The sequence below is a fragment of the Chionomys nivalis genome, chromosome 5 (genome assembly GCF_950005125.1).
Source record: "Chionomys nivalis chromosome 5, mChiNiv1.1, whole genome shotgun sequence".
Taxonomy (NCBI): Eukaryota; Metazoa; Chordata; class Mammalia; order Rodentia; family Cricetidae; genus Chionomys; species Chionomys nivalis.
This window is the reverse complement of record NC_080090.1, coordinates 59,482,367-59,554,455: the sequence shown is the minus strand read 5'-3', so window position 1 is coordinate 59,554,455 and position 72,089 is coordinate 59,482,367. Positions and strand designations below refer to the sequence as shown.

General features: G+C 40.9%; 1 protein-coding gene across 1 annotated transcript; it reads left to right on the top strand.

Annotated features, from left to right (window-relative positions):
* Positions 1 to 38,445: 38,445 nt before the first annotated feature.
* Tnfsf4 (TNF superfamily member 4) lies at positions 38,446 to 59,495 on the top strand. The gene is made up of 3 exons (XM_057770977.1): positions 38,446 to 38,598; positions 56,424 to 56,466; positions 59,140 to 59,495. The coding sequence occupies exons 1-3, from the start codon at positions 38,446 to 38,448 to the stop codon at positions 59,493 to 59,495; spliced, it is 552 nt and encodes a 183-aa protein (XP_057626960.1).
* Positions 59,496 to 72,089: the final 12,594 nt, after the last annotated feature.

Here is a 72,089-nt window from a genome sequence, read left to right as displayed (position 1 = left end):
GTCTCCGCCATATGTTTTTCTTCTAATCCACAGAATAGTACTATGACCTGGAAGTGGTTATCAAGGAAAATAAAGCTTAGAAGAGATTAGCTGGCACAAGGTGCCATGGCTGAAGCTGCAACTCAAATCTGATGTTTTGGTCACTCTGCTCAGATTGCTGGAGGAGCCACCTGAGCGAGCCCTTTCCCTGTGTCTCATTCGCTCATTGGAAGGGTGTTGAGATATTTGTTGGGCAGCCTGTAAGTAGCAACTGTGATGTGTACAGGGAACCTGTGGTGACATGGTAGGGACTGTCTTGGGCGAATGCACAGTTCTGGGAGCAGAGTCACCTGACCAATTCCACAGGTGCCTAACTCTTGATGTTCTAAATACTTCAGGTCTCTGTGAATCTCTGGGCTCCTTTGTGCTTTCCTTCTCAAAGGTTTGCAGAACATAGGTGTCTCAGGATGGACTGTGGGGCTATACTGCTTGCTACCAGTTTCTGTAGGGATGTTGGGTGGACCCTCAGAATTTACACATCTAATCTCTTCCCTGGTTATCTGGACAGTACCAGTGTAGGGACTATACATCAAGACCCCTTGTCAGGGGCTCTGTGCATATAATGAGTCTTTCTGGAGGGATCTCTAGTAAGCTTAACCTGTCTAGAGATATTTTATCTTAAAGCCCAAGATCTCCCCCACTTTCACAGTTTCTGTTCTTCCAAAAATATTTATTGAGATCTTTGTTAAGAAACTGTAAATATGCCGGGCGGTGGTGGCGCACACCTTTAATCCCAGCACTCGGGAGGCAGAGGCAGGCGGATCTCTGTGAGTTCGAGGCCTGCCTGGTCTGCAAGAGCTAGTTCCATGGCAGGAACCAAAAGCTACGGAGAAACCCTCTCTCGAAAAATCCAAAAAAAAGAAACTGTAAATACTAAAATGAATAACCTTATGCTTGGAGGTTTTGTGTATATTAGACAAATTTCCATTCTTCCCCTTCTTCATATTGTCAATATAATCTAATAATTTAAAAAATATAATGCTCTAAATTTATTTCACAATGATGAATTAAATTATAACTCAAACTAAAAAATTATCTAAATTCTGTTAATGTGCTATGATGATAAAACTTAGTTAAATAATTCAAAAGCTTTCATAGAACAACTAAATAAAAACTCTCAATCAACAGACAGAAATGAACTATCTTAACTTACCAGCTTGATGCCATGCAGAGAGTAGTTATTGACTATCCACATATGGTTGCATGGGTGCATTGTAGTGGCCATATATAGATGTATTGGTCAACTTTCAAATGTTTAGACTATGATGACATGTGCTCAGTACTCAACTTTTGGGAATAAATATGTGTATCTGATTACTTAAGCGTTTTGGTATCATATTGCGGTCATGAGTTATCAGTGTGACCTTTTTCCCAGCACTATCACTAATATTTAATGTGCTTGCGAAATAGGAAGTGCTATGGCTATTGTTAATCATGCTTTATCTTTTACTGCTCACAGAATCTGTTAAGCAGGTATTGCTGTTATTTCCAATTTGCTAAAATGTCAAGAGGATGGAATACTAAGCTGTTGGTGGTGCGTGATGGTGTCATTGTGAAGGGCAGAGAGCTTTGGTGTCCCCAGTGTACAGACTTGTGCTGTGGGGAGAGGAATTGCACTCCCAAATGAGTGGGTGGACCCAGCTCATAGGCCGGCAGCCACATGTGCTCTGCTCAAGTTCTCGCACTGAATTTTGGGTTCTCCCACCCGCTGGTATGCGGGATGTGGCATACTGCATCAGCGACATCACAAGAGACAGGACATGTAGCACCACTAAAGACACTAAGAGCATAGTTCCCCCAAAGCAAAGACGGGAATATGGGGAATTTTGTATGGAGGAAAGGGAAGGGGAAATGAACTAATTACATTATAATCTCAAAAAATGAAAGAAATAATTAAAATTATTTTGGTGAAATTGAATGGACATTTTGTCTTTTAACTTTTCCCTCAAGCTCCCATTTTGATAAGAGGAAAGTAAAAAAGACCTCTCTTGATATCCAGATCAAATTATCATGTTCACACATTTTCTTATTGCCTCAAAGTCTAGCTGAGGTTTAAAATGTCCCTGCCTGAACTTGCTGTGTTCCTGGAGATGTGTTCAGTCCTGTTATAATAATGTAACAGAGAAAGCATCCAGAAACTGACAGCGCAATGGGTTGGATTTACTCCTCACTCGTCCATCATGATGTAGCTCTAAAGTCATCACAAATGATTTAAGAGAACTAAGTTGCAGAAAGACATCCAAAGTCTGTCCCCACCCTACTTTGTGGACTATTAAATTGTGCTAAAACGACAATCAAAGGGCCAGGAGCCATCAGCAACATAGTGACAAATGCTCTTGTTTCAAATAAGGTAAAATTCAAGCTCCCTTCTCCCCAAATGGAAACGCCATGGGGTTAGCATTACTACGTAAAAACGTACAGACAAGAGGAACTGCATTTTAGAATTCTTGACTTAAGCAGTAGACTTTGGGTGTGGAGCGTTTCTGAACTTTTCACTTTAGGCTCCTAACATACCAAAAGATACAAATTCCTAAATGTTTAGTAATGTTTGGAAACATTTGAAGCAGTTAGTATCTGAAAACACTTTTCAGGAGCCATGAACTTTCACCATGTTTTCTAAGGAGTCAGTTCCTCTGGTATCTGGAGGCACATATGGAGGGAGAAATGACTAGATTCCTGCTTCTACTGAGACACCTGATGTCACATTTTCTTTTACAATTCTGTCTCCATCCACAGTTCCTGTGACCTCTCCTGTGATGTGTTTCTTTATAGAGAGCTAAATTCTTTCCCATCTTACTGCAGTTAAACTGACAGAAAGAAGAGCCAACTGTCACACATGCTTAGCATTTTCACCAGTCTAAGTGTGGTCAAAGTTTTATTTCTCATTTTCCTTCTTTGTTTGCAGAGATGGCAATTGACTCCAGAAATATCATCTCGATTTTTTTTTCTTTCCAGGCCTCAACATTTAGAAACTAGATTCTGGGCTAAGGAGGTGTACTGGTTAGCTTTATGTCAACTTGACAAAAGCTGGAGTCATTTGGGAGGAGGGAACCTCAACTGAGAAAATGCTCCCATAATACTGGCCTGTGGTGAATTTTCTTGATTGATGATTGATGTGGAAGAGCCCAGCTCCCTGTGGGTGGTAGCCCTCCTGGGCTGGTGGTCATGGGCACTATCAGAAGGCTCCTCCATGCTTCTGCTTCAGTTCCTGCCTCAGGTTGTTTTCCTGTTTGATTTCCTGTCCTGACTTCCTTTGGTGATGGACTGTTACCTGGAAGTATAAGGTGAAACGAACCCTTTCCTTTCAAGTTGTATCGGAGAGAAGTACCACAGTCTATAAATATGTTACTTCTCTAGACAAACACATGTGACATTTGTATCTCCACAAAACTGCATATTGTATTCTCTCTCTATATATTCTATTTTACATCTCCACAGCATTCTGTATTGCACAGTGTAAAGTAACTCAGTGTGTACACCTATCCACATGCCTCCCAGAAGCTGGAGTCATCTGGGCCCTTATGAAAATTCTAGGTGCTTCCTAGGAAATTTACTGAGTCTAGAGCTTGTTTGGATCTGGCCCAAAGCTCTTGCTTCAGTGTCATCGGCTGTGTTTATGAACTGCAGCATCATCTAGGCAATGCTTCTAGTAATGTCATACTGGGCACAAGACTCAATTCTAGGATGTAATAAAGAATTCATTTTTTTTTTTTTTTTAATTTCCGAGACAGGGTTTCTCCGTAGCTTTTTTGGTTCCGGTTCCTGGAACTAGCTCTTGTATACCAGGCTGGCCTCGAACTCACAGAGATCCGCCTGCCTCTGCCTCCCGAGTGCTGGGATTAAAGGCGTACGCCGCCCGGCCCATTTCACTTAGAATGTTTTGTCTGAGTCTCGTATTACTGCTTCTGAAGGGACAGGCAATTTTCTTCTGCAAGTGCATCGTTTTCATACTCAGACAGATTTAAATGTTTCCTCTTCATTACTATGTGTTTACAAGAGGAAGAAGTGACTTTTACAGAGCCCATAGAGACAGAATTTATCTAGATCATCTGCTTCTAAAGTTACGTTAGTGGACTGATGTAACTTGGAGGTTGCAAGTGACCAAACCCAATTCTGGAAGACATTTCTCGGTATTTGTCCAGACTCACTTTACTGAGCTTACTCTCAGTGACATGACTAAACCTGTTGTGAGTAGAGGTAGCAGAGGACAAAATCAAAAGAGGAAGGTGAAAACAGAGACAGGCGAAGAGTGGGCAGGTCTTATGTCCTTGAACGCGGGGTCACCACAGTGGGTTGGTGGGTGAGGTGTGAGAAGGCAGTGAAAAAGAGGGGGAAGCCCTGGGGACTTGGGAGCATTTTTGTCAGGAAGAGTTGTGATTTACTTTCCACGTTTTGATTTGGGAGTGGATAGATGCTTATTTAGTTTAGAACTGCCCAAAATGAAGAATGTGTCTCAGCTTTCTATGGTTGCTTCAACAACTTACCATAAACCCAGCACCTAAAAAAGAACACAAAGTAGGAACTTTGCCTCTAGTCCCACTGGGCTAAATCAAGGTGTACGTAGGGCACCTTTCCTTCTGGAGCCTCAGGCCAGAACTGTCCTTTTAACTGCTGGAGGTTGCCCAAGTTCATTAGCTCCTGTCCTTTCCTTCATCTTCAAACCCAGCAAAGCCACCTTTCTCTTTACCGACATTCTCCTGTAGTTAGAGACCCACGTGGAGAGATTCTTTATCTCTGAAGACTCACCTGAGTAATTTCATTAAAAGAATTCTGTTCCCTATTTCCTTGTGAAGGAACTGATTGTCAAGCAGTATGCTGGTGTTGTCTGTATTTCTTCTGTCTTGTCTAAAGAGGCGAGTCTCCAAGGAGTTGAATGGTCCTGGATCTAAGTACTAGTTCAGTTTCTGGGAGTTTAAAGGTGACAAGATGACAAACCAGAAGCAACTGAATCTTAAAAAGTTTAACTAGGTGATGATCCTGGAATGAGATGCGTGTTTATACCATTTTCATTTTTCCATCAGGCAAAACATTAGCCCTGTAATGCTATCCTACCACCACATTCTAATTCATTTCAAGCTGTGAGTGGTACATTTTCCTTCAATTTAACAACTATTTATTTAACAATAATTTGCTACAGAATAATATCTCAGTCACCAACAGATGGTACATATGACAGTGGTCCAATAATATATTATGTAGTGACATCATCATAGTTATCATACCTTGTCTAAGTATACTCTATGATAGACAATAATAAAGTAGTGCAAAGATACATTTCTCAGAAAGCATCTTCATCATTAAGCAGTATGTGTCTGTATTTAAAGTTAAGCAAGCACAAAATAGCACAAGGAGGATTATCCCCCCCCCATTTTAAAACTATTTTTCTTTTTCTTTTAGAGATTCTTAAACTTTATATGTATGTGTTTCACCTGCATGTATGTATGCACAATTATGTTTTTCTTGCCATGGAGGCAAGAAGAGGGCATTGTGTCCCTTGGAGCTGAGGTTATAGAAAGTTGTGAGCTACCGCGTGGATGCTGAGAATGAAAGCCCTGTCCTGCAAGAGCATCCAGCGCTCTTAACCGCAGCCATCTCTCCGAGTCAGTGCAGGAACTTACTGTGAAAAGATGAGCGTGCTATAAAAACCTAACATTTTAAGCACTGCTTTGACAACCTTGAGCCTCATAGGACCACAAAAGCCTGGATGTGAGTCTCCATGTTTTTTTTTTTTCATTTATGCCCTCTGCCCATTTAAAAGCCTTTCTACTGGTTGATGACAGTATTATGCACACAAAGTGGCAAAATCGAAGCTGGAGTGTGCCTGATGCCATAGCTCATTATTTTGTCCTCCACAGGATCTTACAGATCTAGTGCCCTTCCTCTCCTCAAACATTCTGTCTTAGTTACTGTTTTATTGCTGTGAAGAGATACCATGACCAAAGCAACTTATAGAAGAAAGCATTTTACAAATCAAAACAACTCTGAGATTCCATCTTACACCTGTAAGAATGGCCAAGATAAAAAACACTGATGATAACATATGCTGGAGAGGTTGTAGGGTAAAGGGAGCACTCCTGCATTACTGGTGGGAATACAAGCTGGTACAGTCCCTTTGGATATCAGTATGATGATTTCTCAGAAAATTAGGAAACAACCTTCCTCAAGACCCAGCAATACCACTTTTGGGTATATATCCAAAGGTTGCTAAATTGTACCACAAGGACATGTGTTCAGCTATGTTCATAGCAGCATTGTTCATCATAATCAGAAACTGGAAACAACCTAAATGCCCCTTGACAAAAGAATGGATAAGGCAAATGTGGTACAGTTACACAATGGAGTACTACACAGCAGAAAAAATAATTACATCTTGAAATTTGCAGGCAAATAGATGGAACTAGAAAATGTCATATCGAGTGAGGTAACCCAGACCCAGAAAGACAAATATCGTATGTACTCACTCATAAGTGGCTTTTAAACATAAAGTAAAGAAAACCAGCCTGCAGATCACAATCCCAGAGAACCTAGACAACAATGAGGACCCTAGGAGAGACATCCATGGATCTAATCTACATGGGAGGTAGAAAAAGACAAGATCTCCTGAGTAAACTGGGAGCATGGGGACCAAGGTGAGGGGAGAAAAGGGGAGGGGAGCAGAGAAAAATGTATAGCTCAATAAAATCAATATAAAAAACTTGGCAAAATTATACTGAAACAGAAAGGAACTTGACTATTATAATTAAAGTTTCTGAAGAACCTAGGGCTTTAGAGCTGACTGTGTATGGCCTTATAAATCAAAATTGAAGTTGTGAGGAACAAAAATGGGAAAGGCACAACAATAGAGTAAAACCCACTGAACTGTGCTTCTGTAAATTGTAAGTAGTTAACCTCTGAGGTCAATGCCTCAGAATTTTTTTTATGATTAAATCAGCCAAGAATTAAGAATATAGGGGTTGGCATGGGGCTTGGGAACTGGGAAAATATGATGATGAATGATGTTCTGATTTCAAAGAATCTTTATACTTCTTGTGAACTGCTTTGCTCATGTAATGATTAACCTGTGGCAAAATAATCATTTTCCTTGTGTAAAATTTACAATAAAAGACTGAGGTTTGAAGCTCGGGGTATAAGAACCTGACCTGCAGCTGATAGCCTGTTCGTTTGCATCAGATAAAAGAAGAAAAAGGAAGAGGAGAAGGAAGAGGAGGAGGAGAAGGAGAAGGGGAAGAAGGAGAAGGGGAAGAAGAAGAAGAAGAAGAAGAAGAAGAAGAAGAAGAAGAAGAAGAAGAAGAAGAAGAAGAAGAAGAAGAAGAAGAAGAAGAAGAAGAAGAAGAAGAAGAAGAAGGAGTTTCAGGCAGTCCATAATCTTCATGGCAGAAAGTGTGGCAGCAGGCAGCGGCCATGGTGCTGGAGAAGTGCTGGAAGGCTCACAACTGATCTTCAAGTTTCGAGGGGGGGAGAGGGGGGACAGAGGGACAGAGGGAGAGAGAGAGAATACATGCAAGTGCAAGACTGGGCATGGCTTTTGAAACTCCAAAGGTCACCCCCGGTGATGTGCCTTTTCCAACAAGGTCACTCCTCTTGATTCTTTCCAAGCAGTACCACTATCTGGGGGCTAACCATTCCAACACACAAGGCCATGGGGGCTATTTTCATAGCCACCACACCTTGCATTTTCGGATAAGGACACTGAAGTCATCATTTTCTCACCTCATGTACTAGGTTATAAAAAACTGAGACTGAAAATCCTATGCTAAGTCTCTCTCTCTCTCTCTCTCTCTCTCTCTCTCTCTCTCTCTCTCTCTCTCTCTCTCTCTCTCTCTCTCTCTCCTCAGACTATAACTAATCTATTTATGGTAAAAAATCAGGTGCTTCCCCCCTATTTACTATATCTCTTAATGTCTCTTTTCCTAGCCCTTCCAGGCTCCTTTCGTCCTGCCAGCTTGCAGCATTCCTTGGTTTTGGGAAATTTGGTGTTTTGTAGAGAGATCTTCAGAAAACACTCATGACTGGGGGTTTCTAGATCTACATATACAAACATTAAAGAACCAAGGGCTGGAGCCTGGATTTAAAGCACTCAAGGATGTTTCTTACAGATTAATCCAGGGGTGATACGGTTCTTCTAGAAGATGTTGTGTCTTGGCCATTGGATTCATGAGAGAACTGAGACTCAGTGGTCACTTGGCAGGAATAGTCAAATGTGATGAAATATACAGAGGGCTAGGGAATATGTCTGCCTGGGTGATCAAATTTATATGGATTATATTTTATTTTAAATCTAACTAAAGTTACACAGGCAAGAAGTTGCTCTTCAGTAGAAATATCAACATATCAGTGGTGCTTGAAAGCCTCAATTAGCCATTCTGTATGACTACTGCTTCCTTTAAGGTACCATCAGATACTGGACATTTGTCCTATGTCTTTGTGTTTTAAGGCTATGGACTCTACTATATTAGAAGAGGTTAAAAATTATATCCATTTCACTTTCCATTTCCCCCCTATCCTGTGATAGTCTTTTGGCCTGACATGAAAGCTTAAAAACTCTATAAAGAATCTGATGGCCTTTCTTATCAGGAAAAGTAGATGACAGACAAATTCCCAGGGAGAAGACATTGTTCTACGAGAAAAAAAAATGTGAGAGGAAAACATGGAAAGAGGATGTGAGTCTGAGATAAATCCTTCCCTCTCAGGAAGGAAGATTGCATTACACAGAGAGGCCAAGGGGAGATCTGCAAAAGGATTAAAATAGAAACTTTCATGGCTGGTTTTGGTGAAAAAAGACATGGAATAAAATGACTTCACTCATGAGGAGAGATTGACTTATGGAAAGGGGGGGTAATCAGTTTGCCACCTCTCTGGAAGCTGACTATTGGATTTTCAGCCTGGCTGTTGAAGTCTATAATATATTTGACTTAAGCAGATCTGTTCTGAAGACATTGGACAATGCCGTGAGTTTGCATTGGCTCTTTGCTGCAGGAGAATGAGAGGATGGATGGATGGTGATGGAGTCTAATGAGATGTATCATAGAATAAAGTTCTTTCTCAACCTGTGATGCCATGACTCTCTGACTCAAAAGTATAAATTGAAAAAGTAAAGATGAACAGTAAGGGCCCTTAATATCCTCGTTCTTATTAATGAGAAAGTAATACATCATTCTACTTTTTGCATTCCTTTTATATAAAGAAAGGTTAAGGTTGGGGCTGGGACGATGGTTCAGGTTGTAAAGTGCTTACTCTATAAGCATGAGGACCTGAATTTAGATTCACAGAACCCATGTAAAATCCAGGTCATGCATCTGCAACCCCAGTGCGGCAGAGAGTGATAGAGGAAGACATCTGATGTCAACTTCTATGTATGCATGCGTGTACGTAGACACCTTCACACATGTACACCGCTCCCCCTCCCCCAGATGTGCATATACCACAGACACACATGTTATAGATGTGCACATACCACAGACACAAGTGTTATAGATATGCATATACCACAGACACGCACGTTATAGTTTGGATGCCAAATGTCTCCACAAGTTCATGTGTGAGAGTTGGTGGTACTGTTTTGAGATGTTGTGAAATCTTTACGAAGTACAGCTTCATTAAAGAAAGTGGGTAACCTGGAGACAGGTCTTTATAGACCCTCACTGCCCCCTCATTGAGCTTTTTTTCTTTCTGCTTTGCTAAGAGGTGAGTGAACTACCACCCCAATACCACAGACAGGCATCCACTCCCATGAATACTTGCCTTCCCCACTATTAAACTGAGCTGGCATAAATCCTTCCTTGCCTAAGTTGCTTCTGACAGGTATTTCACACCAGTGAGAGAATATGAACAACACAGAAGATTGGCCCAGAGAAGTGGGTCTGTTGCAATGATAAATCTTTCCATCTGGCTCTTAGGCCTTCTGAGCAGAGTGTGGGAAAAGGTGAAAAAGTCTGGAGCTGCTGTAAGCTGGAGAATCTATAGAATGCTGCAAATAGAGTTTAATGGGTGATTCTGGGGGGACCCAGGAGACCAGAAAGTCAGTTAAAATGTAGACGGTAAAGGTTAGGCTTGTGAAGTTTCCAGGGAGAATGATGACTCTGATGGGAGGTAGACTACAGGCTTTTTTCGTTATATTTAGGGGAAAAAAACAAACAAAAACAAAAACAAACCAAAAACGAAAACAAACCAAAAACCAATCTGGTTCTGCCTGTGTCCTGATAGAGCAAAGCCAAACTCCAAAGCATTTGACCGATTTTTCTGGGGGAGACAGTCTTAGCACAGCAGTCAGGCTGCAGCTTTCTCAGTGCGTTTCCAGATTCGCAATGGAAGAGAACAGTACTGAGCTCTACATTTTTCTCTGCTCCCATCACTGCCTCTCCCCTCCCCTTCAACCGTCTCCCGTGGTCCCCATGCTCCAAATTTACTCAGGAGATCTTGTCTTTTTCTACTTTCCATGTAAATTAGATCCATGTATGTCTCTCTTAGTGTCCTCATTGTTGTTTAGGTTCTCTGGGATTGTGATTTGTAGGCTGATTTTCTTTGCTTTATGTTTAAAAACCACTTATGAGTGAATATATATAATAATTGTCTTTCTGGGTCTGGGTTACCTCACTCAATATGACATTTTCTAGCTCCATCCATTTGCCTGCTGGTTTAGCTTAGCAGCTCATAAAATGGAATGTGTCTCTGTATTTAGTTCCTTAATAGTCAAAAAATTTAAAGAAAACACAATAATAAACAGAATCCAGACTTTCTGTGAATTTTCCATTTTTATGTGGCTTATTTTTGCTCTATCACTTTACGCTGTCTCTTTAAAGACTTTACTTTTTTTCTAAAGATTAACTTTATTTTATGACTCTATATACTCTTTTTATTTTCTCTCCTAAGCCTACATACATTTATCCAACACTGTGACCCATTTAGAGGTTGTTTATATGTGAATCTGTAATTATTTACTGTCCAGGAACACTTTTGCTTTGTGCTTTTAAAATGCTAAGCCCTTAAAGAATCTAAGCTGTGAAAATCATAGGTCAAATACAGGTACTGTGGGCTTGCCCTGCCCAGCCCAGCATGGCGGAACCACTTGCTTCTCTGAGAGCCAAGCATACTGCCCCACTTCCAGGCACAAAGCTGGTCCACATTGCCATCAAGCAAGCTGCATCAATCTGCTCACAAACCCCATACAAATGCTCCATCTCCTAAAAGAGTTAGAGGTTGCACTGGCAGCATAGCCCAGGCACTGGTATTTCAAAACTGCCGCTTTCTAGTAGACCTGATCCTGCTATCTACCCAGGCAGGAAGAGCCGAGCCACTGGCATGGTCTCAGCTACTTTGTTCCCAAATCCAAGTGGGAAAACAAACACCTGAGCCCACAAATGCTCCATAGCTGGAGTTTGCACTGGTGGCAGGGCCCAGAAAGCCTCGTTTTAAAATGGTGTGGCTTTTAAAAATGCTGCTATTGTTGAGTTAGGAAAAATCTCTCTGCAGTACGCTACTAGAAAACAGCAAAAAGCGGTGTTAAACTCTGTTTTTTATGTGTGTCTAGAATTAAGCTCTTTCAGGTTTTTAAGTGGATTTAGTCCACACGTAGGCACCAAACTGTTGTATGGAGAGCAGGCCCTTGTTCCATCCCGACCACCTGGATAGCTTATATCCAAAATAACCATATAGAAACTGTATTCATTAAATTACTGCTTGGCCCATTAGCTCTAGTTCCCTATTGGCTAATTCTTACATCTTAATTTAACCCATTTCTATTAATCTGTGTATCGCCATGTGACTGTGGCTTACTGGCAAGATTATAACCAGCATCTGTCTCAGGCAGGAGATCCATGGTGTCTCTGACTCTGCCCTTCTTCCCAGCATCCAGTTCTGTCTTCTCCACCTACGTAAGTTCTACCCTATCTGCCCAAAGCAGTTCTTTATGCATTAGCCAATGAAAACAACACATAAACAGAAGGACCTCCTATACCACTTTCTTTATTCTGTATGTTTTGTGTTTTGATTATTATGTGGGGAGGGGAATTTTTTTTGATCCAGTCTATTAGGTGTTCTGTAAGCTCCTTGTATCTTCATAGGCATATCTTTCTTTAAGTTGGGTAAGTTTTCTTCTATGATTTTGTTAAATATATTTTCTGTGCTTTTGAGTTGAACTTCTTCTATACCTATTATTCTTAGGTTTGATCTTTTTATTGTGTCCCATAGTTCCTAGATATTTTTTTTTTTTTTTTTTTTTTTTTTTTTTTTTTTTTTTTTTTTTGGTTTTTCGAGACAGGGTTTCTCTGTGGTTTTGGAGCCTGTCCTGGAACTAGCTCTTGTAGACCAGGCTGGTCTCGAACTCACAGAGATCCACCTGCCTCTGCCTCCCAAGTGCTGGGATTAAAGGCGTGCGCCACCACCGCCCGGCTCCTAGATATTTTTTAAGCTTTTGTTAATTTTTAATGTTTTCTTTGACCAATGAGTCTATTTCCTCTATTGTATCTTCAGTGCTTGAGATTCTCTCTTCCATCTCTTGTTTATGCTTGCATTTGTGGTTCCTGATTGTGTTTTCATGATTAATGTTTCTATAATTCTCTTGGCTTGTGTTTTTATTGTTTCTATTTCAGTTTTCAAGTTTTGAATAGTTTCTTTCATATGTTTGATTGCTTTTTCTTATTTTTTTTAAGGGAATTTGTTGATGTCTTCCAATTTTTTGTTTGTCTTTTCCTCCATTTCTTTGAGGGAATTTCTCATTTCCTTTTTAAGGGCCTCAAACATTCTCCTGAAGTTAATTTTTGGATCATTTTCTTCTGCTTTATCTATATTTGGTTGTTCAACTTTTGCTGTTGTAGGGCCATTAGATTTTACTGGTGTCATGTTGCTCTTTGTGGTGTTGTGTGTGTTCTTAAGTTGTCTACCCATAATTTCCTCTAATTAGTGTAGTTGGGGCTATCTGTGACTCTGGTGATCAATTTTCCAGGTGAAGTGGATCCAAGGCTTAGATAGTTGCTTCTCATGGTACAGTCAGTGCCATGGTTCCAGTCACCCCATTGGTCACTGTGTGTTTCTGGAGGTCACTCAGCCCTCCTGGGGTTTGCTTCATTCCCATGGAGTTCACTGTCTCAGGTCTGCTGTGGCCTAGGTTGCTGACTCAGACCTGTTTCTATAAATGTACCTAGTCTGAATCTGCTCCTGCAGAGTTTCTTGGCTTGCAGTTGGTCCTGAAAAGGTCTCTGGCTCTGATCTACTCCCTTGGATGTCCCAGACTCAGGTGTGCCTGAACCTGCAGAGTACCTGGCTCAGCATACTTCCTCAGAAGTCCCAGACTTATGCCAAGACTCACAGGGGTCTCTGGTTTCTGCCTACTTCCTTGGAGGTCTCAGATGCATGCCTGGACCCATAGAGGTCCTGGTTCAGGCCTAGTTCCTCAGAGGTCCCAGATTTATTTCTGGACCTGCAGGAATCCTGGCTCAGGTCTACTCCCTTGAAGGTCCCATACTCACTCCCAGATTTGCAGAGTTCTCTGAATACTGCCTCCACCCTAGTAGGTCACATACTCGTGCCTGGACCTGCAGAGGTCTCTGGCTCTTGTCCATTTTCTCAGAGGTTGCTCCCCTGTACCTTCTCCTGTGAAGTTTGCTGTCTCAGGTCTTCTCTGGCCTAGGTCACTGGCTCTGTCCTGTTTCCATAAATGTCCCTGGTCTGGATCTGTTCCCATTCACATGGGGTTTGCTATCTCAGGCCTGCTCCAGCCTAGGTTGCTGGCTCAGTCCTGTTCCAGTGGAGTTTGCTGCCTCAGGCCTGTTTTGGCCTAGGTCATTGGCCCCGTCCTGCTTCTGCAAATGTCCTTGGTTTGGATCTCGTAGAGCTCACTGTCTCAGGCCTGCTCCAGCCTAAGTCTCTGGCTCAGTCCTGCTCCTATGGAGTTTGCTGCCTCAGGTTTGCTCAGGCCTAGGTTTCTGGCTTAGTCCTGTTCCTGTGGAGTTTGTTGCCTCAGGCCTGCTCTGACCCAGGTTACTAGTCTTTAGATTTTCTGATTGCTAGTGAAGGAACAACAGACGCTAAGACACATTGGATTATGAAAAATGCTGGATTAAACCAACCTATGCATTTTATTTTTATTTTTTTTGTTTTTCTAGACAGGGGTTCTCTGTAGCTTTGGTGCCTGTCCCGGAACTAGCTCTTGTAGACCAGGCTGGCCTTGAACTCCCAGAGATCTGCCTGCCTCTGCCTCCCAAGTGCTGGGATTAAAGGCATGCGCCACCACTGCCCGGCCAACCTATGCATTTTAAAAATATTTTGACTTCAAAATTGAAGTCAAAAGGCATATTGCTTTGGGAGAGAGGCTATGCTTTTTTTTCTACAGGAAATGAGAGGCTATAGATTCCTTCCAGGTTAAAGATGATCAGATTTGATCAAAAAAGACTCCCTGAAAACCCTGACCATAGACAGACATAAAAAAACTTAAAGAAACTACAAAACTCATAACTTATAATTTATCTGCTCACATGAAAGAAAAAATCATTTTTGGCTAACTTGTGTATAATACACAGTTTATACTTGTATTAATACAGACATGTATGTTACCTTTTAAAGTTTGTGTATTTTCAGAGCAAGGGACCAGACACAAATGAAAAAATGACCCAGGTGATCCAACATCTCAAAATGCCTCTGTTGTTGCAGTTTCCTTGGAGTTTTACATTTAGAACAGCTTCAAGGATGCTGGCTGAGATGATCCAACCTCACAAACTACTCCAGCCAAGATCTAACAATTATCCTGATTTTCTCAAGGTTCACCCAAATATACCAGACTCACAAACAATAGGAAATAGTCTAGAGAACAGCACCCATATTCCCAAGAGATGGGGGAATGAATGGGTTTTGGTTATTCAATAGATTGCGGATATTTATCATTGTTTAGGAGGATGGTTACAAGTTGTTATTGGTTACAATAAAAATAAAAGCTAGACAAAGGACTTAAATTCAAAGATCTCTTTCTAAAAGAAAGTAGGGTGATATAAAAATGATAGGATAAAATCTAGATTATTGACTCTACTTTTAAACTAAAAAAACCCCTGCTGGTATGGATTTTTGTTTATTGATACAAATATAAAATTATTTTTGCTATACTATATGTATGCTTCTACTTTTATTTGGAGCCTTGTGTTTATGCAACTCATTTAAAAATGTAATGTATAGTTAAGGAATGCAGATTAATAGTTAGTCATCTATAATAGTCAAACATAGTCATGTAGGCATGTTCTCAATGTCATAAACATATATTTAGCTAGATAGTCTTCAAACACTTCAAAGACCTGCAGAATATGGTATTTAAAATGTTTTAATAACATTAGGTTTTTCTTGACACTGAGATATGTCTGCTCCTGGCAGTATCAATTTACTTCAAAGGAAATGATGGACATTGAAAAAATTCTGTATGGAGTTTACTTTCTTTATGACAAAAGCTAGCCATTTGGGCAAAGAAAACGCCCTCACCTCAATTGCTGACAGCATACTGTTCAAACTGGACCAGCAGGATGCAAAAGAAAGTGACTACTAAAGTTTGCCACACAGGGGCAGTCCTCCAAAATTCCCTGCTTCTCAAAAATGTCTGCCAGATATTCTAGGTCTGTATGCCAAAGATGGATGCCCCAACATTACAAAAGAACTTTGGGTGACTGTCCAGGCAGCCAGATATCCCTGTCATTAGTGACATTTCATCTTCTGGGGTCTTTGATGGAGCTGAAGATTGGATAGTCACAGTTTAAGTTTTCCTTAGTTATGATAAAAGGTAAATTAGGTTTAAAACTTTAGACTCTGAAAGACAAGATAAACTGTAGAGCATTTTCCCCAATTTGGCAAATACAAATGGACTGGGTATTGTAACTGTAATTATTACCTAATAGCTATTTTTCTTGTATATAATTTTACTATGTTAAAGTTAAGAACCTCCCTTTTAAATTGGTCAAAAAGAAGAGAAAGTGAAATATTCCTTTACACTCTGTGAATATATGTCACTATGATTGATTTAATAAAGAAGCTGACTGTCCAATATCTGGACAGGATAAGGTTAGGTGGGAGAGCCAGACTAAGAATATTAGGAAGAAAAAGTGCAAAGTCAGAGGAGTCACAAGCCAGACGCAGAAAAAACAGCATGAAAAGTTCACAGATGAGGTCAACGGACCTCAGGATAGCACATAGATAAATAGCAATGAGCTAATTTAAGTTGTAAGTGCTAGTTAGTAATAAGCTTGAGCTAGCAGATGAGCATTTATAAATAATTTATAATAATTCCTTTGAGATTATTTTTCATTGAAGTGTTTCATTATTGACAGAATAGCATATTGTCTACATATACCTGCACAGAACCTGCCATATCAAATAGATTTAGGATTTCCAGCTTTTATTTCTTTCATGAGAAAAAATTATTATTTAATATTCACCTAATAAATGTTTTGGATACCACTGAAAAATAATTAAGTTGGTATCTGATGATAATAAATTTTGCAAAATATCAATGCTTTTAGTGAACAAATGTGGCAGAAAGAAAGATAATAAGAATATTATATGAAATACATATGTGAAATATTTTCTAAGTCATGGTTTCTGAGAAGTTTTGATTTTCTGATTACTACCTGTTTATAGGCAAAGCAAGAAACATGCCAGAGGTCATGTTGGCTGCCTGGGTAAGTCAGCACAAGTAGGAACCCACATGTGGGTGTCCTGGTCTGTGCTCTAACCTCCCACACTTCGCTTGTGTACAAATACAAGTTGCTTTCAGTGATTTCAGAGGTCAGAGGCTCAATAGAGGAAAACATCAATCTCCAGCTTTTGTATTCTCAGCTGTTTTTCTAAAGATGAAATGCCTTTCCATCTCTTCAATTGTAACTATCTCTTCACTGTTGTCACAATAGCATGTTTACTATGACACTTAATAAACAGATAAGTAATTAAGCAAACTGCAGTGGGGATGTTTTTCTTTCTTTTTTATCAAATTACGTGATCTTTTAAATTTTTTTCTTTGCTTCTAAGCCCCAACTTGTGTTGTAGAAAGTAACTAAAAAGAAGGCACACAACATAAAGGAAACACGGAAAATGAAAATGACACATCAAAATGCTGGAAACGCTTTTGAATCCTTGTCAGATGAGTGACTGAGTGTGAAAGTGCCAGCACCCACAGTGTACGCAGTAAATGTGGGAAGATGAGGCAAAAATATGACTGGAAACGATAGTAGAAAATGAGCTCGGTAATATTAAAAAGCGTGATTTAGAGTCTCACTTTTAACTTTTAGACCTGGGCAAACTAAGGAATTTGATTTGTGATATGGTAATCTTTAAATAATATTTAAAATCATGAGGCATCTTTTATATATCAGCTTTAAGGAAAGTTTAAAATAGGGTATATATTAAACTCAAGGTCTCAACTAGAGCTTTTGAGATGAAATCATAATGCATATCTTTTAAGGACCTACTCTGTAGGGGACTAGAGGTCTTTGTGCTCACAGAGAGCACTAGGGGAACCTGGGATGTCAAGAACACAGGGTTGTTCCTTCAAGGGAAGAGATACAAAATCTGTTTACCATTCAGAAGGCTGGAGTGAATGTGTTTCCTAGCTTGGTGACCTTTAGGCAATCTGTGTGGCCAAAGACCATATCGGACTCTTCCTGAGACCCTTTTCCTAAACTAGTTTCTCTCAGTTTTATCTACAAAGGTAGAACCTATCCTTATGAAAGGTGTTACATGTACTTTACAAAATGTTCTGATCCTATTGCATGTGCAGGGCTTTCGTGCCATTATTAAGTCGAAAACTTTTGAAGCATTCTCAGTTGAGGTCTGTTTATCTATTATATTCTTTATATATATATTCCTTATTATGTATATATATTGGTATATATATTGTTTATTATAGTTCTTTCCTTTAACCACACTCTTTACTGCATGACTGTGAGTTACCATCTTGCAAACAGTGGCTGGGCCTTTGTTGAATGTGGAGCCTGTCACTGCATTGATTTTGTACTTCTCATTCTCCAGAGCAGTAAGAAACAAACTCGGCATTTAAAAATTACTCAGTTGTCAGAGGCATTTGGCTCTAGCAGTCTATCACAGAACCTTGACATCATTCTGTTTCGCTCTGTCATTGCCCTGACAACAAAATGTAGTAGAGAGCAAGGGCCCTTTGTTTGTCCCGCCCTGCTAGTTTACACCCGAAATAATAATAATACAGAAATTGTATTAATTAAATTACTGCCTGGCCCATTATCTCTAGCCTGTTATTGACTAACTCTCATATCTTGATTTAACCCATTTCTAATAATCTGTGTAACACCACAAGGTCATGGCTTACCAGGAAAGACTCTAACCAGTGTCAGTCTCAGGCAGGAGCTTCATGGCATCTGCCACACTGCCCTTCTTCCCAGCATGCAGTTCGGTCTACTCCACTTATCTAAGTTCTGCCCTATTAAAAGGCCAAGGCAGTTTCTTTATTCAACCAATGAAAGCAACACATAGATAGAATAACCTCCTACACCAACAAAATGCCCAGAATCTCCTTCTATTCTCTGGAAAAGAATAGGAGACCCACTGGACAGAATCATGCAGCCATGTCAAGCCTCAGTCAGCTGGCCCCTAGCTGACATACAAATATCAGACATATAACTGCCTGTTTCTATTGTACAACTGAGATTTGGTGGTTGTTTGCCACCTGTTGTTGTAGCAATAGGACTTTGCCATGCTCTCTAACTCAGGGTCTTCCACTCAGAACATGTGGAGATTGAAACCAAGAAAAGTTCAAAGATGCAAGTCGATTTATGTTAGGTTCAGAAGCAAGATTCAGAGCTTGAGATGGCACATCTGTAGACGCCTTTCTGAGAGGGTCTGAATCACTGTGATAGAATATTTGAGAGTTACTATTTAAGAGGAACAATTATTTTGACTCATAGTTTTCAAAGTCTAAGTCCATGGTCACCTGGTGCAGGTGCATTAAAGCCATGGCAAAGCAGAAGAATCATGACAGAAGGTGTGACAGAGAACAGGTTCCCTCCTGTCACTAAGGAACCCAGAAAGAGTGGCCCTGGGACAAAATATATCCCCAAAGACACATCCTCAGTGATCTGTTTCCTCCAGCAACCTGTCAGTATGACCTCTTCAGTGGGTTAACCCATTGATGAAGCTAGCACCCAAAGATCTAATCATCCCTCAATACCACCAACAATTGGGGACCAAGTGTTCAACACATTTATTTTGGGGATGGCCCTTTAGTATGTTCAGTAAGTTCCTAGGTCTGGTTTTTCTGATATGGCTTTAGTGTTTCCATATACCCATGCTTTTCCAATCTCTTTTGATTAAGTTTATAGGTGATAACTTCTTTTTAAGTGTCTCTCAGTTGGTACTGGGCAGATGATGGTGGTGATATGCACAAGCAAGATAGCAAATTCTGCTTTGCAAAAGGAAGTCATCTAGAGCAAGGTACGGCCTAAAGGCCGGTTTCACACATTTACTTTTAAGTGCCTCTTGGTTGGATGGTGGACAGGTAGGGTTATTTATGTGCATTGCATGATGTCAAATTCTGCTTTGCAAAATGAATTTACCCAGGGCAAGGTGCAGCCTAAAGGCCAGTATCACATAATACAGACTGACTTAGGGCAACAAACAGTCTGACTACCATAACTCTCTTGATTGCTTTCTTGCCATGTAGAAGCTTTCTATGGAGATTTGGGGGTTAATTTATGATTTTTCTACTTCAACAAAGTTTTCATTCCATCATTAATGTATGAAAATCAGGTGTTGGTGGTATTTGGATGTCAAAAAAAGAAAGGAAAGGAGATGTGTACGTACCTGAAACAGTGACTTCTGTTTCTCATTGCAAATTCCTCTTTCACTGTGAGGGAGGAAGGAGACCTCTGCCACAACCTAACCAGTGGTATTTAGTTAACCTTTCCCCACAGGTCCTTTGCTTCCCAGTTGTTACGGATAACAAGGATATGAAAAAACACTCTTTGGAAAGCTGGTTGGTGTGTCTATGCCAAGGAATGCTACAGTGAGAACCAATGAAAAACAGAATGGTACTAGTAAAGGCCAGAAATAGAAATAAGAGCTTATATATAGATATGAAGAGAAAACCAGAAGATGGTGGCAGGATGGGTGATGTGGGATTTCCTTCTGCATGCTATGAATATCATTGGTTAATAAAGAATCTGTTTTGGACCTGTGATAGGGCAGAAGAGCTAGATGGGAAAACTAAACTGAATGCTGGGAGAAAGAAGGCAGGGTCAGGAGAAGCCATGGGGTCACTAAAGAAGAAGGATGCAAGCCGCCAGTAAGAACCTTGCTGGTAGGCTACAAGTCTTGTGGTAAAATATAAAGTAATAGAAATGGGTTAATCAAAGATATAAAGAGCTAGCTAGCAATACACTAGCTAGCTAGCAAGTGATTGACCAAACAGTATTGCAAATAACATAGCTTCTGAATGATTATTTCGGGTCTAAGCAGCTGGGAATGAATGAGCGGCCTCTGCCAACAGATGGGTCACTTCATTGCAAAGGGGTGGCGAAGAACTGGTGGCCAGAAAGCATAGGTGGCAGTGGGGACAGGCTTGGCTAGAGCTGAGGCTTGGGTGGGGAAGCTGTCTCGTGGTCAGGTTCTGTCTCCACCTGCTGCTGCACCATACAGTAAGCACATCCCCAGGTTCTCAGTCCCACGACTCCTCTCTACAACATGTGTGTGACAATACAGCACTGCAGCCAGGAACAGCCAGAGTTTGGCCCCACTCGTGTGTTACTTTGAAGACGTCATCTAGCTTTCGTGAACCCCCGTTTCCTCGTTTCCTCATTGTTTTGACGTTTTTGATGACTCAACAAGCTACTCTATGCAAAGTATCCAGTGGGGGTTTTCAAAGAACTCAATAAGAATAGCTCTCATCACTGAGATCTACCCATGAGGGGATGGGTTTTGGGACCAGGGTGATAGCACGGTTTAAAAGGATGAAATGGGGGGTTGGGGAGATGGCTCAGCAGCTAAGGACTCCTATTACTCTCCCAGAGGAACTGAGTTTGAATCCTAGTACCCACATCAGTTGGCTCACAACTGCCTGCAACTCCAGCTCCAGGTGATCAGAAATCTCTGCCTCTGTGGACCAGTGTTCACAGGCACATACCCTCTCGCTGGTATACACACACAAACACAGACACACACACTCGATAAAATAAAAATGGAATAAAGTCTTTAAAAAATGATGATGTGTTTTAGCTTTAGAGGCTTCTGAGTTTATATTCCATCTATGTTGTTTCCTGTTTCCCAGTTTAGAGGAAATCACCCTGGGTTTGGGCTGGGCCATATCCTCGCAGTCTCTGCTTAGTGGATGGACATTCCCCCCTCTCGCCCCAGGCAAGCCCCCTCTGCTGAGGTATTATGGGCTCAACTGCTCGCTCTTTGTGCTGGCTAACACCTTTTCTTCCCCCTGGACTCTTGCTGAGGCAAGATGCAGAAACATAGAATTCTTCCCCACTTTCCTGCGTCAATACATGATTTTTCCTGGTGGCCTGTTTTTAAGAGATGTCTGCAGAAAGAAGAAATTCTATACAAGAGGAAACCACAATTTGACCAGTTTGATGCAATCCTCACCGTCACACTTGAACACTTGAATTAAGTTAGGGTTGCTTTCTCTTAGCCAACCCTCCTCATTGTCTTTCCCAATGAATTTCTGAATTCACTTTTACCCTCTCTCTCTCTCTCTCTCTCTCTCTCTCTCTCTCTCCTATAATATAACTTTCTTTATCAATTTCTTTAGAATTTTTTACATGACTGCTCAATATATTTTTCTAGGCTGATAGCAAGCAACAGAAATAGGATGAATTAGAACAAAGTTCTCACTGAAGGTTTATATATATGTATATATTAATTATTTTATTATTTTACATGTATGGTTGTTTTTTTCTACATTTGTGTTGTCTTAGAGTTTCTACTGCTGTGATAAAACTCCATGATCAACTTTGGGAAGAAAGGGTTTATTTGACCTACATATCCTAAATCCTTCCACATCAGTCACTAATTAAGAAAATGTTACTGAGGCATCTTCTCAACTGAGATTCCCTCTTCCACAGTCATTCTAGTGTATGTCAAGCTGACATAAAACTAGCCAGCACATGTGTGTATCACATGGATGCAGTGCCCGAGGAGGCCAGAAGAGGGTATCAGATCCCCTGAAGCTGTAATTATGGACGGCTGTGAGCTGCCCTGTGGGTGTTGGGAATTGAACCTCTGGAGGAGCAGCTAAAGCTCTTAACTGCTGAGCTACCTTTTCCAGTTTAGCATTTTTTCTTTTTAAAGGTTCATTCCCACTAAAAACAACCAAACAGAACAAAACAAAAACCCCGTTCCAGTGAGACAGAAACTCCAGATTATAAAGCAAATGTGTTTATTAAAGGCCATGTGTCACAGGCATTGTCTCACTGTCACTTAGTAGCGACTCTCTGTGGTGAGGCAGGACGGGAAACTGTTGTCCCCACCCTTCTCTTTCTATGGAAATCAATTTTCTCCTGGGTCTGGGGGAAAGAACTGCCTGCCCAAGGTGCGGACATAGTTTTCTCCTGGGAGGCGCTGTCTTGGTTTGCAGGGTTCTCTGCACAGCACACAGAAGAGACTGGACTGAGGGAGCCCTCATATTCTTCTCCATATTCACTGATGAGAAAACTAAGGTTTTAAAAAGGTAAGTATTTTACTCAGTTCCTCCAATGATTCTTCCATTATGGCCGAAAGGCTAAGGCAAGCCAGGATTCAAGGTCGTCCTGTAGTACTGGTGTCCCTCAGGGACGGAAGGACCCAGAAGCATTGTCTGAATGGAAGCAGGAGAAAGCCAGCTGAGACTGGCACAAGACCTGTGGGAAAGGCACAGGATGGGTAGAAACTGCCTTATGTTCCGAAACACTGAAGACGACTCCCCATGGCTGCGTGTCTGCATGTTTTGCCTTTACCCTGCTTCTTCTGATACATCCCGGGTCAGTTCTTCTTCTGATACATCCCGGTCAGTTCTTCTTCTGATACATCCCGGTCAGTTCTTCTTCTGATACATCCCGGGTCAGTTCTTCTTCTGATACATCCCGGGTCAGTTCTTTGTTCTTTCATTTTTGACAACAGGGTCTCATGCAACCCAGGCTGGCCCCTAGCTCACTATATAGCCAAGGCTAGCCTAGAACTCTGGCTTTCTTCTTGCTTCCCAAGTGCTGGAATTATAGGTGCATACCACCAAGCCTGACTTTTGCTTTCCGTGCCCGTTTTTATCACTACTTTCTTATTCGACCTTTAAAAGCCATCGAAAAGATGTCACATTGACCACTGACTGACTGGAGGGCTCTTGCCAAGGGATGCACTTACTACAGCAGAGAAGGAGAAAATAGTACACACAGCTTCCTTATGTCAGGGTGTGCGGTGTTACAGCGCAGAGGCTGCTGTACCTGTTTGGGCTCAGGGAAGTTTTCCTTTTTCCTTTTGGACTTCCAGTTTCAAGATTCTTATGACATGACATGAGTGATGATGGCAGTGCCTGTGGCTTTTTTTTTTTTTTTTTTTTTTGCTTTGCTGATGCAACTAACTTTCCCTGGTTATGGTTGGGACTTTTCCCTCTGCTCATTTCAGACCCGTGCAGTGGAGTTTTCCTATCTTGTCTTTTGCTTTTTATGTTTCTTCGACTTAGTCAGACTTTATTTCAGGTATCAGTCAGTACCTTCCCCCACCTGTAAAGACCACTCACCATAGGCAATCAGATTCTCATATTGATATTCAGTTATAACAATGAGAAATAAGACAAGGACCATAGGCTAAGACCAACTGGATGGAGAAAACACAACTAGGTATTATTATTTTTTAAGAGCAATTCCAGGATAATAATGTTGTTATAGTCTTTGGAGATGAACTGCTATAATGCTAATACCTTTAAACTTTTTGACAGTTTCATATCTATGTATATGTATTTATATGTATATGTGTGTATGCATCATTTTCATCCTCCTTCTATTCTCCTCTCATTACCTTCTTATTCCTGCCTCCTCTTCCCCCCAGAAAAGGGGCTTATTCATGCCTTTTGTTTTTCTTGTGATCATTGAGTTTAATTAGAATTGCTAGCATGTGCATGGCTGGGGCCAGGTGGTGGTGGCCCACACCCTTATTCCCAGTACTCAGGAAGCAGAGGCAAGAAGATCCCTGTGAATTTGAGACCACCCTGGTCTACAGAGTGAGTCTAGGACAGCCAGGGCCACACAGAGAAACCCTGTCTTGGAAAACCTGGAAAAAAAAAAGTGTGGGCGACTTCAGAATCACTGCACCACTGAAGCAAATGTCTCCGCTTCCACAGCAATCACGAACTGCCAAAGCACCTCAGGGAGCGAGTGCTGCAGGAGCCCTTCCCCAATCCAAGATGGAATGTTCATAGGCCCCATCTTGTGTGGCGCTTGCACAGGTAGCCACAGCTGCTGAATATTCATGAACATTTACTAGACACTATGTTTTGAATAGTGCCTATATAGCTCCACTTAACTTTCATGGAAAAAAATGTTCATTTTTCAAAAGGAGAGAAATTAGGGCCTAGAGAAATTAGGCGGGGGAAAGGTCACAGAAACAGTAAACAGTGCCTGGGATTAGAATTCAGTGATCCTAACCTTTGGTACTGTAGAAAGGAAAATGTCACATAGGCTGAGTGTACTGGTAATCCCAGCCAAGTTGCATAAACTCTTTGCTTTTGTTTCCTGGCCTATGAAATGGGAAAAGGAAAGTGATTCTTGGAAAGCATGGTGTGCTTGAATGAGTTGTGTAAAACTGAGCTCTCAGCGTGCACAGTGCATCCCCTTGCCTGCCTCTGCAGTCCAACCTTGGCTTGTGGTACCAACTCACAGCAACTCAGCCCCAGCATATTAGAAATGACATTGATTTCTTCCCTTTGCATGTCTAATCCAGCTGATCTTGTTGCTCAAGCTCGATGATCATTTGTGTCCTCTGTTGCCACACCCAGAAGTCAAGGCATTTCACATCTTTCCTGAATGGTGAGAGACTCCTCATTCACCTTCCTGTTTTAACCCCTGCTTCACTGTGATTACCTGCCACTCACAAGCCAGACAGCTAACTTCGCAAAGCGCAAATCGGATGTCAATTCTGTTTTGAAATCACTCCTTGTTTGAAAGCTTCTAGCGACTTTCCGTTAACTATACGATAAACAGCTCTCCTCATCCTAGACTTCACCTCCTCTTGTTATGATCACCCTTTGCCTTTACTGTGTGTGGTGCTCATTTTCTTTTCTTTAAGCATCTCTTCCCCCTCCCCCCACTTTTATTGAGAATTGATTCTTTTCTCATACCCTACATCCCGATGATGTTTCCCCCTCCCTCTACTTCTTCCAGTCCCTCCCCACCACCCATCCCCTCAGGATCCATTCCCTTTCTGTCTCTCATTAGAAAAGAACAGGCTTCTAAGAGATAACAACCAAACAGGACAAACTAAATGATCATATCCGAGATGGACAAGACAGATCTGCAGAAGGAAAAGAGTCTTAAGAGAAGGCACACGAATCAGAGAACCACTCCTTCACATTTTCAGTAGTCCCATAAAAACACTAAACTGAAAGCTATAATAGGTATGTGCAAAGGACCTGGTGCAGAATGTAATATAGGCCCTGAGCTTGCTGCTTCAGCCTCTGTGAGTTCATCTGAGGTACGCTCAGTTGGTTCAGAGGGCCTTATTCTCCTGGTGTCCTTCATCCCCTCTGGCACTTACATTCTTTATACTTCCTTTTCCTTGTGGTTCTCTGGGCTTGAGGGGTGGGATTTGATGGCAATATCCCATAAGAACTATGTATTCCACAGTCTCTTTCTCTGCTTAATGTCTGGCTGTGTGTCTCTGTATTTGTTTCCATCTGCTGCAGGAAGAAGCTTTTCTGATGGTGGGTGAATAAGGCACTGATCTGTGAGTATAGCAGAATGTCATCAGCAGTCATTGTATTGTTCCTTTTATTGTTCCATTGTATTGTACCAGTAGTATTTGTTTTTTTTCCCTAGGTCTCTGGGCTTATCTAGTCTCTGATTCTTGATAACCCAAAAAAATCTTGGGTATGGGTTCTATCTCATGGAGTGGGCCTTAAGTCAAATCCAAATCCGACATTGTCTGGTTACTCTCACAAGCTTTGTGTTACCATTGCCCTAGCAATGAGCAAGACATATTGTAGATCAAAGATTTTTGTGGCTGGGTTGGTGTTTATGTTTCTCTTTTGGTAGCCACACAGTTTTAATGGCTTAAAACCATTGGTAACTCTAGTTTTAGTGCATCTGATGCCATTTTCTGACCTCCTTGGGCAACCTACACACACACACACACACACACACACACACACACACACACACGATGCACAAATATACATGCAGGCAAAACACCCATAACAGAAACTTAAATGCTAATTAAAATAAAATATTTCTCATTGGACCCTGGATTTTGTCCCTATACTTATGTCCCTGTAACAAGTTCCTTCTTGCAGTAGATGATGTATGTGTCCACACCATACCCAGCAATCAGCTCCCATCTTCTGCCTAGCTCTTCCTTCCAGCAGAGAGAATGCAGCTCAGACTCTTTTCTTTTTGTAGGAGGTGATTTGAGGTTAGCGATGGTCTAGTTAACCATCTCTGAGCACTGTCTATGTTTGGACTGTGGTCTATTTGGCCTCTTAAGTGCTTCTTACTGCTTACATAGTAATGTGAATTGTTCCCTCCACATGTACTAAAACTAATCAGTTAGCTCTCATCCCCCTTTCTTTTTCTCAGCAGTAAGTAAAAGGCTAAAATATTATTGGAAAATGACAAGAAATAATATTTCATGTGCTAACTTTATAAAGTTCAAACCCCACAGTTCACCCTTATTGAATAATCATTTCTAGTAGCTGTGTAAGTACCTAATTCACAACAAATAGGAACAGAGAAGTAGATCAGTGTGGAAGTCAAGGCAGTTAGACAATGCAAGGGCCTGAGGACCCAAGAAGGAAAATGGTCAAGAGAGAACTTGTGATGGATGTGACCAGCATTAGCCCAGACTGATTTGTAGGGCCCACAAACCCTCCCCGTGATGCCCAGAAATACCCGAGGACCACATTCTCCTGGGTATGATGGGATCATCCTATTACGTGGGTTAAACCAGAACTGGCCAATACAAATATTACAATGTGATTTAAGATTTTTAGCAGTCACATAAAATAGTAGTAAAAAGAAGAAAGTGAAATTAATTTAATAACGCTACGTTTACCTTAATAGACCTCAAATCTTAACATTTTGATTTGTGGCTCTTGTTGTATGCTGATGGGTAGCTCTCTGGAAAAGAACAATTCCCATTTGTTCCTTTGCTGATTTCCTGGCTATAAGCATCCTCACCATAGTCAACTTCAAGCTAAGATAATGATACAAATGGTAATAAATAACAATTATTGAATTCTAATAAGTGGTAGACTCATTTGTATTTGTCTCTCCTCTTCCATCCTTCCCCCTTCCTTCTTTTTATAGTCCATAGTGAAAGCTAAGAGTCAACTAGTTTGTCCTATGAGAAGCAGTGAAACCGATTTACACACAGACCTTCTGACTTTTGCCAAATGTCAAGAATAGTAAGGTAAGATTAAAGGGCTGGTAGCCATGGTGATGGGAGTGCTGGAGCCAGAACATAGATTCTCTGAATAGAAAAGAATAAAGCTACAGCCTGTGATATAATCTAATCGTGTTCAGATATTGGGCTAGATTGATACTAGGTGTACATAGGGGTGTATGAAGATGAATGGGGCCTAGAGTTCCCCTAGCAAGGGCAGACAGGCACATATGGGCATCACTCTGACATACAACAGAGAGATCTGTGCTAGATGACAGGCATCATCTATACCCCCCAGCTCAGGCTGAGCCTACAGCAGAGGCAAGGTAATGTATAGTAGGAAACAAGGTGGAACACAGGCAAAGGGATGTGGGGAACAGACTTCTGGGCCAGTGAAGTGAAATCTTTCCCAGTTTTACCAGGACAAATTGGGAACCTTGAGTCAATATAAGAGGATTAAAAAACCACAAAGGATTATAGTATAACCTCGAAAGGAAAAGCCCATAGCAATCCCCCAGGCTGATTTGCATAAACTATCAGTGTTCTGATGAGTGTGTGTGACTTTTGCAGAGATGTCACATTCCAAAGACTTCCAGGTTAAGGAAACAGAAATGAATAATGTTGGGTGAGGAGATAAGCAGTATCATTTTCAAGGAGAAAGAAATGTCTATCTCATCACTCTCTATTCTCTCTAGTTCCTTTCACCTGGCTCAGCCAAGAAGTCAGTCCATGCTGGCTGTTCTTGATGACTTATGGCAACATTTTAAAATTGGTAATTTACTTCCCCCTGCTGTCCTCCCCCAGTCTCACTTAGTTATCTGATCTTTAGATCAATGAAAGTGTAAGCAAAATGAAAGAGAAAGATTCTCCTAACTTTTGAATTTAAAAGCTCAGGCCTTAGAGGGGAGCAGGAGGGCGAGCAAGGCAGAAAATGTTTGATGAGGGGCTGAGAGGATAGTTCAGTGGGTAAAGTTCTTATTATATAAGTTTGAGGACCTGAGTTCAAATTCCCAGAACCAACATAAAGGTAGATGAGGAGTGCAATTTTCCGTAATCTCAGCACTCTTCGATGAGGTGGAAGGCAGACAGGAAAAGCCCTTCCAGGGATGGGCTAGCTCATGGTTCAGTTAGCTGGGCAAACACAACAAGAGTTGTGTCTCAAGCAAGTAGAAGGTGAGGACCCACACCTGATGGTGTCCTCTGACCTCTTCATGTGCCATGAAACACAGACACCTGCAATCATATACATGAACACACACACACAAATAAGCATGTAGACACATACACACACACACACACTGATTTAAAAACAAAGAAGTGTTGGGTGAGTAAGTGAAAGGCTATTCTGCCACTCAGATGAAGTTAAGATGTCTAGATAAAGGTAGATGCCTGAGGAAGTGGGAAGCCCTGTCCTTGATGATGGGGGTGGAGGTGGGGTTTTGCCAAACCCTGTGTTGTAAGATGTACGATTTTGTTCTGGGAGTTTCTAGCAGCCTGTTAGGGATTTGCCTGAGCCTTCACACATTTCTCTGTCTCCCCCTATCTTTCTCTCTCTGCTTTAGGTTAGTGCTTTTCAAGTTTCTTAGATGTATACTTATTTTGAAGCAGACTCTGGGATTCTGCTTTTTCTAACAAGTTCTGGGTGAACAGCCCCTGATGGTGGATGGATCACACTCCCTGAAGGTGTTAAACACTTCTACATGCAAGGCACAGACTTGGGCTCATATAAATCCTGCAGCATCTCAGAAGAAAATCTTACTTTCCATTTTGAAAGTGAGGAAACCAAAAGTGATCAAGGTTCTTTGTCTGATTCAATGATTTGCATAAGGATAACAACAGCTGATGACTGGACCCAGAGAGTTAACATTAAAAGGACCTTTGAGGTTAACAAAACAAAACAAAATAAAACACCCATACCCAAAACACTGCTACAATTGCCTAGGGACTGATCTATTTAGACATGCTGGTTGTGTTTATTACATTGGTGATTTCATTCTATCCTCAACATAAGAACAACATTTAAGAAATGGGTTTTTGACAAAGAAATTGAAGCTGATAGGATAAAACCTTTTCTATCATAGAGTGGACATATCTGAAGGTATAGTCAAGAAGTCATGTTATTTTGGCACAATTCTTGTAGTTTCCAGATGTCAGTCTGTCTGTGACACTATCAGAATAGCATAGAAGTTGTGCGTAGTTGTCAAGGTGAGGGTGGCGCCTATTCATAATGAGCATGGGCACAGGGATCACAGAGACGGAGCAGCAAACATACGCAAAGGCTCGGAGTGAAGGCTGCAATGCCTGGTTCCTGGTAAGTTATAGACAAGGGTCCATTGACACCACGGTTTCTCTTCCTCAGTTTCAGTCACTTGTGTGTGTGTATCTTGTGGTATGTTTTATGTTCAGTCTCAATGATCAAAACTTAAATATTGATCATAACTTAAATATTGTCAAATTATCCCCTAGACCAGTCTCTCTTCTGGGTCTATCAGCTTTCTTATGACCTCAATGTAGACCAGCTTTTGCAATTGTTAGATTTAAAGAAGGTTAGATTTTGAAGTTCTTTGAGTGACATCATGACTGTATAGAATTGCCAAAGCTTGTTTACTGTATGCCTTAAATAGATGAATTTATTGTATATAATTTTATTTCAGCATGATAAAGTTCTTTAAAAAATAAATATGTATTACTGGCTAATATGCTCACATTTTCCCTACTCTCTTGATATTGCATACATATTTTGGATATACAGTTTGAAACACATTTTTTGTGTGCACCAACAGTTTTATCTAGCTGGTTGTTTCCCATGAGGGTAGGCTACACAATGGGCTTCTCTTCCATACAGGGAAAAATTACTGCGACTGTTTTGTACCCCTGAATTTTATAATGTATCATCATAACCTAAAATAGCTTCCAGTGGTCAATTCAAGCTGTAAAAAGAAGCATCAACTAATATGAAGACTGAAAAGGAAAATTAGCCTCTGAAGAAAAGGGACTAGTGGTTCTGAAACCCAAGTGGAACATCGCTCTATGAGTTCACATTTGCATTTGAACTGCTGCTGCGAGTTTGGTTTCAATTAGCAGCGCACATCACAGCTGTGTTAACCTCAAATCGAAGATCATAGTCTGAGCCACCAGGAGACTTCAATATTTAACATTGCCATTTTCAATACTGCTCTCTTCTGCTTCTGGAAGGGCTGCACTTCTGATCCACAAGCAAGGAATTCAAATTAATTGGGCAGATCTTTATAAAAAGCTTCTCCTGGCCTTGTGGGAATTCAGGACAAGATCCCCGAGCTCAGGGATAGTCACCATGGGGAAGACTGAAATAATTTTAGGAAGCTTTAAGAGAAACAACAGAGTATAACCAAAGTTCCCTACACTTGCATTTTCTTTGGGGCTCCGGTAAGAGTTCTTATCACAGAGGTGTAAAGGTGGAACAGATCTCCATTTGCTTCTGGGGAGACTCAAGATCTGGTTCTGACAGGATCTCTCAGAAATATAGTTTATCATATTCCACTCCTCACATGCTGGGTCAGAATGAGGAATAAATAGGTGTTGGGTCCGGGGGCATGCAAATAATGGGGGACAGACCACTGAAGTCTGGGAAACCAGAGGTAAACTTTATTCCAAAAATCACTGCTGGGCATAAAAAGCTCACCAGCTAGCCAGGACCATAGCCAGAGTTTGGGCATCTGAAATTGTGGCAATGAGGGTGGGTTCTGACCCTCTTTTTATAGTAAGAAGCAAGCATTAGGCACGGATATTTTTACAATTTTGAGGTTAAGCTTAGAGATATACTGCATTTTTTTTTTTTTTCGAGACAGGGTTTCTCTGTGGTTTTGGAGCTTGTCCTGGAACTAGCTCTTGTAGACCAGGCTGGTCTCGAACTCACAGAGATCCGCCTGCCTCTGCCTCCCAAGTGCTGGGATTAAAGGCGTGCGCCACCACCGCCCGGCGATATACTGCATTTTAAGATTTATAATTTCCAATAGCAAGGTTTGAATTAAATTGCATTTACATAAGCTTGCAGATTTTCTTTGTAGTTAGTAGTGTTTGCAAAGAAGTTTACAGCTTTTCTGGCATAACCAGTTTCCCTTAGCATGAAACAATGTGAAGAAAAGTCATGTAAGAACATTTGGTTAAAGTTTATGGGATGGGATGTATGTGAGGAGTTTTGCACAAACCTTTATTAAAAGTCAACTTGGTCCAAGGCAGTTGTAAGAGGCAGGGGAGTTATCATAAAAAACTAACCCCTAGCTGCAGAGAGCCATTGGAGAAAGCTAACCTTTGGTCTTGGCCAGAGCTGCTGGTTGTAAGCAAAGAAAACCATTGTTAAAAAACCAATCCCTAGTTGCTGACAGAGCTGATGACTGTCAGTACCCACTTCTTTAGGCTTATAAATTTATATTTTTATTTCAACATTTTGTTTCTGGACTCTTCATGGGGAAATCTGAATCTTTCTCAAGCTCTTCTAATGACTCTGATGATCAATTAGGCTTTGGAGGCCGTGGGTGCTAGGAACGCTCTACTCAAACCTCGAATTCCATCCACAGTGTTCTTCCAATGTTATTGTTTGCAAGATTCATTAGATTTTTAAATTGTGTGTATGTATGTGTGATTTTGTGTGAGTGTGTTCTCTTGAGTACAAGTTCCCTTGGAGGCCAGAAGATGGTGCTGGATTCCCTGGAACTGGAGTTACAAGCATTGTGAGTCACTAGGTATGTGCTGGGAAGTAAGCTGGAGTCCTCTGGAAGAGCAGGAAGCACTCTTAATTTCTCTGCTATCCCTCCAGCTCCATCTTCTAAAGTTTTTGTTTAGATTACTCTTGAAGGCCCCTACCTTACAAGGCATCCTTCTTGGGCAAGTGTGTAGGGTTTTGGCAGTGAGTGATAAAACACAAAGGTTTCTGAGGCAGAGTGGATATCAGAAACAGATTTGTTTAGTTTGTCGAGTTGTGTTAAACAAAGATTTGTTCTCTGCCTGGAGAACTTCAAACTGATTTTTGAGAAGATTGTTGTCATTCTTAATTGTTTTTAAGCGTTCAACCTCATCTCGTAAAGACTTTATCATATTTCTATTATCAAACCATACAGTACCAAGGAAAACTACGAATCCCAGAAAGATCCATATCTGTGGGCTGACAGACACTTCTTGTAAAATCTCCCACATGGTACAATCGAAAAGGCTGTTAAAGTCTTGAATGGTAATGTTTTTAGACATTTTTCGTATTTATAAAAGAAAATTATTTACCTGTAATGACGTTTTTCTTCCAGTGGTAGCGAAAGAAATGCATCTGAGTCCACGTGGTCTAAGCCAGAGCCGGTCTGAAACAATTAACTCAAAACGAAAATTATTGTACTGCCTGAGAAGTTAGATTGGTTGCAGAAGGGGTCACTTTGTCTGCTGCTGTGGCGGCTTTTGCTTCAAAACCGCAGGTGCTTCCATTAATTCAGGCAGTGGGGCTTAGCCAAGGCAGGCAGGGAGCTGTTAACGTGCTCTGGCCCGAGTAAGTCTGAAAAGAAGGGGCAGGCCCACAGGCTAGGCGTAAGGGGCTGAGTGGGGGTCACCGCTCTGTGACTCTTGGCCTGGAGTGGGGGAAGGGAAAGCCAGCTGGGAGCGCGCTGTGAAAGCTAGCAGGCTATGCTCGCCCAATCGCACTTCCTGAGCTCCGGTAGCTAACTTGCTCGCAAAGGCTGGGAAAGATTGAGCTTGCAGCCCTCCCCCCCCCCCCCCGCCGTGCTGGGGCGAGGGCAAAATAGCCCCACGTTGGGTGCCGAAATGTAACGACGTAAATAAATGTAGACAGATTATAAAAATATATACAGCTTTAATGGGGAAATAGACTTACAGGACCACAGGTTCCCGCGGAGAACAGGAAAGCAGAAAAAAGGGCTGCTGGGATCATGCCAGGCAGATTTATCAGTAAACATTAGCCCAAGGCGAACACCCCCCCTAATGGATGGGGCTTATCCCTACATCAAAACAGAAAAGGTAAGTTTGGAGAGGAAACTTAGAAAGACTAAATGTGGAGTTAGAGAATTTCAGCTCTTTCACTCTTAAATGTTTGTGTGTGTGTGTGTGTGTATGTGTGTGTGTGTGTGTGTGTGTGTGTGTGTGTGAGAGAGAGAGAGAGAGAGAGAGAGAGAGAGAGAGAGAGAGAGAGACTTTGTACGTGTTTGAACTCAGGTCATCAGGCTTGGCAGCAAGTCCTTTGTCTGCCGAGTCATCTCCCTTCCCAGAGAATTTAATTCTCCATATGGTTATGATCTCACTGAGCATAAGGAACAAATGGTTTGAGAATCAATGAGAATGAAGTAGAGAGGGAGGTTGAAAGTTTAATTTGGGAGTTCAACTAAGAAGAAATACAGTTTTGGGTCAAAAGCAGCAGCAGCAGGGATGGAAAGAGTAAGATAACATGAGCCCAGGAGCCACACTTTGGGGACAGAAGGCTCTGCAAAGTCTGACTGATCAAGAGTAAAGAAAAGCCAATACCAATTCTATGACTCAGAGCTTCCTGGGCAGCCAACCAGGACATCAGGGTCCACAGCAGGTTGATAACAATGAGGGCAAACCTAGTATTTGAAAATGCATTTAACTCTATCCCTTCCCACGGATCTCACTCAAACACTCAAGACACTTGGTTATAACTCCTTGTGAATGTTCCAAGTATTTGGTGTGTGAAGAGTCACTGTAAATATCTCTGCATTCACTGGTCTCTTTACTTTGGTTTATAATCATACTATTTCTCACTTAAATAATTGTGTGAATTGGAACAAGGCACTCTCTCTGGGTTCATGAATTAGAAAAAGAACATTAATCTGCATGGAGCAGCCCTTCAGTATTTGGGAAGTAGGTTATACCATTGTAGAAAGATAAAAGATGAAGGGCTTGGAGAGCTGAAACAGAGGGGATACTATAGAGCATGCTTACATTTTTGGTTGGCACAGAACACCCTACACATGTTTCCCAAGTGGGAGACATTTAACCCCACCCTTCAATTTGCATTGGACGTATTCAAAGTCCTTATTTAAAACATCTAAAATATAAGTCACATCATCTTCTGCTTAAGCCTGTAAGGGTTTCCCTGGCTCCTTCAAGGAACATTCTAAAGTCCTTGACTTGTAACAAATTCATTTCAGGAAAGCTTCCCAGAATCTCACCTGCCATGCACCTCTCCAGCTGCAATTCCCTGAATGCACAAGGCATAAGTAAGATTTACCCAGAGTGTACTGGCTGCTTCTGTCCCCGCTCCTGTCCCTGCTTCCTTAGAAGATCAGACCTCTGGTTTTTCTGAGATCTACCCAACTCATCTTAGGGGAGCTACCTTTCTAAATTTCAGTGTAGAATGGTACCCTCCTGCTGCATGCTTCTTCCTTTCCTTGATACCTCAGTTCTAACATCTTCCAGGCTATGGCTTTGCTACCTTCTTTTCTGTGACTCTTCTTCAGGATATGTTTTACTCACGTGTTTTTCCCCACCACCAGGATTAAGGCACCTGGCCCAGGCTTACTGAGTGGAAAATGATGACATACGTAGACATTTCAAATGGACAAACAAACAAACAAAAAGCCCCAAATACCAGAAAACCCAAAACAACAACAAAATCCCCAAACCAAAAAAAGCCCCCAAAAGTTTTGCTACTTTCTGAACATGAGATGTTCTGTCAACTTTTGAAGTATTTTTATTTTCCATACTTCTCTATAGCTTTGGTTCTTCCTATAGGAGGTTAATGCCTATGATGAGTAATCACTTTGGTTTATTTTACTTTCTAGATTCAAAGCTAATTTATTCTGGCAGACACGCTTGTGTAAAATGTTTTAAAACACACTGCTCACAGGGTTAGTAATTAACTCGAGTTCTTTACAAACTTTTCAACTATGTGTTTATTAAAAAGCATTTTCAAGATATCTGCCCATCTGCTCAGGACTGAAATGCTACCAATGATGTAATTGACAGTAGTTTTTAAGAGTCATGTTCAAATGCTAGAGCAGCCCAGTGGTGACTGTGAGACACTCACACAGTCTATCAACAGATCTCATCCAGAATGTCCAGCTTGTTTTCTAATTCTCTCTCTCTCTCTCTCTCTCTCTCTCTCTCTCTCTCTCTCTCTCTCTCTCTCTCTCGTGTGTGTGTGGTGTGTATGTATATGCATTTTTTTGTGTGTCCCCCCTTTCATAAGGGCTGTGAAGAAGCCAAGAGACTGTGGTCAATATAAAAGAAACAAGAGTAAGATACTACTTAAACTTCAATAAAGATCACAGGAGGCAAAACATAGCAGTAGGAAGTCAAGAGGGAGAGTTACAGCACGGCTGTGCAGCCTCAGGACTGGCTTAGCTGCCTCTACTTTCTTGACACAAGATAGCAGGCAATTCTACAGTTCCCACTGTATAGAAGAAAAAAGTATTTATTAATTTTTCTTCAGAGGAGCATGATGCCAGTGATAAGGGAAGCTACGTGCATGCTGCACAGGTTTGTGTTCATAGATGTTTATTTTTGTCCTTTTGGCAGTCATTTAAAATATTCCCAAGACTTGGGGGAAATGGTTCAGCCAGTAAAGCACTTGCCATGCTAACATGAGGTTCTGAACCAGCATCCGTGTAAAAGCTGGTTGCAGTGGAGCATGCTCATAGCCCCAGAGCCAGGGAAACTGAAACAGGAGGATTTTTGTACGCATGCCAGTCTAATCAAAATGCAAGTTCCTGGTTCAGTGAGAGACCATTCCTCAAAGACTAAGTTGGAGAGCAACTGAAGGAGACACCTGATGTTCATCGACCTCCAGTCACTACATGTAGCCACATATGCATGTGCCCTCTACATGGATTCCCCTATGCACATGCCACCCCCTCATGCACATGGCTCCCCACAATGCACATGCCACCCTCACATGCAAATACCTGCACTCATGCACCTGAACATACAACACACACACACACACACACAAACACACTCACACACTGACACCTAGCCAGACTATCCCTTGTGATTTTCAACATGAATGCATTTTCTACTGTTTCAGCTTGTGTCTAGCTTCTATTAGAGTTTAGGGCTTTTCCCCTAATATCTCTTTCAGCCATATTTTAAATTGTGTATTATGCTAGGCAGGAGTAACACACAGATTTTTCTTTCACCTTTTGTCTTCGCACCCTGTGCCTCGCTCACACCTTGCTGAGGAAATCTCTTTATGGCAGAGTAGCTTTTGAAGAACCCGAGTCCCACTTTTGGCTTTAAATCTCGGATGTATGACTTAGTTCCAGTATGTTCTTCAAAGGCGAAGCCTCGTTATTTAAATTGTTGAATATTGTGCCAAAGTATTTTCCATTTTCTACTACTTGTTCTTCTTTTGAATATAACTCATATCCATAATTGTTTTTAATCGTGAAAAATTTGAAGTTTTGTGTATCTTATTATATTTCTAGCATCCAGAATATGTTTTCTCTCAATTCTTTCTTTAAATATCTGTTGAAGACTCCATGAGAAACCATAAGACATACTTTCCCATAGAGATAGGTAGAGAGAGAATAGTGTCTACCATCCCTTCACTATCTTGCATAGCATTGACTTCATATCACGTATTCAGTAAATATTTTACCATTTTGGACCTGACATTATTATTTCACATTTATTTAGTTCCAAGTACATGTCAGTGAGAAAGGGTGACCAATGTTTATTGGAAGGGTATATTTGTAAAGGTTTTTGTTTTCATTTTTAATATATGGATATTCTGTCTGCATGCATGTGTACCACTTGCATGCCTGGTGCCCACAAGGGTCAGAAAAGGGAGTCAGATCCTCTAGAAGTAGAATTACAGATGGCTTGTGAGCCACCATGTAAGAGCAGGGAATTGAACCCCAGTTCTTAGGAAGAGCTTAACTGCTGAGTCATCTCTCCAGCCCCAGGAAGATATTCTTACTTAGCAGGTTCTGAGTCCAGCCAGCACTTGGAATAAAAGAGCAGCACTCAAAGGTAACTCGAATTACTCATGCAGAGATTATGTGTGGGGAAAATAAAAAGTTGAGTAGGGGGAGGGCAGAATTTTCTTCTGTATCTTTTCTGATAGTAAGAAAATAATTATATGTTTACTGAGTTTCCCTGAAATGAATAAATATGAAGGTTGCAAGGTCATTTAACACAGTGTCTGACACATAGCAGTTGTTCAATAAATACTAATTTTTTAACACAAAGCATTATGTAACTCTAAGACCTCACCTTTATGCCTGTCTGCATAATCCACCATCCTATGTTCCTCTTTGTCCTTTTCATCTCAAGCGCAAGTTGCATGGGTTTTATTTTAGGGTCCATAAAAAGGGCTGGGAGATTAATTGCATAATACAGACAAGGATGTCAGGACAGCAATTTCCTCAAATCTCTTCTGTGCTTTAAGAAATCATGAGGGATTGATAAAGAAGCTGTGCTTAAAAAGGGGGTGGGGTGGGTAAAAGAACAAAAAGATGATCTTTATCTATCTTTACTGGTGCAATAAAAAAAACTACAATAAAAACCCTAATAGCACATGTTTGTGACTGTCATTTCGAAGTCACTCGATTCATAACTGGAATGCCACAAAAACAACTCCCTGTTAGCCCAGAGGGAAAAAAAAAAGAAAGAAAGTAAAGGGGAAATTCAGATTAGTCACATAGAAGTTCCCCCGCCTGCAAAAGCTGCAGAGTTAAAACTGAGAGAGTCTGCCTCACTCCTTCAATTGCCTGTTGTCTCAGGTTCTGGAACCTTTGTCTATCTCCTGACCTGCAGGCTTGCCTGTGCCCTTATCTTCTCTGTGGTAAAGATCAGTCTTCCCCAGGTTCCCCTTCCCCACATCTGCATCTTTTCTGCACACAGACTGTGAAGATGGAAGGGGTTCAGCCCCTGAATGAGAATCTGGAAAGTGGATCAAGGCCAAGGTTCAAGTGGAAGAAGCTATCGATGGTGGTCCCTGGGATTCAGGGAGTGGGGCTACTCCTGTGCCTGGTCTGCATTTGCCTGCATCTCTATCCTGCTCCGGTAAGAAACATCACTGGGTGTTGCTTCTTCTCCAGCTCTTGCTGCATGGCAGTTACAACAGCTGCAGTTTCCTGGAAATAATCGAATGCTAAAACTGGTGAGGGCCCTGCCATTGCCACCAGGTGATTGTAATGTGTGGTCAGATGCCCTTTGGTGTTTCCTTCCCTTCTTAGCTCAACAGGAGCAGAGGCAGGGCAGGCTGAAGGGCAGAGAAGCTCTGCTTTTAGGTTAGTTTTTTTTTTTTTTGTCATTTTCTTTGTAATGCAAAAATCCAAATGTGTCTTGGTGAGCTGTCACCCTGAAGCTTTGGGTCACTGCTTTGCCTATCCATCCTGGTAAAAACTATCAAATCAAGGAATCAATACAAATCAGTAACAGATCCTATCATACGCATCTACAGATATTCAAGAGACCTGATTTTTTGATAACCCTGAAGGTGTCAATATTCAGCCCTTTCCCATCACTGGCTTTTTATCTGAAGGGCTGCAACATGTGTGTGCACATCTGTTGGTGTGTGTTCTCATATAACTTCATCTCATAGTCGTTTGTTTTTTGAACAAACCAGAGGGTTTTTTTTTTTTTTATGTTCTTCATTGTAGAAGGTAACTGTCTGTAGTCTCCCTTGAACCTCCTGTTGGATCTGGCTTCATAATTATTTCCTCAGTGTTTGCTTTATCTCAGGAAATCTTTCCGTGATAGATGACAGGCAAAATGGAACTTATTTTTAATGGACATGTCAGAGGTACAGCTACCTCAGATTAAACCAGGATATGATGAAGAGTCCAGGCAAATGCCTGGGCTTGTCTTTGTTTACAGGAAGTGGGGTTTTCAGTATATAGAAGCTGGTGGGAGTGTATGTGTTCACGACCGCTGAACCGTGTCGGGTGCTTGCCACTTGTGCCTACAAACTCCAGAAATGTAGCTGGCATGTCTTTCTTTGTTCTAAATGGGGCATTTTATGAACTCAGAATAGGTTATTTAAATAACTACAGAGAGCATAAATTAGAAAGTGTATGGTCAAGTCTGCTTTACCAATTAGAGCACTGCCGTACTGTTTTCTTTCCTCTACTCCACACAGGACTCAGGATGACAAGGAGTCACTTTGGGGAGAAGGCACCAGGGTAGAGAACTGTGTCCGTGGTAGGATGCCTAAGATACAGACCGGAATTAGGTTCTTTTCAGAAGAAAGCAAACAGAGTAACCAAAAATAGACCAGCTGAGTGCATTGAATAGGTCAGGGAGTCTTGGGCCATTTCAAACCGCAGCGCTGTGTGTTTCCTTACTTCGTGGGATGATGAAGACAGGATACAAGGCCCCAGTCAAGGGTAACCAGGTACACAAGGGCATCGGGGAAGAACATGAGAGAGCAAAAAGTAAAAGAGGCTTAAAGGACTGGTGCCTGGGGCCTCTGTGTTCAGTGTCCCCCAGGGCATGGAAAGAATAGGGGTCCTTTCTTCAAGTCACCAGCAACTCCATAGCAGAGGTGGGGAATCAAACCAAAGCCACATCTCTAGGGCCTTAAGTTAAACTGCAGTCTAGGAGGGAATTTGTTTTCTGGGGTCTTGGCTCAGAAGTAGAATCAGAAGTTAAGAGAGGTACATGGAACATTGAAGCTGTCTGCTCATGAAATAAGCAGCCTGATTGCTCTTGATAGAGATGATCTGGGGGCTTAGTTATCTAGAGCGTTTATAGTGCTGTAGGACCTGGGCAATGCTATGAACCATTCTTTTTAGTCTCACTTACTAAGGGGAGGAGAGCACGGATAGGTTGAATGTGTTTGCCCTGGAACTTGGTCAAATTGTATTGATGGAGGCGAGATGAGAGGGGAATGATAATATCTCTGACAAAGGGGCCCGTAACACTTGAGAACACTAATGTTTGGTGCTGTGGTTGCGGGTGGATCAGGTGGTGGGGATGATGCAATTAAAGCTCTCCTGGGAGACATATGTTGTAGTGCTGTGTCAGGGGAAACTGAATTGCAAAGCGTATTCTATACCAGTAAGACTGGCTTTTGTTTTTCCTGTTGTGAGAGCAAAGTATTTTGAAAAAATCCTGTCTCTCCCCCTTATTTCTTAGCTTTGCTTTTTAGCCTTAATTATCTACATTCAAGATTCTGAAGTAACAGCTTCTAAACTTTCTCTGGCTGTCAAGTTTATTTAGTAATAATAATTACTGGGTTAAATGTCATTCACATATATGGAAAGCAGTTTTTGTCTTTGGAATGTACTCCCCCCATACCCACCACCAAAAAAAAAAAAAAAAAAAAAAGGACAGTCCTCACCTACATCTTGAACAGTTAGTTCACGTTCTCCTTTGGGTCTTGGTTTTCTCTTTAGTAAGAGCAGGTGACTGTATGAGATGGACATTGAGGTCTCTTTCAGCCCAGCAGATAATGAACATGGCATTTCAAAGAATAGGCCGAGCGCTGAAGGAACAGAAAAGGTGTGTTAGCAGATTTCTGTGCCCAATGCACAGCTTTCTTGGCTTTTAAGACTAGCCTGGAAGAAATCCTATTTTCCTGCACGCACTTTCTTTCTAATTTATGCTCTCTGTAGTTACGTAAATAACCTATTCTGAGTTCATAAAATACCCCATTTAGAATGAGGAAGGACACGAAGACTCTAGAATATCAGTGGCTTGAATTCTAAAACCAAAGGCTGCGGTTGCTGGCCCTACACACTGGGCGTTGCCATGAGGTGCTCCGTAAAGTGCCAGGCTTCGGTCTTATCTGGAACTTTAACTAGGAAGCAATAGCAGAAGGAAAACTGGTCTAGGAGGTGAGAAGCCTTTTATCTTTATTATTTTTATTGTAGTGTTTGTGGGGGTGTATATGCATACGTATGCATATGTATGGGTTTATGAGTGCATGCTTGTTTTCGTGTACAAGGCTGTATGTGTATTGGCAGTCGCATGTGGAGGCCAAAGAACGAACTCAAATGTCATCTTCAGAAGTGCCTCCTCCTCTCTTTAACAACATCTCTCATTGGTCTGGAGTGCACCAGTTAGGCTAGACTGTCTGGCAAGTGGAACCCAAACATCTTCCTGTCTCTACCTTCCCAGAACTAGGATTACAAGCACACACTATTATGCCTGGCATTTTTATGTGAGTTCTGGGGATTGAATTTGGTTTCTCATATTTTCTAGGCAAATGCCATATCATCTGAACTATCTCCCCAGCCTGTGAGACACTTTTGTAAATTATACTTGTGTGTTCCGGGACTGTTGAAGTCTTCCAAGCTCTGTGTCACCTTTATCGTGACCTTTTTTCTCAGAGTTAAGGACTTTTTCCTTAACAAATCCCACCTTCTTGTTGCTTTTTTTCTGCTGGGAAAAGCAGAAGTGGTTTGTGTCAAGGAGAGCCAAAATTAGAATTCAGTTTCTTGGTGATGTTTCATATCATAACTTCAACAATTTATTTTTGTATTGTTAAATACCGGAAAGAGGAATTTGCCTTAACTTTTTGTCTAGAATTAGCTTAATTTAAATGTCTACATGTAATCAAACATGTCTTTTTCTTAGAAATTATTCAACCATATATATATAAAATAACTTCAAATGCAAGTAAAATTTGCTTTTCCTGAGCAACTCATTGAGAATTAAAAAAAGAACATTTGCAGTGTTGAATTAATTTATCATAAAGAATTTGAGGCTCTGATAGTGGGTATTAATGAAATGGCCCAAAGACTCTGAGTTTTTGAGGAGGTATTAGCTAGTATTTTATAAAAACAAAAAAAATAGAGACCAAAAGAAGGTAGGTAAATTGCTCATGATCACCTATGTGCTTAATTAACTAGGCAAATTTGACTCCTATACTAGACTTCTTTTTATCAGCTAGGGCATCCTTACCTTCGTTCTAAGTGCCTTTTTATATAGGATACTATTGGAAGCATAGGGTACCTGAATGGACAAGAGTTTGTTTCTGTTTTAAATTCTTTGGATTAATGGTCAGATTTAAAGTGAGGCAAAAAGGCAGCAGACATGTGGAAACTTGCTCAAGGGGCAAGAGGAGAGGAGAGGAGAGGAGACGAGAGGAGGATGAAGGCTTGCCCAAGATGTCTGAGTATGTATGAGGGGAGTCGGGCGAGCTGAAGAAAGAGATTAAATAATTCAACTGATGTTTGAGAAAAGAGTGGAATTTCCTACACAGACAGGAGCGATGGAGGAGGGAGGCACACTAGCAAATCATTCAACATGACTGACCTTGAGTGTTCATAGAGAGTGGAGGGAGGAGATGAAGCTAAAGAGCTAGGCACGCATGGATGGCACAGGATCTTGTAAATTGTGTTGGAAAGCTTGGTTTCTTCTATTTTATGCCAAAGGGGGCAGTTACGAACACTGGTGGTTATTCTTCACATTTTCCTTCTTAGCATGGGATCTAAAAACTGGCAATACAGAAACTAACTTACTCTTCCCTGGCACTAGGGGGCACCACAGTAAAACTAACCATCCCCTAACATCTTAAAGGCAGTCGGCTCTCCTTTTTAACCAAATTAATTTAGTAACCTCCTCTTCCCAGGAATCACATAGATGAGGAGGAACATTATTGGGAAATATTACTTTTGTTCTTACAGTGATGGTATTTTCTAAACAAGCAATTTAGGTACATGTATGTTCTGACCCAAGTCTTTAAATTAGGACAGAAGAATGCGAATGGGAATTGGGTTGAAAAGTGTCACCCACAAAGACACATAGAAACGCTAACACATGCCGGCCTATGGATATGATTTCCCTACCTTTTCTTTGTTGACCGTTGCCCACAACTACTAGCACTGAAGACCAAGGCTTGCCCAGGGGCTAGCAACCCTGCCTTGCGTCTTCTTTTCATTTTGGTAACAATGACCTCCATGTTCTGCAGTCTCAAAGAGCATGCCACTTTTTTCCCATTTCAGGGGTTTTGTGTTCATGCATGGAAAATGAGCACTAATCCTTTGTGATCATGTGAGTCAGAGGAGCCACCGTAGTGTTATTATGACTTAACGGGCAAAAAGAAAATGATGACAGCGAAACCCCAGGCTACGAGGTAGCACACGTCTCTCTCCATCACCATTGATGAAATAGACAGAAGAGTTAGTTTGAAACTGGACTCTCTAACATCCTGTGCTTTGCTAGTTTTGATGCTTTCTAAATGAAGAAGCAAAAATACTTCCTTGTACAGAAACACAGAAGATCACTTTAGACATTGGGCAGAGGCGTTGAAGTGTAACGGAGTACCCAGTGAACCAGGAACCAGACGTCTGACTTATTCCAGGCTTTTAGCTTCATGACCCTGAGCCAATTCCCTGCATACCAGTTTAAGACTTTTGAAATTGGAACTTGGTTGGGAGGATCAACCATTTGAGAACCAAGCTTTATAAATGCCAAGATTATTATTGCTATTCATGGGCATATTTACATAACCTCACTGCTGCATGATCATTTATTTTGTAGTGGGTGTGTGTGGATGTCAACACAGACATTCAACTACATTCAACTACGACCCATAACTCAGCAAGCATACTATGTTAAGATTAATTATAGCTTCACAGACTTGATTTCTGCTTGGGGATTAAAAAATTCACCTTGGAAAGAGTTCTGCTTTCTTTCTTTTTTTTTTTAAATGTAGAGTTCTAATTAAGAATTGTTTATGGCTGTAGTAGAGAATAAAAGCAGACAGAATGGGGAATTTATGAAGCTGTGAAGTGTTATTACGTTCAGGGTCTGGTTAAATGTGGTTCAGAAATCTGGAATTCAAGGTTGGAGAGATGGCTTAGTGGGTAAGTGTGCTTAGTGCTATTCTGAGGACTTCATCTGGTTTCTGGCACCCATACCAAGTGGCTCATAGCCACCTGGGATTCCAGTTTCAGGGGATCTGACACCTTCATCTGGCCTCTGTGGGCACATGCACATACACGGTGCACAAAATCTCCGGCAGGCACATACATATAAATAAACAAGTCAATATTTTTTGAAAAAATCTAGAGTTACAGGATTACAATACATGTACCATGCTATTTCAGTTTTTATTGAGGTTCATTCTAGTTTTCCAATTCTCCAGAGACTTGGCTGTTGAACAGCAGAAGATTATGTGGTCTGGCTCACAACATTGGAAAATCTGAAATGACTCGAGTGATTGGTTTCTTTTTAGATCTTTCATCTGAGATGTCCCATAGGTGCGTCAAGTTGTACAATTTTGCTTTTGATAAAAATTTGTAATTTTTTTTTTCTTTTTTGTTTTTGTTTTTGTTTTTGTTTTTCGAGACAGGGTTTCTCTGTAGCTTTGGTGCCTGTCCCGGAACTAGCTCTTGTAGACCAGGCTGGTCTCGAACTCCCAGAGATCCGCCTGCCTCTGCCTCCCGAGTGCTGGGATTAAAGGCGTGCGCCACCACTGCCCGGCTGTAATTTTTTTTTTTTTTTTTTGAGTCAGGGTTTCCTTGTGTAGATTTGGATCTGTCCTGGAACTTGATCTGTAAACCAGGCTTCCTCTGCCTCCAGAGTGCTGTGATTAAAGGCATGTGCCGCCGCCACCTGGCTTTTGATACCATTTTTAAGTATGCCCACTAACTAGGATAGAAAAAGAGACTCTCGCATTAATTATTTTCACATTGTTTAATAAATATTATGGATAAAAGCCTTAATTACAAAGTATAGCATTGTGTTGGTGGGAAACATATTGAGGATTCTGGTGTGTTTCAGTGACAACACCGAGGGCAGGGCTTCCCTGCAGGCAGCAACAGCAGGACCCTGGAATCCAGATAAGTAGACAGACAAAGGTTTTAATAGTGACAGTTAATATTAGAAATATAAAGGAACATCAGCATTATCAGCAAGGGAGGAAAATAAGGCCTTGCTGCATCATAAAATAAATTATAAAACGTGTTTAGTGTCTATAAAACACCAAGTCAAGTAATTAATGTGATGATATGTCATGTGATTTCTACACTACCTACAAATGCACATTCAACTGCTCAGTGGTTTTCTGGGGGTGTCCGCAGTTGGGTGTCACAAACTGGGTGGCTATAATCGACAAGACTTGGTTCTCACATTCCTGAAGGTTGGAGATGCTGGAAAGGTCATGCTCTCGCTAGAGGCTCTAGGCAGGAATCCTTCCTTGCTTCTTTCTCGCTTTGGATGTTGCCAAAGGTCCTTCAGGTTCTTTGGTTTCACACCAACCTCTGCCCTTCACATGGCTGCCTTTTTGTTTTGGGGGAACCTCTCTCTTTCTTTGAAGAGAATCAGTCATGTTAGATTTAGGACCTACCTACCCTAATGCCGTTGATGTCATTTTGACTACTTATATCTGTAAAAACTTTATTTATATCTATTTCCAAATAAGGACACATTCTGAATTTTAGGCGGACTTGCATTTGAAGGGCATGCTGTTCAACCCACTAAAACTTGAGGTATGATTTATAAAAACTCAGAGACAGAAATTGGGGTTTCAATCTGAAGGTAAGAAAAGCAAAACAGCCAACCACTGGTTCTTACCTCTATCTCAGTCTGAAAACTGTGATCCTGCCTCCAGGAATCTCAGAAAGAGACCGTGTCTGAAAGCTGTTTCTTCCCATTTTATAATTCTCTCCAGGGCTGGGATTAAAGGCATGCACTGTTACCGCCCGGTTTCTATGGCAACTAGTGTGGCTACTGGGATTAAAGGTGTATGTTACCACTGTCTGGTCTATAAGGCTGACCAGTAGGGCTGTCTTACTCTCTGATCCTCAGGCAAGCTTTACTTATTAAAATGCAAGTACAATGCCACTACAGAAACTTTTATTCTTTTTTTTTTTTTTTTTTTTAAATTAGTGATCACCGGGCATTGGTTTCCACCAGGCACTGACTCAATGGTGACCAAGAAAGACGCAGTCCTCTTTGTTCTGATAGTTTGCTACCCAATGGAAAAGAAAGCAGCTAAATGAGAACAGTGGGGCGTAAGACAGGCACCTCTTAGCCAAGAAGGGCAGAGATATTCGGTAAGGAATTTTGCAGGGGGCTACACCTGGTTTGCTTTTCAGTTGATCTGTAAAAAGTGAGAATCCTTTCCTCTGGCATTCGGCAGTTGGTCTCTCTTCTGCTAATTAGTTGAAAAGCTTTAGTTTAAAATGGCATTCTCATCGGGCTCCCCACCACCAGCCTCCTGCCGCTATAATCTCGGGATTTATCCTTCACTAGCTTTGCCAGCCTCATTTTCCCCCAGAGCGCATGCCTCGTGCTGATGAATCTCGGCAGCTCACTGCACTAGGTATGCCCTGCCCTTGACTGTTCATTACTTACCAGTGGGAGTTCTCTTCTCAGGAGGAAGGGGGCTGCAGCTTTTCTTAAGTCTGCAGGGTCTGTGTTACGATCTGTGGTCCAGAAGGTCTTGTGACACACTGTTTGGAGACGAGTCTTTGGGATTCTGTGACATGACTTGATGAACTTCTGCAATGGAGCTGTCACGAGGCTCTGCAGTGCAGTCATTTTGTTTGAGGTTGGACATAGAGATGAGGGTATTAAAAGGCTACAAAGGGAAAGGATTTGTTCTAGACTCAGTACAGAAACCAGGAAATCCCTACTGCTAGTCTGATGCCCAGCCCACTCTACTAGGTTGCCTTTTTAAGCAGTGATCCCTTCTTATACAGTATGAAGGAATGGGTGATTCCCAGTAGAAGATACCAATGGCAGGACTTTTGCTGCTATACTTATATTCAAAGATGCCAAGGACAATTTCAACAACCGTGGGCAATGAACAGTGTTACAAGAGACACTGTCATCTTTTATGTGACCACACAGTTGCTGGCCTGGGTCCAGCCTGGTCTGAAAGATGAAGTGACCATCTCAGCAAATTTAATTACAGAATGTCATTATATTTGAGGCCTGGCAGGAAGTGTGCTGATGCAGTGGGTGCATTGTAAATGCACTCTTACAGGTGCTTAGGTGCTAAATTAGTGCAAGAATATTTTAGTGGAGACTTTCTCAATCACTGAGGGGAAGGAAGAGAGACACGTTTTGGTAATCCCTCTATCAGTGTTATGTGAAGAATCCCCCAGCTAATCTGTAGTGGGAAATCTTACCACAAGAATATCTTGCCTTTGAGGATACAAAGAATTAGTTTGTTAGCTCAGTCACAGACTTCTTCATGTATTTTAATATTCGGGTCACATGCATACATTTGGCTGTTTTTGTTGTTTGTTTGAATATCTGAGATTACTGTTAGGAACCAGAGACAATGAAACCACAGTCTTTGTTTTCTGGGACAGAGAGTGGTGAGTTCCTCTAGGGAGTCACATGCAGTTTGCAGTTTGATGACAGGACTGGGGACCGTTAAAAGAGGAGGCCACTAGGTTTACAGCAGGCTGTGCAGTCCAGAGGAAGGCAAAGCTGGGTTAAGACTCTGTCAGTGGATTCAGGGTGAACATGAAGAAGATTTTTGGGGGGAGAGAATTAATGTTCACAAAAAGTTCTACAAACTTTTTGAAGCAAGGTTTACAAAGCCACTGCCTCTGTCTCTAAGAGAATGTAACTTTAGGGATAGGTTTTTTTTTTTATGAATATTAAAGATTTCTTGGCCAAGATTTTGCCTGCTCCTCTTCCCAATTGTTTCCCTAAACGAGGTTCTGAGTTCTTTTGATCAGAAGCAGAGCTCACTCTTTGCAGCAGGCTGTTTCCATGAAATACATAAGAAATCCTCAAGCTGGGAATTCTGCTCTCCAAGTCCACCGTAGTGCGGAAGTGGGAAAAATCCCACTTTGCTTTTTTGAGTAGCAGCCTAAGAACTTACTAGGCTGTGCTTTCATGACTTCTCAGATCTCTGATGGTGGAAGTTCAAGGTGGGAACAGCAACTCTGTCACAGTGGAGGTGGCATGGTGCATTAATTAATTGTCTCAGATTTCCCAGTCTTCTTAAGTGACTCACAGGTCATTCATGTGCCCCCTCAAGATTTTTACATTGTGCCCTGATATTGAGTGAGGAATAGCAAGCTCCAAATATGACTGCAGAGCCTTCTTCCTGGTTTCATATTGGATGAGTAACATTTGCTCCTGGCACAGTTACCACTCTTCCAGAAAAATGCCAGATGAGTATAAGGTCAACAGCATTATGTCATATCCCACTGAGTCAGAATCAGAAGCTCACGCTCTCCAAAGATGATCTCTTCAGACATTGTCACCTTCCTGGGGATGGGGGATGAGCAGCTGGAGAAGGATCATGCATTGCATTCTTTCATCTATGTTACTGAACATGCCAAGAAATTATGTAATTCCAACTCCTCCATGCACCCGCTTGAGCTTGTCTGTGGGCTTGCTCTCCCCTTCTTGGACAGGTACACCCAGTCAGAGCCCACATGATGGTGCTGTCCCTGAGAACCTACAGGGGTGTCTATCTGAGGAGTTACTTTTGGAAAATTTCGGGGTATTTTTAAATCTGATTATTTTGACCGTTATCCCCAAATTTGGAATTTTAATGTTATTTAGTAATAGTCAAAACAGTTTAAATCAGTTTTGTACGCCAGATAAATGTTTTTTTTTATGAACTATTTTTAAGGTATCGTGGAACAAAGGGAAGAGTGAATACTGTAACTCTGAACTAAGTACTTTTTAATCCTTAACCAGCCCCAAACAGCTTTGGTTCTCATTTTCCTATTTCTAACTACAGGTAATTGTTATGTGTCATAGAGTGATTTCAAGCAGGGGAGAAAAAGGTGATGGATTCAACAAGATTATCTCAGTGCATGGCTCTGTCAGAAATTCTCAATCCTGTTTCCCCTTTTCTTAACTATGCAGAGAATGACCTTATTTGGAGGTGTTTCCGTCAGTTCATAGTAGAGTATCTTCTGCTGATCTCAATCTTCGCTCTTTCAAAAGCTAGATCTAGGTGTTTTCTCCGTGTGTTACCAAACCATGAGATAATTTTGTTTGCATTTTCTGAAACTCTGGGGAAAGTGTTGCTTGTTGATATTCCTAAAGATTTTGTGTAGAGAGACTACTTTTGTGAATAGAATACAAATTTATCAAAACCAAAGAGTGTGAATGTTCTAACTTTGTGTTCACAAAGTTGAGTATCATGGCTATTATATAGTAATATTTAGTTTTAAAGTATTTAGTTAACATACAAGTAAAGTGTTTCACTGCAAAATTTTACTGTATTTGTATTATTATACTTTGTTCTCATTTACCTCACTCATTGACCTTTACCATTAGCCATTCCCACCCTTTGCTGGTCCTTTTCCTATTCCCAAATGGTCCCAATCTCTCTCTCTCTCCCTCTCTCCCTCCCTCCCTCTCTCTCTCTCTCTCTCTCTCTCTCTCTCTCTCACACACACACACACACACAGACACACACACAGACACACACACACACACATATATTCCTTTACTGTCTCATGTTCTCTTTCTCCTCTCTTTTATACTCTTCCTTCTTTCTTTGCTTCTTTTCCTTTCTTTCTTTGCTTCTCTCTCTTCCTTTCTCTCTCTCTTTCTTTCTCCTTCTTTATTTTTTTTTTCCCATGGCTGTGCTGGAATTCACTCTGTAGACCAGGCTGACCTCAGACTCACAGATCTGCCTGCCTCTGCCTCCCATGTGCTGGCTGGGAATAAAGGTGTGCGCCACCACTGCCTGAGCCCTTTTTCTATTTTTATGAGAAACACATAAATATGGATTTCACATTATTAGAGAACTTATAGTATTTTTCTCTTTGGATCTGGCTTATTTCATTTAACCTAAAGGCAGATAAGAGATTAAAGACAAAGGACATGTATAGTATAGAGTTCTATCCAGGGATAAAGGAAACCAAAATTATGCTATTTTCAGAATGAATATAACCTGATCTCATTATGTCAAACAATACCTAATAACTTGATGCTCCTTTTAGTCAAACCATCAAATAATATGATAATCATATTATTCATCAACTATTGGATAGCTCTCTGGGAACAGCAAGCATTTCCTAAGTACCAGTCCCCCACTACCTACCACAGTGCTTATTAAAAGTCTTCTCTCTTGATTTCAGCCTTCAGAAGTTGACGAATTAGCAATTTCCAAACTGTGAATCCCTTTTTATTTCTTTCTTTGAGACAGGGTCTCACTATATAGCCAGTTAACTTGCCAGGAACTTGCCATATAGATCAGGATGACCTTGAACTCCCAGAGATCCACCTGCCTCTGCCTCTCTGCTGGTGTTTAAGGCATGTTCCACCATGTCCAGCAACCCAGACCTTTTGAGTCGGGGCTTTGTGCATAAGTTGACCACTTCTACTTTTGTTTTTTACAAATTTCCTAGGAGATTCTAATGTATCTTAGAATTTAAGAACCATCAGACTAACTTCCTGTGGTGTCATTAGCTGTCCCCAGAAACCATATATACATCACATAGTCGGTTGTCAAATACCTTGTACTTGCCACCTAGCTACCGAGTTGACCCTGGGATCACTTGGTTTTTCTTCCTTCCTCCCTTCCTCTTTCCTCCCTCCCTCCCTTCCTCCTTGCTCCCTTTCTTCCTGCCTATTCCTCCCTCTCTCTCTTCCTCCCTCCTCCTCTGTCTCCTTCCTTCTTATTTTCTTCACCTGTAGCAGATCTGACACCTGAGGAGAAAGTATGGGTTCTGGGTTTTCCCTGGGTGTCATCACAATAAAGTTATTGCTAATCTGCTGGAAGGCAACTTTTCTCTTCAGCACCGGTGCTGAAGTGGATACAAGAACACAGGCATTGGATAATAATACAATCTTCAAGGCAGTTTCTCTTCATTTCATGTTCATTCATGTGGAAAAATTTATGTCAGATTTGGAGTCATAGAGCTTCAGTCTCCAGTTAGGAGGCTGAGGCAGGAGGCTCAAAGTTCAAGGACAATTCTGGGATAGAAAGTAAGTTCTAGGCCAGCCTGGGAAACTTAGTGAGACCCTCTCTTTGAAAAAAAAAGAAAAGAAGGAAGAAAGAAAGAAAGAAAAAGAGAGAGGAAAAAAGAGAGAAAGAAAGAACAGAGGTTATGGCTCAGTGGTAGAGCACTTGCCTTACATGGACGAGACCTTGAATTCAATCCCTAGCAACCTAAGCAAGGGAAAAAGAAAAAAAAAATCATGGGATGATATAAAAATTGTAGTGGAATTGGGGACAGGAGTCAAATCCTTCACTTCCATGGCTTCAATTTCTTCCACTGAGACATTATCTTCAGCACGAAGATGACTTCTTCTGTACCTTTCTTATGCTTCTGAGACAATCCCATATAAACCCCAGACTGTACTCAGTGCTGGATAATTCTGGAGTGTGATCTTCAATTGTGATGGTGATGAGAGACCTTCACACTGAGCAGAGTAAGGAAATGCTGTTCTGCAAGCTGTGATTGTGTGGAAAGCCTCTGGCTCTTTGATATCTTCTAGTTTCCCTGGTGTCTGGAAATGCTCTGTGGGTTTTTGTTCTTCTTGGTATTCAGTCATGGTGTTTAATATGTAAGGGTAGACCAGATGTCTTTGGACTGCTTCTGGAACACTTTCTCATTTGGCTCAGGTTCTTTCTGGGTTACACAGAGAACTTGATTCAAGGACTTTGGTGGTTTTGTTTTATTATTTAATTTATGCTTCCATTTTTCATATATCAAATACAGTATTATGGAGAATAAAACATAAAAATGACATTGACCTTGTTTTATGTGCATCAAAGAACAATAGCTGATATTTGTTGACCCCTTAAATATGTCATGTCAAGTGTTTACCATTCACACACAAAATCTCATTCAATTTAACACTAGCCTTCAGAGACAATACTTTTTCTATTCCTATTTCACAGATAAGAAACTGGAAAATCAGCAGGCTGAAAGCAATTTTCTATACATTACAACAAAATATTCTAAGTAGGGAAGATGAGACTCATAGTCATTGAAGATATTATCGGTCAAGAGTGATTTTGTTTTACTATAAGGTTCACTTTTGATACTATACTTTCTATATTCTATGGTTTAACTAATGTATAATGACACATATTCTCTAATTATAACCCCACTATCTCCAAGCATCTCCTGTTTTGCCCCTACTCAATGTTCCCCACCCCAGGTCCTGACCCTGGGCATCCCCAGATTTTTTAGTCTGTATAAATTTGCTTCAACCAAAATGTTTTACAACTGGAGTCACACTGAGTGGAGCCTTCTTTGATGGTTCTTTTACACAGATATACAAAGTAAAGTTTTCTCCACAGCTTTTCATGGCCAGATGACTCACTTCCTGTTAGCACTGAAAATAATGGTCACCTTGTGACTGCTCCATAGTTTTATCTTTTCCAGAACTTTTGGTTGCATCCAAGCATTGGGAGTTATTATTGCAGCTTCTGTAAGTTTTTGTATGAACAAAGTGTCTTAAAATATTTGTTATGCGATACAGCTGTCAATCATCAAGGATTTGTTTTGGGACTGGGCTTGTGATTCCGATGGGCAGACGCTGATAGGTAGACATTCTGGAAATAGAGAAGAGAATAAGCAGGGATTCCTGAGCATTTGTGTCAGGCAAACTGCTGGGTGGTTAACGTTATTTTCCTTAAACTACACTGTTAGCTCTTGGTGCCTTCCAGTTGCAGTATGAAGCCTTATAATCATTTGTATGAAAGTTGAGAAATGGTTTGTATCTTTTCCAAATTCGCAAAGTCAAAACAAAACAAAACAAAACAAAAAAAACCACCAAAAAACACAATTTGAATCAAATTTGGGCCAACCAATCTGTTCTTTGTCTTGTCCTATCTGGTTCGTCATTCAAGGGGAAGGGGATTAAAGAAAAGAGTTGATTTAATCATAATTCGCAAAAGGTCTATGTAAAGCTTGAGAACAAGGTTGCAGCCAGGCCAAGCATGATGCTGGCTTAGGAGCTGTGGGTAAATGTCTCTGAGCTGCGCAGGATGTCTCTGGGCATTGTGGGAGCATTGGATAATGTAGGAGTGTCTCTGGGCAGTGTGGGAGTATCTTTGGCCAGGGTAGGGATGATTGTCTCTGGGCTGAGTATGAGGAGTACAGAATGTGTGCAGAAAGTTCTGGAAGCAGGAAGGATCACCTTTTTGCATTTCATAAAACTACCTGAATTCACTAAATTGTTGTTTCTAAGAGACTTCTGAGGATATGCAAATTTCCACTCTATGTGACCTTTGGGAGAAGGAACAGGATGTTCAGGGCTGCAGTAGATCAAACCAGTGGAGGAAGTCACGTGTGCTTTTCTGGCTGCCTCTTGGTATCTCAGTCCCAGAAGATGCCCTTCTGGTCATTGCTACCCCTACAACATCAGGGCATCAAAAACATAGAAACCTGCACACACACACACATACACACACACACACACACACTATAGAAGTATTTTGCAAAGTCATTCAAGATAATTAAACCATGTACCTAGTGAGTTTAAAGTTGACAAGACAATGTCACACACCAACTAAAAGGTTTCTGGAAGGCCTAGAAGTGTGGCTCAGTGGTAGGACTGGGGAAGCACTCTTCTAGAATGTGAAAGCTTCTGGGCTCAATGCCTAGCACCATAAAAAAAAAAAAAAGAAAGAAAGAAAGAAAGAAAGAAAGAAAGAAAGAAAAAAGAGAAGAAATCAACTCTAAGGACTTTGAGATCAAAGAGATTTCAGTCAGTTTGTGAACTGGGAAACTTCCTGCTCTCTTCATTTGTAGGTAACTCGTTAACTTGGAGTTGCCACTTTAGTTTTGCTTTTGTGTTTTGAGACACAGTCTTACCGTGTAGTTCTGGTTATCTGGAACTCAATATAGAGACCAGGATAAGCTCCATCTGCCTTTGCCTCCTGTGCTGGGATTAAAGGTGTACGCCATCACACTGGACTAGTTTTATTTTAGTTGCTTATTTGCCGTTATTGTTGTTTGAGGGAGTTTAAAGATACATACCATGAAAAGCTGGTCCTGAAATGGATGCCCACGGTGTTGTGATTTTTTTTTTTAAAGACAACAATCTGATGCCCTGGGAGCTTGTGATACTTAATCTATGACTACTCATTACTTGTTTGTCTGGTACCAAAACCCAGGAACTGCACATTATGTTGAGCCCTGGGCCTCTGGGTAGACTGCTTCTGACAATGGGTATTGGTACCAGCCAGCCCCAGAGCACAGGAACATTTGTCTAGGGAATTATAGCGGTGAGGGTAACGGGTCTTTTGGAGGTCTTCTTCTAGAACACTTCCTAGAGCACAAAGGAGCAGCACAGCAAGGGGTGGCCGACAAGACTCCCATTTCTATCCAAATGCTTCCTTCCACATGCTCAGCACATTGCATCACTGCTGTTCTGCAGGCCAGGGATTGCAGGGCTCGGGAAAGCTGCCCTTCCTCCCTACGCAGCCTGTTGATTTTAGTTCAGGAAGGCCCAGGATAATATTTAAAAGAGAAGTAGGGGATTCCTCCTTGTGTGTGGGAGTCCCCAGTGGAATCCTCTTGACTGAGGCTAGTAGTCTGCCAGGAGAGTGGGATGTAGGGATTCCACTGCTCAGGGCATGAAAACAAGTTTCTCCCATGCCTTCTATGAGGACATTCTGCCAAAAATAACCTTGTGGCTGTTGTTCCTGGCCGGAACAGTGGGCAATTTTTCTTTCTATTTTCTTTGTTAGTAGGGAATAGACCATATTGAAAAAAGGGTTCCTAATTTTCCTGACCTCAGGCTTCTAATCATTTTTTCCAGAGACAGCCTGTTTTCTTGGTGCCTTCTGGTTTTTAACAGACACGATTATTCTTTACATGTGGTTCTGCCCCATGTTGCTTCACTAATAGATCTTTAACCTTGCTCCAATTTAAGTTTCTTTGTCTTTACGGCTATCAAATCCTGTGTGTTTTTATCTCCAAGCTTCTTGTCCTTACTGTTTTACTTCTTACTCTCATGTACCAATTGGCTCTTGTTAGGTTTTTCAAGTTGTTGAAGAGAACGGAAAGATTCAAGGCTTTTGAATAGCTAATTGGCTGGTGGAATGGCTCAGTGGGTAAGCGCACTGACGTCAACATGACAACCCGAGTTTGATCCCCTGAAACTAAGTTGGAAGGAGAGAACTGATTCTATAAAATTGTCCCCTGACATACACTCAAGGACCATGGCATGCACACACAAGCACACACACACACACACACATCACAAAAAATACATGAAGCTAATTAATGAGAAGCTACATGTTTTAAAAAAAAGTCCAGCAAAGTGGCTCAGTGGGTTCTTAGTGTTTGCTACTGAGCCTAAGTACTGGAGAGTGACATGATGAACTCACGTGATAGAACGAGAGACTGACTCCTGAAAGTTGACTTCAGACCTCTACACACACACACACACACACACACACACACACACACACATACACACACATTTGCATGCACACACAGTTGCACACATACATGCATGTACACACACTAAATAAATTAATAAATATATAAATAAAATAAGCTGGTTACATGGAAACATTTTGTGCTTTTAAGGGTTAGAGAAAGTTGTTTAGACCCTTGAAAATAGGATGTGTTTACTCCTGTGGAAGAGAAAGCAGACAAAAACTTCTGGAACTTTCTCTTAATATGTTCTGGGAGTCTGTGCCCCTGGTGGAGTGATTCTCTGAGGGAATTTCTAATGAGTGCTGCTATTTAAATGGAGGATTGGGGCCCTGTGAACCCACATAGTATACCAAAAAAGAGTTTGGCAGGCAGATTTCAGATTCTCGCATGATAGATCAGAATTGCCATTTCCTATCAGAAGAGATGCTGTAGCTGTGGAAAACCAAGAACTGTGTAGCCAGGCTGGGTCAAATCCTCAAAAAAAAAATTAAAAAATTAAAAAAAGCTACTCTCTTTTGTCAAGTATTTTTCCTGTGGGCTGCTGTATCCATTTCACCTTTCTTTTTTCTAAATATTCATTTTTTTCTTCTTCCTTAGGTGAAGTATCCTCCAATCCAAAATCTCAGAGCACAAGTTACCAGTAAGTATTACCAAAAGTTTATCTTCATGTAGTTCTTTTGTATATCTGTGTGGTACATGTATATCTGTGTTTATGAGTGCATGTGTGTGCATGTGCTTGTGGAGAAGGAGGCTGGCACTGGGTGTCTTCCTTAATTACTCTTCAGCTTATATTTTGAGAAAGTCTTACACTGAAACTAGAGCTCACTGATGGAGCCAAACAGACTGGCCAGCAAATTCCAGGGATCCATCGTCTCTGCCTCCTCAGGGCTGTGCTTGTAGTCATCACTGTGTCACTGTGTCTGGCATTTCTCTTTTCCTTCTTCTCTTTTTGTCTCATTTCTTCTTGTTCTTCTTGTTCTTCTTGTTCTTCTTCTTGTTCTTCTTCTTCTTGTTCTTCTTCTTCTTGTTCTTCTTCTTCTTGTTCTTCTTGTTCTTGTTCTTCTTGTTCTTCTTCTTGTTCTTGTTCTTCTTCTTGTTCTTCTTCTTCTTGTTCTTCTTCTTCTTGTTCTTCTTCTTCTTCTTCTTGTTCTTCTTCTTCTTGTTCTTCTTCTTGTTCTTCTTCTTGTTCTTCTTGTTCTTGTTCTTGTTCTTGTTCTTCTTGTTCTTCTTGTTCTTCTTGTTCTTGTTCTTGTTCTTCTTGTTCTTCTTGTTCTTCTTGTTCTTCTTCTTCTTCTTCTTCTTCTTCTTCTTCTTCTTCTTCTTCTTCTTCTTCTTCTTCTTCTTCTTCTTCTTCCTCTTCTTCTTGTTCTTCTTCTTCTTGTTCTTTTTCTTGTTCTTGTTCTTCTTCTTCTTCTTGTTCTTCTTCTTCTTGTTCTTCTTCTTCTTGTTCTTCTTCTTCTTGTTCTTCTTCTTCTTCTTCTCCTTCTTCTTCTTCCTCTTCCTCTTCCTCTTCTCCTCCTCCTCTTCTTCTTCTTCCTCTCCTCCCCCCTTTCTTTTTGGCACAATGAACTGAACTCAGGTTGTCCTGTGCAACAGATAGCTTGCTGACTGAGCTGTCTCCACAGTCTCATGCCTATGCTTTCCCTAGGCTCTTTTCTGTGGTATCTTAAGTTTCCTAGAAGACAGGATCTGCCATTTCCTTTAGGCAAGCATTACATACCCAAATTGTTGGAGTCTGAATATTTTTTTTCAGGGAAAAAAAGGGATTAGTGACCAATGCAGTTCCTGTCTCTGTACTTGATGTGCCATTCTTACTCTTCCCAGAAAAGTTTTTTTGGGTAGGAATTTTATTTTTTTTCATCTAAGAATTCTAAGGTTATATGACTGAAAGACCCCTGACAGTTCTATTCTACTCTAATACCACAGCGAGAGCTATGTGTGTGTGTGGGAGCTATATGAAGAAAACACTGATATTTTGATCAAGAGAGTATCATTTGGGTCCTTGATGTCTGCCAACCACTGGAAGTTTCTATATGAGTTGTCAAGTATTTATTAAGTTCTCCGAGCTGAATGGAAGTACATTTTGTCTTAATCAGTCATTCTTATTTTCAAAGTACAGCTCCTGGGTCTGGTACAAAGTAAGAATCATTGAGCTGGGGTCTACACTGGGGGCCTGTTGTTTTCTATCATCAAGGAGCATGAGCCAGAGTGGGTATATAAGATGTAGTTGGTTAGCCCTTCAAGATAATATTCAGGCTGATGCAGAACTACAAGAAACTTAGGCTTTGGAGCTTGTGTAGTGCGAATTTTAATTGGTCTTCATAATAAAAACCTGGAGTCAGATATAGGGGTTAATACTGAAAGACCAGAGCAGCCAGACACTAGTTCTGACCTCTGCTGAAACCCAGACCAAAAGGACAATCCTGTCCCTATGAATCCTCAGACTGAATGCTCGCTCCTTGAAACCTCAGATTGAATCTACTTTTTATTTATGTTGATATCCCCTCCCCTTTTCTTTTCAGAGTAGACTCAATAATTTACCGTTATCATATCTAGGCTTACTTCTGGAGAGGCCTGGCAAAAAGCTACCAAAGCTGTTGCTTGTCCTGTTCTCCCCCTTCTCGTCCTTCTCCTCCTCTTCTTCCTCCTTTTCTTTCTCTGTGGCAGTGACTCTTCCCAAGCTACCTTCCAGGAAATGCTGGTTATAGGAGATAGAAGGAAGAAGCATGGAACATGGCTGTGTCCCAGGGCTCCCTGTTTCATGGGACTGAGCCCACTTTGATCCCACAAGCGCCTGTGCTTGGCTGTATTCCTAAACTTATTTGACCGCTGGCAAAGACCACTAGACATGCTGTCAGTGAGTCTGATTCCTGGTGCTATATAGAAAAATCTGTATTTCATGGTCGGATGGGAAAACGTAGGAAATGGTTAAGTGTAGTTGCTTTGAGAGCTAATTAAGAGCTGGCAGGACCATGGCAATGAAGGCGCTGTTGTCCCACTGCTCACCTTTGCTGTAGTCTATCCACTCAACTGGAAAGTAAACACCGAAGAGGCCAGCATTTCCTGTTTTTGAAAAATCAGGGAAAATCAAAACCTGTCTTTCCTGCTACATGTCTGAGGTGACAATGGCTGCAACCTCTCCACTTTGTGCACGGGTACAACAAGTTCCAGACATTGGTACACCACAGTGCTTCCTTGCTTTCTTTCCAAAATCTCCTTCCCTGTTAGTTTTCTCTTCACCCGATCTAGCTGTACTGGAAGGTTCTTTTCTCATATTTTGCTTAGGAATAATCTTTTTTTCAATTCTTTTTAGGATGTGAGAATGGGAGACTATTCATCAGCCTACCCAGGAATGAGTATCAAACCATGGAGGTGAAGAACAACTCAATTGCCATCACCTGTGATGGGCTTTATCTCATCTACCTGAAGGGCTCTTTTTTCCAGGAGGTCAAGATCAACCTTCATTTCCGAAAGGGTCGAAGTTCCATCTCTATGCCCATGTTGAACAATGGTCAAAGGGTTGACTTCACTTTGGTATCTTCTTTGGGCTTCAAAGATATAGTTTACTTGACTATAAATGCTTCTGATACTTCCTGCGAAAACCTCCAGATAAATGATGGAGAATTGTTTATTGTCCTGCTAACACCTGGTGGATTCTGTGCCCCTTGAAGATCTTACGGAAACACCATGAACCAGGTGCCACTGTGAATTCCACTCCACGGGTGGGCAGGACACAGATTTCTTCTTGGGAGAGATGAGTTCATCCAGTTCAACTGTAGGATATGTGACCAAATGCAGATCCTACCCCACCTCCTCACTCAGGGATATTTAAAACCTGTCTTGCATGACAGTTGACCTCACAATCCCATGATTGCCTTGAGCCTACTAAGAGACCTTCTGGGAATGAGAAAATAAATGTCTATTCAAGATACATTGTTTCTGCTGGTCAGAAGATTATTGCAAAAAACTTTTGTCACTGAAAACCGCACTTGGCTACTATTTTCTAGACTTTTTGCGTTGTCAAAAGAAAGAGCAAGGAATTGGGGGGAGGGCTATGATTCTGGAAAAGGGCCGTGTCCACCAACCATAACAGGTGAAGTGCCCTCTCCAAGGCTAAAGTGATTAATGTTTACATGTTGCCTAAAGCCCTCTCTCATTTCATGGGAGCTCAGAAGGAAGAGCACCCTGTGGAAACCAGGACTGGAAGACAGCTGTTTAAGTGACACTCTGGGGCTCTTGCTTCGTGTTTCTTTCTTGGCCTCCAAACACTTATAATAGAAAACTTCCTTTGAAGAACTCTCCTGGGTCTATGATTCCACCCAAAAAACCTCATCAGTGATGGACTAGTTCACCCCTAAGGTTATTTTTATTGTACAGAATAATAGTCAACTGGATGTCTCAGGATGAGGATTTTCACAGTCTGAGGACTGGTTTATAAGTTCTCTCTTTCAAAACGTCCATATAAATTTTTGACAAATTTTTACATTGTAGTATTTTCTGGCCATTTTCAATAGCAGATACAACACATCACAAAATCTCTCTAGATGATTCTGTATCCCCCTAAGGATTACACTGTGTTACAACAAAGCAACTATCTCTTGAACCTCCAGGAAGTTTGAAGTCTATTAATCTTTGTACTAAGTAAGCTAGCTCAGTTATATTTGGATTTTTTTTGTCTGATAATTTTATATTTTCTCTTAAGCACCTATCTATAATTATATTCCCACTCTGTTTCAATCTGTTATGAAAAGAAGTTGAATAAAAATGCTACATAAAAGAGTTTGAGCATCAGCTAACCATAGGTATTACTACTGGAAAGCCTGCTGTGGGCCACACATTGGGCTGAATGTTTTACACGAGTTACTTGGGGTAAAACATTCTGTGATCTTTGTCTTGGTGACTCAGGAGATTTATGTGTGTGTGTGTGTGTGCGCGCGCACGCGTGTGTGTATTCAGTTTTGGTTATTGACTATGTTTTGTAAAGTTGTTCTTACATAATAAGTGATAATTGAAAAAGCAATTGTTTATAACTATGGGTTAATATTTAAGAAAATGCATGTTTTGCTTTTTAAGTTTGGGATTTAAGTCTGTCTATTTTTATGGATGTGCAGTGCACAGGCCTAGTCTAAGCATCACTGTTCTGTTGGTTGTTGTCTTGAGTGCCATGGCCTCTGCTCTGGAACCTTTGTCCAGCACACCTGGCATGCTCCTTTTCTGCTGGCCTCTGTTAGCCACTCTGGGATATTGTGAGCATGTGCCAGACTCAATCACTTACCTGCCTCCATGTGTGGTCTGTGTCTCAGTTCCCTTATCAATTCCTCCAAAGGAACAATTAACCCTGTACTTTACACAAAGAAGAGATTCATGGAATGGGAACTGAGTGAGAAAACAGGAGCTAGGAAATCTAAATTTGACTCAGTCACAAAGCAAAAGCAAGTGACCGTGGACAAATGGCATTTTATTTCTGCATTCTGCTTTCCCTAGTAACCTGACAAAAACACCAAAAAAACAAAAACAAACAAACAAAAAACAACAACAACAACAAAAAACAAAACATGAAATGTTTAACAGTTTGGAACATTATGTTCATAACATTAGCCTGGGATATCTCACATGCTAAATGTCTCTGTGCTGGGTAACTTTCTCTTTGACTGAATGGAAACTGGGATTTTTTTGTGGGGGGTTGGATTTTGTTCTTTGTTCTTTTGTCTGCTCTTTGCAAGCTACATATTCTCCCTTAGGCTTCTTGATAACTCCATCCCAAAAAGTTACCCACTGTTATCTAATGGCATTGTTTACAGGATGATATAGGGAGGAATCTTTTTTTCTTAATGAAGGTAGAAAATTCCTTTAATTTTTAAGATATTAACTGTAACTACACACTGTATTAAGTCAGTTTTGGAATGTCAATCATAATATGTTCTTAAGCTTATCAGGTGGTTTCCTGGTTTTAAGTCATAATTTTGTATTCAGCGCATACCTGACTCTCAGAGAGTATAAATATTAATGTTAACAATATAGATAATAATACTGTTGGTGTTTACATGGATAGAATAAAAGACTTTTTAGAATCCACTGGTGGTTAGAGTGTTATTTTTCTTTGTGTTTCTTCTCAACATATCCTGATTAATTAATTCCTCATAAGCACGAGGAGGGGGCAAGCTTTCTGGCTTCCTTACCTGCCTCTGTCCAGGGGATGGCTGAGCTGGAAGTCAGAGCCCTTGCTCAAAGTTCAAGGTTTCTGGCTATGCAGGGTCCTTTCAAGCATATAGGGGCATACAGGGCTTTTCATCTCATGTCTAGCCCTGGATAATCTGAGAATTAGGTCCCCTCTGCCTGGTAGCAATTACTTGCTGTCTCAAAAGGAGGTCACAAGTATGAGTGGCTTTTGTGACATAGTATGGCCACAGGAATCTTGGTGCCACCTTGATATTTATGACTCTCTCTTCCCTAAGTGCTCTTTAGCCTTAGCTTCTTTGGATTCCCCTTCCTTTCCCCTTTTCTCTTTCTTTTTCTTCTTCCCCCTCTTCCCTTCTCTTCATTTTCCTCTTCTCCCTTCCCTCTCCTCCTCCCTTCCCCTTTCTTACTCTCTCCTTCCTTTCGCTTTATTTCCCTTTTCTCTCTTCCCTCCCCCCTCCTCCCTTCTTCCTTCCCTCCCCCTCCTCCCTTCCCCTTTCTTACTCTCTCCTTCCCTTCTCTTCATTTCCCTCTCCTCTATTCCCTTCCCTCCCCCCTCCTCCCTTCCCCTTTCGTACTCTCTCCTTCCCAGTCTCTTTATTTCCCTTTGCCTTTCCTTCTCTCCTCCTTTCTCTTCCCTTTTTTCTCATCTCCTCTTCCCTTCCCCCAGCCTGCCTTTTCTATGCTCTGCTTTTCTTGTTATTTACACTCTTTCTTGTCCACTGCTCTGGCACTGGTGTTGTCTGGGACTGCACAGTCTCCTCTCCCCTCTGTGACAAAGATCACCATTAGGAACTCAACAAGCCATGATCTGGTCCCAATAGTTAAACACTGAGTACTTTCTCAATGCTTTGAACAATAAAGCAACAGTACAGTTTTGATTTTTGGCGTGCTAGTAACCATCTCCAGCAAGGGGACAGTTTCTCTCTCCAGGAATGTTCTTCTTTCTCAGTTTCTCCAAGTTCTATCATTGTAATTATGTAATGATATTTTCATTATTAGTAAACAAACAACAACCCCCCACATATTGAGTACTCAACCTATTCTAGGCATTGTATTAGCCATCTTCTGAAAGCTGTTTAGTTTTGTACTCCCAGTAACTCTTTTATTACTATGATTCCTGTTTTAAACACAAGAACTACAGACCTAGCTGGGCGGTGGTGGCGCACACCTTTAATCCCAGCACTCAGGAGGCAGAGGCAGGAGGATCTCTGTGAGTTTGAGGCCAGCCTGGTCTACAAGAGCTAGTTCCAGGACAGGAACCAAAAGCTACAGAGAAACCCTGTCTCGAAAAAAAAAAAAAAAAAAACTACAGATCTTCAAGTAAATTTGCCTAAAGTGCACAAATTCAAGACCAAAGATGCTGACACCAAAGAGCATGCTCTTAAGCTCTATACCTCTGGCCTTCATGAACATCTCTGTGTGGATGGAGTGGGCACTTCTCACAGCATGTTCACTGTAGAAAGATCTGCCTTCCTAGCTAAGCTCATCCTCCTGGTCCATGGTGTTGACCAAAGGTATCATAATCATTCCTGAATCTACCATCTTCCCTCCTTCACCCTTTCTTCAAACCATTGATTATGGTTTCACTTATTCTCCCTGTTAATCCTATTTTGTACTATTGCAGTAAATGCTCATAAGGCCTACTTCAGAGATCTAGTTTGATACACATTATTCAATAAATGAGCAAAATGTGTAAACAAAACAAGGCAGAAAATGGAGAAAGCAAAGTATTGAGAATACAGCTTTAAAGACTCTTATTTAATAATAGCTGAGTGATTTTGGAAAATTTTATTCTAATCACTCAGAATTTTATTTTCCTCTTCTATCAAATGAAGGTATTAATACATGTCTTAGTGGTGTGGGAAGTCCTTCTATATACGTGTTGCTTTTATTGGCTAATAAATAAAGCTGTTTTGGCCAGTGGCTTAGCAGAATAGGGCAAGGCAAAAATTCCAAGCAGATAGAGGAGGAGATAATAGGAGGAGTCAGGGAGAAGCCATGTAGGCATTGCAGGAGACTGACTTCAGACACTAGACGGAACCTTACCAGTAGGCTACAACCATTTGGCAAAACACAGATGAATAGAAATAGCTTAGTTTAAGATATAAGAGCTGCCTAGCAATACATTTAAATTATTGACCAGGCAGTGATTTAATTAATACAGTTTCTGAGTGAGTATATCAGGTCTGGAGTGCTGGAAAATGAGCAACCTCCACAAACATCCTAGTTAAAGTTTCATTGCTGTGAAAAGATACCATAACTATGATAATTCTTATGAAGGGAAGCATTTAATTGGGGCTTAAGTCCATTGTCATGGCAAGAAGCATGGTGGCACACAGGCAGACATGGTGTTAGAGTGGTAACAGAGGGTTCTACATCTAGATAGGCAGGTGTAAGCACCCTCATTCACTTACCTGGTCAAGGTCACCTGATATGGCCATAAATAATGAAGCCAGGCTTAGATTAGAGGAGTCACAGCAAGACTTGTAAGCAGAGACTGCTCATTTGTTTCCTGGCCACTCAGACCCAAATAATCACGCAGAAACTGTCTTAATTACAACAGTGTTTGGCCAGTATCTCAAGCATATTCCTAGCTAGCTCTTGCATCTTAAATTAATCCATTTCTATCAATTTGTGTATTGCCACAAGGCTGTGCCCTACCAGTAAGGTTCCTAAAGTTCCAGGATATCCTTCTTCTTTGACAGCTACGTGGTGTCTCCTTGACTCTGCCTCCTCTCTCTTTTTCTATTTCTTCTGGCCTGGCTATATTCTGCCCTGCCATAGGCCAAAGCAGCTTTATTCGTTAACCAATAAAAACAGTACATATACAGAAGGACATCCCACATCAAAGACTGAGGCTGTGACTATTTTACTGAGAGTAATCAGACTTTTTATCCCTTAATCAGAAACAAATTATAAAGACAATTGCCAGGAAAATAAAGTTGTAGTTGCCAGGACACAGTGAGGTTTGCAAACTTCACCTTTGTTACGTGGTACACGTTGTGTGATATTTTGTTTGTGTTCTGACAAATAAAACTTTCCTGGAGATTAGAGGGTAACTAACTAGCCATTAGTTAACCTGGAAGTCGGACAGTGGTAGCACACACCTTTAATACCAGCACTTGGGAGCCTCACACCTTTAATCCCAGCACTCAGGAGGTGGGGAGTGGAAGTGATGAGGCAGGAGGAGATAGGATCTCAGGGCTTCTCAGACTATTTATTGTTGTAAAGAGACATCATGACTATGGCAACTCTTATAAAGAAAAGCATTTAACTGAGGTGGCAGCTTATAGTTTCAGAGGTCCAGTCCATTATCATCATGACAGGGAGCATGGCAGCATGCAGGTAGACATGATGCTGGAGGAATAGCTGAGAGTCCTATTTCTTGAAGGAAACAGAGAGTTGATTGAGACACTGGGCAGTATTCTAAGCATAGGAAACCTCAAAGTCCACCCTCATGGTGACATACTTCCTCCAACAAGACCATACCTCCTCCAACAAAACCATGCCTCCTAACAGTGCCACTCCTTAGGAGACTATGGGGACCAATTACATTCAGATTACTATAACTGAAAAGATGTTGGCCATACCCTAGAATGCGATGCTGAAAGTTTTCCAGTAAAGAGAATTTACTGCAACTGGGGAAAAATTTAAGTTCTTGCCAATATTCTGTTTTTCATTTTGACGTATAATTACTTTAAATATTTTATTTTCTGTCAATTGAAAAGCACTGAGCTATTTTTTGCTAGATGAGAAAAAGGAAAAGAAAGTGGCATAGCAGCCAAGTTTATCATTATTGACAATAATAAGATATTCAGATCTTATTACATTCAGACTGCTTGTTTAATACAAACCAGGCTGTGTGGCTTTCAGTAGATGATGTTGTGACTGCTACACCATCCCACGGGATTTCAAACATTCCCACATACAAACTACTTAATGCAACATATCCTGTTTAAAAAAAAAAAAAACTCAGTTTGAGGAAACACTTTCAAAATTTTTATTTCCATAGTGTCCCCATTACATGCTAAGTATGTGGTTGGAGTCTCTCAAAATTCCTAATAACCCAACACGGTAGTTACTGAAGTCAGCTATTTACTCTATGGTATCAAGCTTGGAAAAGTGCCATGAACCACAAATGCGAGCTAGGAGAACGCTATGTGGAGGTTTACTAATACTTAATCTCTCACCAGACTCCTAGTAAGCTGGTCTGAGGGTGCATCCAGACTTTGGGAGATGGGGTGTGGGGTCATTAGTTTTGACTGAGGAGTCAGGGTGGTAATTGGGGACAGTCGATGCAGCACCTGAAACAGAGAGACAAAGAGCTGCCTGAGGATGAAGAATTTAAAAATTCAGAATGCTGAAGTATTATTTTGAGTCAAGAGAGCAGAATAGGGGATAATTAGCAGACGTGGGGAGCAAAAGAGGCGTTTCAGGGGCTGGAAAGATGGTTCAACCGTTAAGAGCACTGGCTGCCCATCCAGACACCTAGATTCAGTTCCTAGCACCCCATGGCAGCTCTCAATTGGCTGTGACTCCAGTTGCAGGGGACCTGACACCCTCACACAGACACATATGCAGAGGAGACACTAGTGCACATAAAATAAAAATACATCTTAAAAAATAAAATAAATTTAAAAAGAGACGTTCCACACTAGAATCTAGTTGAAGTCATTGTCAGCCCAAAATTAAGAACTCGTATAATTTACTATAAATGTTATCAACACAGAGACAACATTCTTTTTCGTGGACATTTTTCAAATAAGAGTGCTAAAATATCAATGAACCTTGCGGAAGGGCTAAGCCTTATACTACTATGCCTTTTGACCTTTCCCAACTGTAAACCTGCAGTGTTCTAGGAACTCCACAAGAATCCTCATTTGTCACAAAAGATTTTTTTTTAAAACGTTCCCCTTCCCCACATGGTTACTGCTGAGACACTGGAGTGGAAAGGTCCTTCTTCGCCTGAACACCTTTCTTTGGATCACTGTGCTTAAATCTATGTAAAATCGCTTCCCGATGACAAACTCCAGCTCTGTTTCCTATGAGAAATCTTTTCTATGAGAAAGCCCAGCATTCCAGTTTTACTACTGGAAGCCTGTGAGAAGAACTCGGCAGGTTGCTGCAGGCAAAAGTGTGGAGCTGTACGTCCAGCTTACACTCCACCGTAGCTGACCATTACACGGCCCTTGCAAGCGTGAAGCTCTGCCGCTGGCGCCTGTGTAAACAGGGGCCGGCAGCAAAGTCTGGCTAAGAGAATGGGTCGATTTTATTTATCTTGAGGTCTGTCTACAGGGGACGGTCAGAGTGGTATCAGCCTAAATGAAATGGCAAGCAGGTTTCCTTTAGGGAATCTTATCAAGCTTGGGAATATGATTTTTCATATATATACACATACATACACACATGTATGTGTATATATATATATACACACACACATTCTCTTTCTTGTTGATAAAGAGAAGACCTTTTATTTTTCCTTCCTCATTCATGCTGTTTTGACCTTTTTAGGTTTTTGAGGTTTGAGCTTAGAACAATAATTAGAATAACAAAATTATAAAGTAGTTGATATAGATTATAAAAATGTTAGCAAGGAATTTCCACAAAAGATCCTTTTAGTCCAGTGGCTGACTTTATTTAGGATGAACTATTTCTTAGTAGGGAGACACACTGTTTATGTAATTTTAAGATATAGTAACATATTCTACCTTTATAATTGGTTTTAAGATACAAATTTCTGTAATCTACGACCATTCAAGGCAACAGACCTTATTAATTATTTTAAATCAACCACTAGTTAAATAACATAGATTAATTTTCCTATTGTACTATCATTCAGTGAAATTTTATTTCTTTAGGGAAATGAAATTTAGCTATTGGTCTCCTTTTATTCACAAGATCAAATATTTGTGCTGTTACATCTATTACCAATCCTACTCTTAGCACACATACAATGTCTAGATGCATTTAAAACATTATTCCAGGTGGGTATGATGGCACACACCTTTTATCTCAGTACTTGGGAGGCAGAGGCAGGTGGATATCTGTGAGTTTGAGGCTAACCTGGTCTACAAAGAGAGTTCCAGGACAGCCAGGACTATATTCAGAGAACACTGCCTTGAAAACTGTCCTTCCCAAAACCAACCCCCCCAATAACCCCTCCAAAATTATTCTATTAAATAAACAGCATTAATAAAACATTAAGTTATTTTTATTTTTTATCATTAACATTTTTATTTCCTTAAAGCATGTTCATACTATTTTAAACTCTTGACCATTTATACTGACATTTCTTTTCAATGAGTAATTAATTCTTCTTATTTACTGTACATTTAAACTTCATTAAATAGTGGTCAAATACACTATATTATTATTATTTAGAAAGTAGACATTTGAAAGTTCAAGAATGATTTCATCATGGGTTTTCAGTTTAGGGTATTGAATTGATAAAATACCCAGAGTTAGAAACAGTAGATTTCCTAATGCATCTTTTATGTAACTGATGGTATTGTATTCATCTACAGACACTTTTAAATTCCTGCTTCGTGTACTGGCATGACAATTGTGCTGTATACTGGAAATATAAAGATGTTATGACAATTTGTTCTCACTAAGTATTGAATATACTGCATGTGGTGGTTTGAACATAAATGGCCCCTATTGACTCATGTGTTTGAATAGCTGGTCCATAAGGAGTGGCACTATTGGGAGGTATGGTCTTTTTGGAGTAGTTATGGCCTTGTTGGAGGAAGTGTGCCATTAGGGGGTTGGCTTTGAGATCTCAGATGCTCGAGCTAGGCCTAGTATGGCATTCATTTCTGCTGCCTGAGGTTCAAGATATAGAACTCCTAACCTCTTCTCCAGCACCATGTCTGCCTGTACGCTGTCATGTTTCCCACCATGATGATAATGGACTAAACTTCTGAGACTGTAAGTCAGCCCCAATTAAAGGTTTTCTTTTATAAGAGTTGCTGTGGTTGAGCTGGAGAGATGGTTCAGTGGTTAAGAGCTTGCTCTTTCAGAGGACCCAGGTTCAATTCCCAGCACCCACATGGCAGCATACAACGGTCTATAACTCCAGTTCCAAGCGATCTGACACCCTCAGATGGATACACAGGCAGGTGGTACACCAATACACATAAAATAAAACTAAATCTTTAAAAAAGAAATAAAGTAAATAGAAAAAAAGATACTGTGGTCAAGGTGTCTCTTCACAGCTATAGACACTCTAACTAAGACAGTGCATAATATGAGATCAAGTAGAGAGGAGCTAGAGGATAAATGATTGATAAAAAGCTGAGTGCTAATGACTGGAAAGAGAGAAGAGGATCTGAGACAGGAAGAATAAAAAGCTAATGGCACTTGGCAATTGATACATGCAGGAAGTAAAAAAAAAAGAAGGAATTTATTTGTTCATTCAAAATAATGTTTTCAGAGGTATAGAGAAATAGAAATAAGCTTGCCTTTAAACCCAACATGGAAGAGGCAGGAGCAGGTGAATTGCTATGAGTTCAAGATCACCCTGGTCTATAAAGGGAGTTCCAGGCCAGTCAGAGCTACACAGCGAGACCCCATCTAAAAAAAATAAAAACCACACACACACACACACACACACACAAACATACATCTTGAAAGAAGAAGATCAGAATGTTAAGAGAAAAAAAATTAAGTTAGCTACTATAAATTAGGAAGAAAAAAGATGATTTAAGTCAAGTCTTCAAGAGGAGATGAAACCAGCTCTGTGAAACATTACCAATGAGATGAGAGTAGAAAAAAGGGAGAAAAAGTTCAAAATACCACCTAATACACTAAAGTCAATTTTGGACATGAAGATTTGTTATTATTAGCATAGTTTCATTATTTCAATCTGACTATGCTTATGTATGACTATTAATTGCTGCTTTCCTTCAGCTCTCCAATTTGTTTGCATCTCATATAACATGAAGTGAATGGAACTAAATTTATAGTTTACAGTATAAGTTACAGGATATCAAAGAATGGCTATAACTCAGGTAAAATGAAAAAAAAAACACCATCTGAAGATGGGTAAGGTTCATGTTTCTTATCTGGAGGGAAAACTAACATGGCCTTGTTTACTTAGGAGACACCTGCCTCATTGAGTATAAGCACCAGTCCACTATTGTAATGAGTTGAAAGTTAAATCCAATTAAAGATTTTTGTATTGATGCCAAGGTGATAAATGCAGAAATGTGGTGGTTTTGCACTAGTACAAATTAGCTAAAATGGAAATCCTACTCCTAGAATCATCTCTCTCTGATAGTTATAGGGAGAAGTCTTAGGCAGAATTTTTCATCAGGACGGCCAGCTCTCCAAATAATCACACAGAGACTTAATATTAATTCTAAATGATCAGTCTATACCTTAGGTTTGTTACTAACTAGCTTTTACATCTTATTAACACATATTTGATCTGTGTTCTACCCTGCTTCCTCTGCTTCTGGCTGGTGCCCTCTGAGACCTCCCCCCCCCTTCTTCCCAGCATCCTCCTAGTCTGGTTCTCCTGCCTAATCAATTCCTGCCCATCTATTGGCTAGTCAGCTCTTTTATAAAACCAATCAGGAAGCGCCTTGGCAAAGACACATCTTCACAGAAGGGTTATTTCACAGTAGAACTCTGCCTGAGATTGGAAGTATAAAGAAAAGGGCAGCCATGTTGTTAGTGTAAAGGTAAGTGCCAAGCAAGCCTATTGCTGTTGGCTCATCCTGTTGTGAAGCAACATCTGAACCCAGCTCTCCTAGCTACCTGAACCCATCTGGCTTATGCAGCTTCCCTTTCTCAGTTCTCAGCTTCTCCAAGTCGTGTCCAGGTGTGTCCACCTTTTCAGGAAAGGGGCCTAATTCCTTCTGCAAGTCTGAAGTGTCTCTAAAGTTGAAAGTTCAGTATGGGTTCCAACTGTGTGGGTCCAGAGTTCAAGAAAAAGTAAGAGCACTGAAACTAAGCAGAGAAGACTTGATATATAAGAGGATATGAATCTTCTAAGGCTGATGCTAGTATTATAAATGAAAGGTTCCAGACGGTATAATAAAAAAATTGAAACTACACATTGAACAGACATGCTGCATACTGACCCTGAGTGGTCAATACAAAGGCATGTTAATAAAAAATTCTCATGCCGGGCCTTTATTTCTTTTTTCTCAAATAATGAAATATCTGGAGCGTGAGTATCCTCATTAATAGGAGTTTATCGCCAAATAGTAAAATTCTCTTGTAAAAATCCAGATCTTACCCTGAGGATTATTTTGTTCTTACTGGTAGCATGAAATAGCTCCCTGGGGGCCTGTAACTTTTCCATTTTCCAAAGCTGGTTAGTTCTTAAGTATACATTTGTAAGACATGCTTCATAAACCGCAATTATCTACCCATGAGGAGAGCAATTGCATCATTACTAATTACCTGCTACACCCTTTTCTATGCATAGGGTACAGTACCTTATGTAAGACACGAGGAAGCTGTAGGATGCTTTCTGAGTTGCACATAAGCCATGAGCTTACAATTGGAAGACATTTATGATAGGAGCAAAGGCAGCTGGTCTTAGACTAGATCAAAAGCAGAACTTCCTCTTACCTTGGCAGACTTCCACACTAGTCTAGTGTCAAGTAAAAACATAACTCATGTAATATTCAACAGGAATTTTTCTGGAAGAGAAATAAAATCTCCAGGAGTCTGGAGGAAAAAAAAAAGAAATACTATTCCAAACTAATCTAAGTCTAGACATGCAGACAATTGCGTCTAGATCCACATGTTACAAGAAGTTCTGGTCTGAACTGACTGTTGCCACCAGAGACTTAAGTCAGGAACCTCTCCCAAGTTACAATAAGCCATGCTCTTCTGGAGAGTACTGCCAGAAATTCTCAAGTGAGTAAGAACAATGTGCACCACGCCTACCTCAGTAACATCGGTTCTTCTCAGCAGCCATGTGAGCGTGGGGAAAGGAACCCGGGACTATGACGGAGGGAAAGTAAAGGATAAAGTAGGTGTAGAAAGAATAGGAATAAAAAAAGTTGATGCAAGTAGCTTTAATGAATTCAGATTCACACTTGAGCTTTTTAAGTTTTAAGGTAT

What these genes read in the sequence shown, in the direction of transcription:
- Tnfsf4 (XM_057770977.1), top strand. Translation starts at nt 38,446, where the DNA reads ATGGAAGGGGTTCAGCCCCTGAATGAGAATCTGGAAAGTGGATCAAGG. An exon ending in TGCATCTCTATCCTGCTCCG is followed by an intron (nt 38,599 to 56,423) that starts GTAAGAAACATC and finishes CTTCTTCCTTAG; the next exon opens with GTGAAGTATCCTCCAATCCA. An exon ending in TCTCAGAGCACAAGTTACCA is followed by an intron (nt 56,467 to 59,139) that starts GTAAGTATTACC and finishes AATTCTTTTTAG; the next exon opens with GATGTGAGAATGGGAGACTA.